Source organism: Diceros bicornis, assembly GCF_020826845.1.
Source record: "Diceros bicornis minor isolate mBicDic1 chromosome 20 unlocalized genomic scaffold, mDicBic1.mat.cur SUPER_20_unloc_2, whole genome shotgun sequence".
In the NCBI taxonomy this organism is placed as follows: Eukaryota; Metazoa; Chordata; class Mammalia; order Perissodactyla; family Rhinocerotidae; genus Diceros; species Diceros bicornis.
In genome coordinates this window covers 116407-176329 of record NW_026690884.1, presented here as the reverse complement: position 1 = coordinate 176329, position 59923 = coordinate 116407, and the positions used below count along the sequence as shown (strand labels likewise).

Here is a 59923-nt window from a genome sequence, read left to right as displayed (position 1 = left end):
ATTGAGGGCTGGTGGCAGGGATAAGAGGGATATTTCTCACTGAATATCTTATTCACAGTTGAATTTTGCATGACGTATTGCTTTAAAAATAAGGAAATAGGGGCCGGCCCAGTAGCGTAGCAGTTAAGTTCGCGCATTCCACTTTGGCCGCCCGGGGTTCGCCGGTTCAGATCCTGGTTTCAGATCCTGGGCGCAGACCTATTCACCACTCATCAAGCCATGCTGAGGTGGTGTCCCACATAGAAGAGCTACAACTCTACAACTATGATACACAACTATGTACTGGGGCTTTGGGGAGAAAAAAGAGGAAGATTGGCAACAGATGTTAGCACAGGGCCAATCTTCCTAAAAAAAAAAAAAACTTGAGCTTTAAAAGAAAAAATAATGAAATATATGAGATCTCTCTTAGAAGCCAGCCATCAGAGAAAGAAGCTAGACTATTGAATGATGCAGGACCGTGTGAAAAGAGAGGTTCAGCCAATAGCTATACCAAGGCCCAGCTCGAAGAGTGAAGACATCTTGGACATTCCAGCCTCGGCTGAACTCCTAGTTGAATGCAGCCCAGTATATAACCCAGGTCACCCAGCCGAGCCCAGCCACCTACAGATTTGTGAGACATAATAAATCATTTTTGTTGAAGACCCTGACACACACATACACACACACACAAGAAAAAAGAAAGGAAAGAAATGTATAAGAGAAAAAAAACAGAAGGAAATGTTGAATGCAAAAGGGTAACTTTTCCAAAGTAGATTCCAAGGTAAGTATGAGGTGCATTTGGGGTCACTCTTGTTGCTGCTAAGTGATAGCAAGTAATTGTGTTCACAACAGCAGTCCTGGTTGAGGGCATCCTACAGCAATGGTTCAGTGATACAGTAGAAAGCACGTAGATTTAAACCTTGGGCAAGTTCCTGAACCTCCCGAGCCTCAGTGAAACAGTGATAATAACACACATTTTACAGAGCTCTTGTGAGGCTTGAAGATAATTCCCACAGATGATTCTATGGCTAAAAGATAGTGGGTATATAATAATCATTGACTTCTTCAACCACTACCATCCCACTCAGCTGTGTCAGTTATCTAATGCTGCATAACAAATCACCCCAAAACTCAATGACTTAAAATAGCAAGGATCATTTATTATCTCATGGTTTCTGTGGATCAGAATTCAAGAGCAGCTCGGCAGGCCAGTTCTCTCTTGAGATCTCTCACGAGGTTGCAGTCAGATGTTGGCTAGAGCTGCAGTCATCAGGAGGTTAGACAGGGCTGGAGTATCCACTCACACTCCCTCACATGGCTGGTAAGTTGGTACTGGCTGTTAGCAGGAAGACTCAATTACTCTCCAAATGTCCCTTACCTCAAGACTGCTCAGGTGTCCTCACAACATGGTGGCTAGTTTACCTCCAAGTGAGCCATCCTTGAATGTCACTCACTGTCACATGAGTTAGCCCTGACTCAATGTGGGAGGGGACTACACAAGGGCATGAGTTCCTGGTGGAAAGGAATATTGGGGGAATGTTATGGGCTGAGTTTGTCCCCCAAAATTTATATGTTGAAGCCCTGACCCCCAGTACCACAGAATGTGGCTATATTTGAAGGTAGGACATTTAAAAAGGCAATTAAGTTAAAATGAGGTCACTAGGGTGGGGCTAATCCAATAATTGCTGTCCTTATATGAAGAGGAGATTAGGACACGACTAGAGGGAAGATCATGTGAGGACACAGGGAGAAGGTGGCCATTTGCAGGCCAAGGAGAGAGGCCTCAGAAAAAACCAACCCTGCTAACACCTTGATATTGGACTTCTGGCCTCCAGAACTATGAGAAAATAAATTTCTATTGTTTAAGCCGTCCAGTCTGTGGTTCTTTGTTATGGTAGCCCTAGCAAACTAATGCAGGGGCCATTGTGGGAGCTAGCTTCCACAGTGACTATCCTATTGCATTTAAAAAATAATGGCTTCCTCAGACACAAGGCTACCTATTGTATAACTATATTTATATGAAATTTCCAGGATAGGCAAATCCATAGAGACAGAAGGTAGATTAGTGGTATCCAGGGACTGGGGGCCCAGGAGAATGGATAGTGACTGCTAATGAGTATAGGGTTTCTTTTCAGGGTGATAAAAATGTTCTGGAATTAGGTACTGGTGATAGTTACACGACTTGGTGAATATACTAAAACAACTGAATTGTACACTTTAAGAGAGTGCATTTTATGATATGTCAACTATACCTCAATTTTTAAAAATGGCTTCTTATTGCTACATCTTCCCGTCAGCTAGTATTTTTGGGTGGTCTTCTGGGCTGGGTTCTGATCCTAGAGCTGGGCTGAAGAACACCAAAGAAACATATGCCAGTCTTCCTCCCTGCAGAAGACTTATGATTGAGTTATGGTAACGAAACATGGCTTCAAAATACTCTCAATGCATTATTTAAGTAGCTGAAAAGATTCTAGCTTGAGTCCAACCCAAAAAAGGTCTACCATTGCGAAGAAGCACTGTCTCTGTCTCACCTTCACAGGCCACACTCCAATGTCTGCTCCAACTGCAGTGGCCTGCCCTGGACAGGACACAGCCTCTCATGCCTCAGTTTCCCTGCTGTAACAAACACTTGCCATTGTGAAAAGCAGTAGAAGACAGTAGTTGAGAGTTCGGGCTCTGTGCTACATAATGTGGGTTATAATACCACTCCTCCTCTTATGAGATGTGCCGCCTTGGTTTGATGGCTTAACCTTGATGTGCCCTCAAATTCCTCTTGTAAAAAATGGGGATAATACATGTAAAGAGCTAGGAACAAAGTAAGGCTCTGCTAATATTAGCTATTTATTGGTGCACATGAGCGTGCACACACATAACAACCATTAACACAATGAATCAGTTGCCATTCCTCTTCGGTTACACGTAAAAGTCCTAGGAAATTAGGAATGCTCCTAATTCTCAGGGAGAAGTTGGAACCATTTGTTTATTGAATGTTTTCTATGGGCCAGGCCTGTGCTAAGAGCTTCTCAAATGTTACCTCATTCACAACTCACAATAATTTCATAAATAAAAATATCATTACCCTCATTTAGAAATGAGCAAAATGAAGCATTCAAGATGTTAAGAAATGTGCTCAGAGCCACACACCTGATATGAGGCAGAGTCAGGATTTGAACTCGGGTCTTCTGATTCCAAAGCATGTGATCTTTTGACAACATGGTGCTGTGTGCTCCCTTCCGTGTCCTGGTTTTCTGTTCCTGAGGGGTGGTGGGCTGGGATCCATACAACTGCCAGGGTTGACACAAAAGGACTGAAAATGAGTCTGGGATTGAGGTTCCCAACTGATGTCAGCTACTGAGTCAGCAGCAATGAGTTCAGGTGACCTGACCCCTTTGAGTGGGCATGTGAGTGCAGGGCCAGCAGCGTTGATAAAGAAGGACAGAGAGGACGCTTAGGAAATGACTCTGAGAGACAGACAAATAGTAAGAAGCAGAACAGGGGCCCTTACCTCTGATGACTCTCTTCGTCTCCCAAAGGGATATTCTTCTTGCTCTCTGAAGAAGTGATGCCAGCTTGTGTTTACCGAGGGCTAACTCTACCAGGCATGATTCTAAGTGCATCACACAGACGACCACATTTAATCTTCTCAACAAGCCTGAAAGGAAGACACTATTACTGTCACCATTTTACAGGTGAGGAATTTGAGACACAGCAAGGTTAAGTAATCTGCCCAAGGTCATACAGCTTCTAAGAGGAAGTAGTAGTATACCACGCAGAGGGGCACTTGAGCCAAAATTCTCAACCTCTGTGTTCTACACTTCTCTAGGACACAATGGCAAATGTTTGTTGGAGCCGGGAGGGTGTTCTCTGTGGTGGACACCACCCAGGTGCCCCAGGAATGAATGAAGCCAACATTTCTACACAGACACAGGCCATGGATAATTGCAGACAATAAGAAGTGGAATGTTCTACACCTGGTGCCCTGTCACCTTGTAAGCATAAACACATAGCCATCAAATTAAATGGTATTTATTATGCAAGACCCTTGGTTTCAGTCTGCTTGTGAGTTGTAAGAGCAGGCCTAGAGCATCCCTTTGTTTCCAATCCTTGTAGTTAGGAGTACTTGTTGAACCCTGATGAGAAGTGCATCTAAGTGGCAAACAATTATGAAATCCACCAAATGATTTTTGAGGAGAATCTCAGCATTCAAAGATTGCTCATGCATGACATCAGCACCTACAGGGATGCAAGGATGTTGCCCACGCACCAGGAGTCCAAGGCTGTGGAGTAGTCCCTCCCAGGCAGAACCAAGACACCATCCAGGGAGACACCACGCAAGGAGAAAAGAGTACAAGGACTTGAGTGTGTGGAATTTATCACTTCTGAGGATTCCGCTTTGTCAACAAATGAATAATCCTGGAGACCTCGTGGAAGCACAAATTCAAGGACTTCAGTGGAAATAGGCATGCAAGAGCTGTGAGACAGAGGGAGCCCATCTCACTGAATTAGTGAGGCTCTCGCTGGAGCCATTCAACTACTCTATTGTTCTATCGTTTGGCTGTTATTTAGCTTTCATAGAGCTGGTGTATTTTAGAGACCCACAGATTAGTTGTTGGTTTACACGATATGAAATAAAATGAGGGAATCTATGATTTCATTTTATTTATTGGAATTTGCACCTGATTCTTATTGTTTTAAATTAGCTATTACGAATACATTTGAGCAAAATGTTCTTAGTAACCTCATGCCCTCCTGTATTAGTCAGGGTTCTCAAGAGAAACAGAACCAGTTAAGATAGATAGATAACTATATCTATATCTATATCTAGATCTATATCCATATCCATATCTATATCTATATCTATATCTATATCTATATCTATATCTATATCTACATCTACATCTATATCTATATCTATATCTATATCTGGAGAGAGAAAGAGAGAGATTGATTAATTTTAAGGAATTGGCTTATGCAATTGTGGGGGTTTGGAAGTCCAAAGTCCACAGGGCAGTCCTGCAGGCTGGACATTTCAGCAGGAGTTGATTTTGCAGTCTTGAGTCTGAAAGCGGTCTGGAGGCAGAATTCCTTCCTCTTTTGGGAACCTCAGTCTTTTCTCTTAAGGCCTTCAACTGATTGGATGAGGCCCACCCACATTATGGAGGGAACTCTGCTTTACTCAAAGTCCACTGATTTAAATGTTAATCACATTTTAAAAATACCTTCACAGCAACATCTAAACTGGTGTTTGACCAAACAATTGGGCACCATGGCCTAGCCAAGTTGACACATAAAATTAACCATCGTACCTCTCCTCTTGACCATCATCACCTCCCACCAAGGATGACATCTTACCTTCCAGTTCCTGCCTTTCCACTTCCAAGTAATTTATGACCTCCCCTCTTTCCCCACCATGCTAATCCATCTTTCCACTTTATCTCTATATCTGCACTGTCCCATACATAGCCACTAGATACACATGTCCTCTAAAATTTAAATTTTAATTAAAATTAAATGAAATAAAAAATTCAATTCCTCAGTAGCACTAGCCACATTCACATGCTCAATAGCCACATGTGGCTTGCAGCTACCGTATTGGACAGCGCAGAATAGAACATTTCCATCATTGCTGAAAGTCTATTGGCCAGAGCTGCTCTAGATGGTTCTTCATTGTAACTTTGCCTTCACTATCTAGGCTTCTCTTCTCAGACATTGACTCCTTTTTTAAAAATTTATTTTTTTATTAAGGTAACAATGGTTTATAACATTATATAAATTTCAGGTGTAGATCATTCTATTTCGACTTCTTTATAGACTACATTGTGTTCACCACCAAAAGTCTAGTTTCCATTCATCACCATACAACTGTGCCCTTTTACTCCTTTCACTCTCCCCCCACCACCCTTCCCATCTGGTAACTACCAGTCTATTCTCTGTGTCTATGTGTTTGTTTGTTTTTGTTGCTTTTTAAATCTTCCACATGTGAGTGAAATCATATGGTATTTGTCTTTCTCCATCTGACTTATTTCATTTAGCATAATATCCTCAAGGTCCATCCATGTTGCAAATGGCAAGATTTCATCTTTTTTTTGACTGAGTAGTATTCCATTGTCAGACATCAACTCTTAATCTCAGAGTTCCAGGTTTTCAGTCTCCTTCACCATCTGGATAGTCACATAAATCCATTGAGAACGTTGTAGAAAGTTGTTTTGGTGCATTTGCGTAATTGTTGCATGGAATGTTTGTGTATTAGTCAGGATAAGTGTGCCAGCTGCTGAAACAAACAACCTCAAAACATCAGTGGCTCAATATAGTGAAGGTTTAGTTCTGGCCCAAGACACAGTTCTGTGCTCGATGCTTTGCAATCATCCACTCTTCTTCCAGGGCCTCAGAGTTCTCCATTGGATCCTCTGCATCTAGCTGGCCAACTAAGGAAAAATAAGGAAGAGAGTGCAGGATGTTTGGAGGCCAGGCCTGGAAGTGGCTATATCACTTCTGCTCATACTTCATTGCCAGACTGGGTCATATAGACCCATCTAACCACTAGAAAGGATGAGAAACATAGTCTTACTGAGTGCTAAGGAGGAAAATTAACAGAATGGTGAACACATAGTGTTATATCACAGCATGTAAAAAATGCATTCTATGTCAATGAATACTATTCCTCAAATAACGAACCATGTATATGTGTAAACCCTTCTGGGTCACAAAATATATATTTTACACAACTCATACAAGGAAAATAAAAAATATCAGTAGCTGTCAAATGATGAGTTTCAAGGCCATATAGAATGGAGGATAAGAAAGGATAGACTTTGGATTTGGAAAAGATCTGTTTGAATTCTAGCTCTACCACTAGCTGGTCAAGAACATACTGGCAGCATGATCTTAGGCCAGGTGCCCTCAAAGGACTGTTATTGGGTTTAAATAAGGCAATAAATGCTTATACTGGTGTAAATGCTCAATGGGTGGAGGGGTTCCATATACATATTCATGTGGCATCACAGCCTTTCTCCCTACTTTCTACTTTTGAGTCATCTCTACTTAAAAGTGAATTTTCTAATAGCATAGGATGCAATGTCAAATATTTCTGAATAGTGATTGCAAAATGAAATACTTTCCATGTTCATGTCTGTTACAGGTTGAATTGTGTACCCCCTAAATTCGTATGTTGAAGTCCTAATTCCCAGCACTCCAGAATGTGACCTTATTTGGAAATAGGGTCATTGTGATATAATTAATTAAGATAAGGTCATACTGGAGGAAGGTGGGCCCCTAATCCAATATAACTGGTTTCCTTATAAAAGGGGAAATTTGGAGACACACATGCACACAGGGAGAATGCCATGTGAAAATGACATCAGAGATTGGGGTGATGCACCTCAAGCCAAGGAATGCCAAAGATTGCTGGCAAACTACCAGAAGCTAGGCGAGAGGTACGGAGCAGAGTCTTCCTCAGAAGGAACCAACCCTGTCCACACCTTGATCTCAGACTTCTGGCCTCCAGAACTGTGACACAATAAATTTTTGTTGTTTAAGGCACCCAGTTTGTGGTACTTTGTTATGGCAGCCCTAGCAAACTACATAATATAATATCCAAGCAGTTATTGACTCAAATATACAGGATTTAATTTTAAAATTGTGTGGTGTTTACATTTTAAAATGTAAAATTCTAATTTCAACATATTTCCAAAACCAATCTTCCATTCATTGATCCAACTGTTTCTGAGCTACAAAAATGGCAATTTCATATGGTTCACCCAAAGAGCCATATGTCTACTGAGATGAAACACTGGCTTTCTTTCCTCTTTGCCTAATGGGGCCATTAGGGACCCATCTTTGGAACTAGACTCATTAACATTACACAGATTATCAGCTGTGACCCGGGCCAAGTCCCTTACCTGCCCTGAACCTTTTTCTCCTCTAAAAAAACAAGGGGGTGAAGCTAGATTCCCTCTAACTCGCAGCTAAGACATTCTGTAGCTTATAGGAAGACTTGTCCATCTAGGCAGACTTCATGGCCTGTGGTCCAGGAAGTACAATCAGAGCTGTTTACAGAAATCAGCTCTCCTAATATAAACGGATTTAAGAACAATATTAAAAGGGAGTGCTCCAGCAAATTAAATATTCAAAGTGAAAAACTCTGCATTTAATAAAAGTCTGTCACCATTTAGAATGCATAATTTTAGCATAAATACTCTAGAAATATTCAGTTTGCTATGTGTTATTGTTAATAAAGAGGGTCCTGCATTTAGATTTGTCATATGTCATTAATAAATCAACCATAGAATGCAAATTTTAATTTTGAATTATCTATTTACTGTTTAATTATATTTAATTTTAGACTCTCCTAAAATGGCCTAATAAAAATTTGGGATGCTAAACGATGCCTCACCTGGTTACTCTATGTATTTACTGAAAATAATTAATTACATTCATTGTTTGGGGGATTTTTTTCCCTTAGAAAACTCATCTGGGTGAGGGGAGACCTAAATAAAACATGCTAAAAAGATGCATTTTTTTTTTTGCCAGGGTTGTAGTACAGTAGTTGTTTGCACTAAAATCAGTAAAGTAAACCTTTGTACACTATGTGGAAATTAATAAACATAAACTTGACTAAAATGGAGTCAGGAGGCCAAAAAGGGGAGCTCTGACACCCTATGAAGATAGCAGAGCCCAATAGGAAGAAGAAAGACTTCCTCTTCTTGCCAGCAACAGCTCGGCCAATGATAGACTACCACAGCTCAGCCAATGAAAAGCCACTGCACTTTCAACTCCCAGTCTCCTCCTCTTTGGAGGACTCTTTGTTTACATTAGCCCTCCCAACTTCCTCTTCCCCTCTATAAGAGTTTCTCCTCCCTTTTCTGCAGGAGGACTTGCAGGTGGCTTGACAAGTTTGTAGACCTTAGATTGCAATTCTTTGCTGATCCCAAATAAACCTATTTGTGCTGGAGAAATAACTGGCTCTTTAAGGTCCACAACTACCATGGAATCAATTTGGTATAATGATTTGACATAACAACTAAATAAAAGTAACATCAGGATTACCCTTAGACCTAGGCAAGAGGGCCCCTACCCTGGCTTTTATCTATTACAAAGCCTGTTCTGGCCCTTTTCTGGCCATGCCATTCTGTGCAAGGCAAGGAGGCCCAGGGCCAGGGGACATGCCTGCCTAGAGCGCACTCTCTCTCTCTCTCTTTCACACACACACATACACACACACACACACACACACCATTCTGCAACACATTCCAGGTACCCATCACCCTGACAATCCCTGCTCAAAGGGCCCTAACCTCCTTTCTGAGGCCCTTAAAGACCTCTTTCCTGGACTCTTCCTGCAAGGGTGACTATCACTTCCTGCAAGGTGCTCGCCCTTAGGCCTGAGGATTGGCCAAGAGGAGGCTGAGGTGGGGATGAGGACAGAGCTAGGACTTGTAGACTGGGGTGGCGGCGTTGGGGAGACACACACATCCCTGCCAGCGTGTGAGGCCCCTCACAGTGCAAGACTGGGCCCAGGGTGGGAAATAAAGTGGGCTGGGGAAGGAGTCAGAGAACTAAATTTCCCTCTGGCTTTCCAGGTTCTTATGAAGGCACATTGGCCAAGGTAGGAGGAGAGAACATATTTTATCTACAATTTGTCATCTTGATTTATAATTGTTTAATATTTTGACAGATGGTATGAGGGCGTCCATTCACACTCTTGCCCTGGCCCTGGCAAATGTGAAGGGAAGGCTAAGTAACATTATAATTTTATATTATTGACTTTTGAGTAGTCCATCTCTCTTGCTAATGATTGATTTACTAGTTTAAGTCACACCTTGCAAGTAAGTGAAATTAATGACTGAGAAAAGAAACCAAAAGAAATGAAGAATAAGAGACTAAAGAAACTATAATTTCTTTTTTTCTGCCCTGCAGGTTTTGGAGTATGGTTGTCTTTCTTCAGGAAGCTTTTCCCCCAAGTTGGTGATGATGTTGATAAAAACTGATGCTTCCTATGTGCTGGGCCCTCTTCTAAACACTTACAAACGTTAACAGATCTAATCTTTATAGCAATGGCATAGCTAGGCCCTGCAGTAATCATCTTCCCGGTTTTACAAATAAGGAACCCTGGGCTTCAGGAGGGTGACCTGCACTTGGTCACACAGTTGGGCAGTGGAAGAGGGGATTTGAGTCTAGGCAGCCTGGCTCAAGTCCCTGCTGCAGGATTCTATATCTGCACAAACAAATGTCTGCTTTGCAAGCAACTTGTTAGCAACTTTCCTCTCCTCACCAACTAGTAATGTGACCTACAGCATTAACCACATCCTTATGGTCAGCACGGATTTACAGGTAAGGGATTGTTCTGCTGTCAGGGCTGAACACAGTTGCTTAGAATTTTGTCTTTTTTGTGGTGTTTTCTTTTGCTTTTAAGTGCTGGTAGGAAACCAAGCTTAGCACAGTGCCTGGCACTCAGCATATCCTGGGAAGAAGAGAGGGAGAGGTGGCGGGAGGGAAAGAGAATGCGTCTTGCAAAATTAATGTAGTTTCATGCCAGGACAAAAACTGATCACGTGACTTGCTCCCAGCCACGCTCCATCCTTTACCCATGGTGGGGATCAGGAGTGGGCTTCTGACTGACCCTCAGAGAACGGCTCCGCCTGGAGGAGGACCAGGGTCTGTCCCGTGAGAGTTCTGAACGGTTAGGGAGAAGGAAGACGCCAGTCTCGGACAGAGAGCCCTGGGCACCCAACCCCCAAGGACCCCTGCCCATCCCGCAGCGTGCAGCCTGGGCCGGCTCCCCGCAAGGCGGCTGTCAACCTCTCCCACGACGCCCCGCCCCTCCACGACCGTCGGCCCCGCCCATTCACGGCGCCCCGTCCCGCCCCGCCCCTCCACGGGGCCCGCCCCTCCACGGCCGTCGGCCCCGCCCATTCACGGCGCCCCGTCCCGCCCCCTGCACAGCGTCGGGGCGCCGTGTTCACCCGCGGTGCATGGTGGGGCCGTCGCCCCCGACAACCCGCCCCTCCCCTCCGCGCGCTGGCCCGAGGCGGCGCGGGGCGAGCGTGGCGGCGGCGGCATGCGCCAGCCCTCCGCACGGTCCGCGCCCCTGGCGAGCCCCGGCTACTAGGAGAGGCTGGGCCGCCTCCAGCGCGGGCTGCGGGACAGGAACGGCCTACCCGAGGCGGGGGCGGGCATCGGCCGGCGCCCAGGGTCGGCTGGTGCCCTGCCCTTTGTCCTTCCCACTCGCCCCGCCCGTGGTTCCCCTGGGCCTGGGTCCGCCCGCGACGGCCCCCAAGCTCCCACTGGGGCCTGGAGGACAGAGTTTACCGGAGAGACCCCCTTGTTGGAGATCTCCCGCTGAAGGACGCGGCCGCGTCGCTGAATTTGCCCGGAAGGGGGAGTAGGAGTTCTCCTGCCTGTCACTCTCAGTCAAGCCTCGTGAATTTCTCTCGTTCCCTTCTACACGCGCCCTCCGCAGTCTCTTCAAATTGTCATCCCACCCTGACAGCTGCACTGCATCAGTGGTGACAGGTCCAGGAACGCAGGCAGGTGAGTGTGTGTGTGTTTGTCAAACATATGCCCTATTTAAATGCGGGAGACTTTTTGAGGGCCATAGTTCCAGCGAAGGGATGAAATTTCCAGACAGAGAAGTCCAGCTTCTGGAGTATGTATGATACCTTGATTAAGACATGAAAGATGAGAACCGCTGAAGACAGCTAGATCTAAGAGCACATAAAGAAAGAAAATTAAAAAGCACTTTGCTATAAATAACCACATAAAAGATAAGTTGTTGGAACTATTATTTAGCTGCTATATTAATTGGTGTTGGAAATCTCATGAGTTGACAAGAAAGGAAATAGATGTTTGGATCTCTTGATAAACAAAAGGTTTAATGAGTGTTAAAGTTACAAAATCATTTTAGTGAAGAGAGCTGTGTGTGTGTAACAATGCTAAAATGACAACAATAGTTACGTGTAAGGTAAAGGCAGAAGTAAGTGGTTTTGAAAAGGAAGGAATTATATTGGTTTTATGCTAGATTTAATTTTTGTCAAATATTTTTAGAGCATCTACAACAGGCCTCCTTAATTGTCCTCACCATATTTTACTCTTTAATCTTTTTCTACATCCTATTTTCTTTCTGACATACCGCCACTCACCCACCCCAGGAACCTCCTCAACTCCAGCTTTTGAAAAATCACTTCCTTCAGTGGCTTCCCTGCACTAAGTATTGATCAGCCTGTTCCCTAACTCATGCAACGTCGGCATTCTTAAAGGACTCTAGATAGTGGCTTGAGTGACTTGCTCCCTGCCTAGATGGAGAATTCCAGGAGCTCAGAAACCATATCTAGCTGAAGCTTTAGCTGATAATAGAGTACCTTAGGTGGAGGAGGGGCTTGATATATGTTTGTTAAAGGAATGGAAGAAATCCCAAGTCAACCAGCTAATGTCCAGGAGGTATAAATGTCTTGTATAGAACATTAGCCACACATTGCCACCAAATAATGACCATGTTCCAGTCAACCAGGAAGAGTGGACAGTGTGATATTTCAAAGATGATATTGTGTCTGCGTATACTTGATAATTAAAAGACAAGACATTGCTCTGTGCATCAGTACACTTAAACTGCTTTTTCTTAAAGAAAAAAAACCCAGTTTCTTTAATGTTGTTTGTTAGGTTGTGTTTAAAATGAAACCTTTGGGGCCAGCCCCATGGCTTAGCGGTTAAGTGCGTGCCCTCCGCTACTGGCGGCCGGGGTTCGGATTCCGGGCGTGCACCGACACACCACTTCTCTGGCCATGCTGAGGCCACGTCCCACATACAGCAACTAGAAGGATGTGCGGCTATGACATACAACTATCTACTGGGGCTTTGGGGAGAAAAAAAAAAGGAGGAGGATTGGCAATAGATGTTAGCTCAGAGCCAGTCTTCCTCAGCAAAAAGAAGAGTATTAGCATGGATGTTAGCTCAGGGCTGATCTTCCTCACACACACACACACACAAAAAAACCCATTATATATAAGATTAAATACATTAAAAGAAATCACCAGGGGGAAGAACAATAAGAATAATAAAATAATTTTTTGTGTGTGTGTGTGAAGATCAGCCCTGAGCTAACATCTGCCAATCCTCCTCTTTTTGCTGAGGAAGACTGGCCCTGGGCTAACATCCGTGCCCATCTTCCTCCACTTAGATGGGATGCCGCCACAGCATGGCTTGACAAGCAATGCGTCAGTGCGCGTCCGGGATCCGAACCCACGAACCCCGGGCCGGCGCAGCGGAGCGTGCGCATTTAACAGCTTGCGCCACCAGGCCGGCCCCGAAAATAAATTTTAAAATTTCAATTCTGCTCCAAGGTTCCTTAACCATTTTGAAAAACTAAAGTTTGGTTTATAGATTCAAACCAATTTAAGCTATTGTCCCATCCCCAAAGTGAAATCTTATACTGAAGTCCAGCTCCAAGTTAAAAAGCAAACAAACAAATAATAAAACAAATTCACCTCTGGGTGTGGGTGTAATTTTTTTCTTTACATTTTACTAATTTATTTTTATTGAGGTCACGTTGGTTCGTAACATTATATAAATTTCAGGTGTATATCATTATATTTCGACTTCTGTATAGAGTCCATCGTGTTCGCCACCCAAAGTCTAGTTTCCATCCGTCACTGTACACATGTCCTGCTTTACCCCTTTCACCCTCCCCACACTCCTCTTCCGGTCTGGTAACCACCAATCTGTTCTCTGTACTGTGTGTGTGTTCGTTTTTTGAGTTGTTTTTTTTTTTAACTGCTTTTTGACTCTGTTCTCTTAGAATAATAGCTTAGTTACCCCAGGCCTTTAGTTATTTGTATCTCTTAGCCCAAGTTCTAAATTTTAAAATGTCACTGGTTCAAATGGCATTCTTTTTGAACTAAGTTCATTGTGAGTTATCATTTTTGCTTCCTGTGCTAGGAACACCTGGCTGTTTATAGTCCTTATGGTATAATAACTGTGTAATGATTATTACTTAATGTTTAACACTTAATGCTTTAACTATTAAGCAAGGTGAGGCTGTTGAAATTGTATAAGGAATTTGAGTCAAATTTTATAGCCTATTCATGGTTCTGCCTTTGGAGGTTGGTTTTATTTTTAAGTCAGTACAGATATGTTGCTGTGTATACTCATTTTTCATTTTAAAAGTCCATGACTAACTCTAATGCATAGTTAATAAGTACAGAGGCTAATAATTTTGGATACACAGAAAAGTGCGGTAGAAACATGGAAACCTGGGTTCCAGTCTGTGAACTGTTGTGTGACCTTGAGCAGGTCGTTCAGCCTCTCTGAACCTTGGTTCTTCACAGAAATGAGAGGCCTTGACTAATATGTAAAGTATGGCCACAGATTTTTTTTTCTCTAGTAAATAAAGAGCCTCAAAGTAAAAAAGTTGAAAGCTGTAGTTTTGTGAAGCAACAGATAATGAATATCATTGTCTGTACCCTATTGGAGTGTTTGAATGTACCTGTTTTTCGTAACCAATCCCGCTGACCACAAGGACCATTGTCTCCTAAAGCTCCAGAAATTTACAGGCTACGACCTTGGGTAGTCACAGCTGCTTTATCAGTCCACAGATTTCCTGGGAGTGAGAGAGAAAAACAACCTGCCCTTTCTCAGCCCTCTTAGAGGTGGGTCATTGCAATGTTAGCTGGTCTAATAACTGGGCTTTTCCCTTGTACTTGGTGTGTTTCTAGCCCAGATTGTCTTAGCTGTAGTCACACATAGATGTAATTTTATATTCTGAATTTTTTCCTTTTTGTATCAGTGTTTTCTTTGCATTGTGGGAATGTCGTTGAATCTACAAGAGCCTGATGGAATGACTCTGTACAGTGCATATAGTGCCACAAGTGTAGTAGAAACATGTAAGTGGAGTTGACACTTACAATTATATAAAAACATCTGTTTAAAAGGCCCATTAACCAGCCCCAGTGTTTTCAATACCAATATTGATTCAGGGTGAGATATCGTAAAGGTCCAGAAATTGACGCTGAGGTATTAGTTGAGTAAAGCTGAAGATGATATTGATACAAAAACTGAATAACAGGTGGCTTAAAAGGAGGAAACTAGACCACATACTACACTTTAAGGACCACCCAGCTGTGTAAAACTTCGAAAGGTCCAAGTGAGGGGTGCAGGTGCCTGAAACCGTTGACAGTGGGTACATATCCCGGGGCTGGATGTTCCAAAGATTCTGAAACAGAGATTTAATCTGTAGGAATTGCAAAATGATCCTCCCAATAATCCTTTCTCTGGCTTTTTATTGGGGTAGATATCTTGTTTTAAGTTTTAAATTTAAAACATATGAAAGACAGCACTCAGAGGCACTGCTGCATGGATGTTGAGGTTAGAAAATGGGCCTGTGATGAAGAGTGAATTAGAGTAGCATCATTTTGCCTGGAATAGAAGGCCAAGAGGTGTTTGTGGTTTTTCAGTGTAGGAAGTGTCATGCTAGAGAAGAAGTTTGACCAGTCTGTCCCTACTGGAGATAGAGCAAGAACAAAGAAGTTTTATGTTCTTTATTAAAAAGAACTTGCTGCTCGTGAGGTGGTGGATTCCCAAAGAGACTGTGGTCCTTCTTCACTAGAAGTCAGAGGTAAATTGTTACAATTATTTTGAAATGAGTTCAAGCTTACAGAAAAGTTGCAAGTAGAGGACAAAGACCTCTAATATTTCCCTCACCCAGATTCCTCAACTCTTAACATTTTGTTATATTTTCTCTTTCTCTTTCTATCTAAAATTATTAATCTTTTCTGAACCATTTGAGAACTGGTGCCCCATCACTCCTAAGCACTCCAGTGCATAGTTCCAAAAAGCAAGGGTGCTCTCTCTGTGATCACCATATAACCCTCCCAGTCAGGAAATCAATGCTGATATACCAATCCACAGACCCCAGTCAAATTTCACCAACTGTCCTAGCACTGTCTTTTTTATCGTCTGGTCCAGGAGTCCATCTGTGAACCCATTTGCCATGTCTCTTCAGTCTCTCCCCATCTGTGCCTATTCCTCAGTCTTTCCCTGCCTTTCCTGTTCCTGACAGTTTCATAGAGAACAGCTTTCATTCTGGAGAGTGAGCCTCAAGCTGGGTCCATCTGATGTTTCTTCATGACCAGATTCCAGTCATGCTTTCTTGGCAGAAATTCCACAGAAGTAAAGCATGACATCAGAGGCACAAGGTCATAGATGCCTTTAAGGGTCTGTCTCATAATTTAGTGACGAATTGCTCACTCTGTCCGGACATTCATTTTTCATGAACTAAATATCCTATTGATCACTGAACCTTAGAAGGGAGGAAAGTGACAAATAAAAATTTCTAACGTGGAAGCAATTATACCATATTTCTTTCACTTCTCTTCTGAGTTCAGTCTTCTTAATGAGAAAATAAAGATCTGTGTGAAGCTATTAGATTAAAAATTTGTTTCTGTAATTTTTTTTCTTTTAATTATTTTTCCTTTTTTTTTAACGTAGGCATACCCCAACTGAGGAAGAGATTATTCCCCAAGCAAAGATTCAGTGTTTGGATTTTGGACCCCATTTTCCCATTAAAAGAATTTTGGTTAAATGATGGTTTCCATTCTAGATTATGCTAAGCAAAGAAATTTACTTAACCTATAATTTAGCTAACAGAGTAACTTTTGGGCTTTTTTTTTTTCTCTGAAGGAAAACAGAAACTAATAATTAAGAGCTCACAAATGGAATGTGGGCTCAGCCCCTGTCCCTCAGGGGGCCAAGCTAGGCTCACCTTCTGTTGGACTCCTTGTCATTGATTCAGTCTTTTCTTTAGCATTTTTCTCTCAGACATTATGTGATTTCTCTTTTGGCCTTTAGTTCTTGTTAACTTAGATTCGCAGTTTGGCTTCAGTTAGATGGGATTGAAGCTGGTACTTTGGTGGTGGTTGAGCGGGGCCCTCTGTGGTTAAACTTCCCAAGGACTCTTTTTGGGACTGAGATGGCTTCTCATTTAGCAGTTTTACCCCTAGCCCCTTGGTTTTGGCTGCTACCACCCCTGCTGCCCAGTTTCCCCTACCTCTTGCCCAGGCTGGGTGTGCAGGGTAAGCTCTGTCCTCTAGCTGACTGCCAGCACTCACCTGATCATCACAGGATAGCAGTCAGTGACAAATCACGGCGATGTTACAAAGTTGTAAAAAGAAATCCCCCCAAATTTGAAGTAATAGTGTTAGGGGGCCTAGTCTTCATTAAATGTGAGTGAGGGCAGGTCTACTTTTCAGAGACCTCTTCCTAACTCAGCTACTTGGCTCTGCCCAGGCGTGTCTAGTTGGGAACAGAGCAAGCCACCAGTCTTCAATCTAGGGTGGATTTGTGGAGGCATTGTGTCCAGACCTGGTGGGATCCCCATCACTCAACTGTCACCGTCTCAGAGAAGTCTGGCCATATCATATTTTACATATTTATCTTGTTTATTGTCTCTCCTTCCCCCTAGAATGTCAGCTGCCTGAGGGCAGGGGCCTTGGTTGGTGTACACCGGATTAGTCTCCAGACCTAGAACTGTGCCTGGCTCATCATGGCACTCAAGAAATACTTGCTGAGTGATTGAACCTGCTTCCCAGCCTTTTCTTACTGCATTTCCCCATTTACTTTGAGAATCTTGTTTTTGCTTCATTTCAGTGTCCTTTTTGCTTTTTAGACTTCCGTGATGACTGCTAAGTATTTTTGTCTTGAGTTTCAAACGCAGCTGGCATTTTCTGCTTCTGAGAGAGGCCAGAGAAGCATTCTTACAAAGGTGTGATTTCAAAGGAGATCATGTTCTAAATCCAACTGCCTATTACTTATCAGTGTAATTATTCATAAAACATTTTCTTTCTGTATTATAGTGAAAAGAAGAGATTGGACCTGGAAAAGAAACTTTATGAACATAATCAATCTGATATATGCAGGTAAGAAAGGACAGCGGTAACAGTTTTTAAACCAATTTGCATATGTTAGTCAATAAAAATTTAACCCTAATATATGTTAGAAATACCATAGTTACAGTACTTTTACCATTCTCTTATTTCTGCTGTGTAGTAGTTTCACCTAAACATTGCAATTTAATATAATCACTGTCAAATGTAAGAATAAACTTGGTTAAAATTAGTATAAGATAAAAATTATCTTCTTTTCATCATTCAGTATTTGTGTTATCTCAGGAAGCTATTTTGCTTAAATGTCTTAAGAATAAGATGGATTATAGGCCGGCCCAGTGGCGTAGTGGTTGAGTTTCCGTGCTCCACTGCGGCAGCCCGGGGTTTGCTGGTTCAGATCCTGGGTGCAGACCTACCTACGCATGGCTCGTTAAGCCGTGCTGAGGCAGCATCCCACACAGAAGAACTAGAAGGACCTACAACTAGGATATACAGCTATGTACTGGGGCTTTGGGGATGAAAATTAATTAATTAAATAAATAAATTTAAAGAAGAAATTTTGAAAAAAAAAAGAAAGATGCCTTGGGGTCTTTCTTTCTTTTTGGCCACAATTTAAACACCTTGAGCCTGTGTATTGATTAAGGCGTAATTGCTGTAGCTGGCCCTTCAACAAACTGTTGTAGGCAGGGTTACATGGTGTCTCACTTATTCCTGGATGTATGATAATGACAGTTAAAATTACTATGAGCAGTGGATAATATACATGTTATCCTTTTTATGTTACTTAATCTAATATTAAGAGCAAAATGTTAATATTTTTAATTCTATTTTATAGAAACTGAACTTCATCCTTAAGCCAGATGTATGGTGTTACCTCCAATATTGTTCATATGAAAAATTTCTGGCTATTATAGCATTTAATCTGTGATTTATTTACATCATAATATGAGTGAGAAATGAAAACATCTCATCCAGAAGAGAGAGAAGCCAAGAATATTTTAAAACCAAATCATCTATCTATTCCATTTATTTCCTCATCTTCAAGCTTATTCTTTGGTTTTAAGATTTAGTGTCCCTCCAAAGGTACCAGTCAGGTAGCCATATGTCTCTAGTAGGTCTAGAGGAGACGAGAAGAGCCAGTGAGATGGTGGAAGAAGTAGCAGTGTTGTAGATGCCGTGGCCTCAGAAGTGGGCCCCAGGCTGAAGGAGTCCAGGGCAGCTGCCATTTTTCTAGCCTCTGGCTAACGGAGCAGAAGACAGGGTATAGACTTTTCCTGCACCCTATTCTTGGGTGGCTTCCTGGTGTAATGGTGGTGGGAGAGGTGAGGTGAGAGAAGAATGGGAACCTTTACCAAGCCATCATTTTGCTGAGTTTGTTCCCCTCGCTCAGCCTCTTGTTGCTTCCTGGAAGAGAGAAGGTATGATTTGCCAAAAATATGCTGTCTTTGACTGCCCGAAGGATAAAATCTAAACTGTCTAACATGGCTGTTTCAATCTGGTTCCCCACAGAAGGCAGAGTGTGAGAGGAGGGTTTGCGTGTAGGTGGTAATTTGTAGGAAGTAGTCACATAAAACTGAAGAGGAGGGCTGGGCAGAATGAAGTAGGAGCTGATCACTGCTGTGGGAACCTAGGGTTCCATCCCTCCAGGTTTTCAGAGGAGCCATGTAGTCTGCCCCTCTTCTCCCCACAAGTGTCCACTGAAGGCAAGGAAGAAGGGGCTGTTTACCTACTGGTTCCTGACCCCTGTTGGTCAGGGCTGTCCCAGGAGGTGTTGACTCCTCACATCCAGGCTTTCCGTGCTGCAGCCCTGGTAGCACCTGATGCACCTGACGCAGGTGCTGCCAGGTTCACTGCATACAGCAGGTTGCTGCAGCTGTGGCTGGTAGAAGAAAAGGTGGGCCAGGAGGATGTGAGGAGGACATGAGAGGTGTCTGGTACAGGGGCTTCCCAGACCCTCCATTATCTGCCCTGGTTTAATTCTCATCATCACCACCCTTGCCAGCCTCCCCCTAAAATTCTTCATGGACCAAAATTCCAGTTTCTGAAGCATGACCAGATCTTTTGTAGCACAGTGTAAGCAGGTAGGCTCTGTCTTCAGGCGCCTCAGTTCAGTCCAAGTCCCACCACCTCTTCGCCCTATGACCTTGGGATGATTACTTCAACTTTCTGTGCGTCCATTTCTTCATCTGTCAAATGGGGATAAGGATATTTATGAGAACTTAATGAGTTAATACATATAGAACCTTAAAGCAGTGTCTGATCCAGAGAGTCAATAATTTATTATTCATCATTATTTTTGTCAATATCATCATTATTCTTATTTATTACTTTTGAGCCTTCTAACATGCTAGTTCCCCTGCCTGAATGTTCTCCCCTCGTCTTTTTACTCTTGCTTTCCCCAATTTTGGGTTAACTCTTACCCATCCTTCAGGTCTTAGCTGAAAAGTAATTTCCACTGTGAAATCCTCCTTGAGTCCTTCTGCTAGGTTAGGGTGTCCAGTCTGTCAGGGTCCCTGACAGGTATTGTACTTACCTGATTGTTTTCCCTGTTGATCCTAGCTGAGTGGCTTTCATATTCATCTTCAGAGCCCTGAATATATGAATGATTGCACGGATGCGTGGATGAGTTGCTTATGTGGTCAGCTTTGAAGGTTATTGTGGAGGCAAGAATGAAACTAGAATTTGGATGGAGAAGGCATGGTTACTATTGTACCTGTTCCAGGTGGACACTGGCCACCCCTGGCAGCTTTACCAAGTGCCTGCATGTGAAAGATAGTACATTTGGGTCTTCCTCCATTACTGTTGCTTGTGTCGAAAATGGCAGATATGGGCAGCAGTAAAACCAGTCTCAGGTTTTTTGTTCAGAAGGAAAAATGGGAACAGCCAACCAAGATTAAAGCACAGTATTAGCATGGTAAGGAAGTTTTTAAAAATTATTGGCCCAGGGGTAGCCTGTTGGTTAATTTTGGACGTCTCCAGTATCTTTGCAAATCTGTGTTTTGAGGGTGAACGTTTTTGTGGTATTTAACTTATTTTTGCTTGCTAAAAGAATGTTGAATAATTTATTGAGCCAAGAATAGAAATGCTACATACCGGGTACTCTTTTATGATTTAAATACTTGTAAAGGAGAAAGAGCTAGAATTAGCAGTGTTGGTTCTTTGAGAAGAATGGGCTGCACAACTTGAGCTATGCAGCATTACACTTTTGATGACAGTCTCTAAAGGTTTTTTCACAATTTGAGTAAAGTTACAGTCCATATATTATTATAAAATATTTGGGAGATAATGTCAGCATCATGATGGAGCAAGCTCTCCCCTTAGACTCTCCCCACTAAGATACAACAAAAAGGACATTCATATACCAAAAGAGGACACTCACACAACACAAAAGACATCTGAGAGACCCACCCAGCTATACATCTGAACGTGGAGGTGCTGGACACCCCCCCAGAGGAAGTGGAAGGAGGTAGGGAGAGCTCCTCTTGCTCCCCAATGGCAGTGACCTCGGGACCGCATGGCTTGCAGAGAGAGGGGGAGAGGCGACCCTCTGTGGGAAAACTGTGACTCTCCAAGTTCGCTCACAGCCCATGGGAAACCCCCACACAGAGGTGACTGAACTGTTGAGGGGTATCTTCATCAAGCTAGCACCCCAGGAGAGCAGATAGCAAAGGAAGAGCGAGAAGCCCCTGGGATTGGGCAGGCAAAAGAAAGCATCCCTCCCCCTGTCCCGTGCTCCAGCACAGCCAGTCGGCCAAAGTATCCATGGATCACTGTGGGCTCAGAATATACAGCTCTTGACCCCCACCCAATGGTGGCAGGTGGAAGCTGCAACCAGATACTATCATGCGGAGACACAAATCCACACCATCAAACAGTGTGAAAAAATATATTAAATATCCAGACCAGAAGGAAAGTGACAAGCACCCAGAAGTCAATCCTGAAGGCACAGAAACCTATAATCTAAATGACAGAGCATTCAAAATAGCTATCATGGGGGCTGGCCCAGTGGAGTAGCGGTTAAGTTCACACGTTCTGTTTTGGCGGCCCAGGGTTCGCCAGTAGGTATCCTGGGCGCGGACCTACTCACCGCTCCTCAGGACGTGATGAGGCTGCATGCCACATAGAAGAACTAGAAGGACCGACAACTAGGATATATGACTGTGTACTGGGGCTTTGGCGATAAAAAAGAAAAAGAGGAAGATGGCAATGGATGTTAGCTCAGGGCCAATCTTCCTCAAAAGAAAAACAAAACACAAAATAGCTATCATAAAAAGGCTCTATGAGTTACAAGAAAATACAGATAGACAGTTCAATGAAATGAGGAACTTCTTCACAAAAGAGATTGAAACTATAAAGAAAGCCGGTCAGAAATGTTGGAGATGAAAAACACAATGGAGGAGATAAAGAAAAGTCTGGAATCTTTAAAGAACAGAGCTGAGAGTATGGAGGATAGAATTAGAAATCTAGAGGATAGGAATGCAGAAATGCTCCAGATGGAGGAGAAGACAGAACTAAGCCTAAAAAAAACAGAGGAAATTCTGCAAGAAATATCTGACTCATTTAGGAAATGCAACATAAGGATTATAGCTATTCGAGAAGGAAAAGAGAGGGGAAAAAGGAGCAGAGAGCTTGTTCAAAGAAATAATAACTGAGAACAGTCCAAACCTGGGGAAGTTTGAAGTTTTTCCAAACCTCTCCAAGGCATGTAATAGTAAAGCTGGCAAAAGTCAATGACAAAGAAAAAATATTAAGGGCAGCAAGGCAGAAGAGAGTAAGGTACAAAGGAACTCCTATCAGGCTCTCAGCGGATTTCACAGCAGAAACTCTACAGGCTAGGAGAGAGTGGAATGATATATTCAAAATTCTGAAAGACAAAAACTTTCAGCCAAGAATATCCAGCAAAAATATCCTTCAGATATGATGGAGAAATAAAAACTTTCCCAGATAAACAAAAGCTAAGAGAGTTCATTGCCACAAGACCCCCACTACAAGAAATGCTCAAGAAGGCCCTCATACCTGGAAAAAAAAAAGGGGGGGGGATACAAATCCGTGAGCAAGGAGAAAAATAGGTAAACAAAATCAGAAAAATTGAAGCTCTCTATCAGAACAGGTTAGCAAATACTTAATTATAACAGCAAAGATAAAGGGAAGGAAAACACCAAAAATAAATATAATCTTGTCATTTTAACCACAAACCATAACACAAGATGGAATAAGTTGGGACAATAATAACTTAGAAGGGGAAGAGGAAACGGATGGAATTGACTTAGTCTAAGGAAATAAGAGACTATCAGAAAACGGACTATCTCATCTATGTGATTTTTTATACAAACCTCATGGTAACTACTAAGCAAATAATCAGAACACAGACATGTATGATAAATAAAGAGAAAACTAAGAAAACCATCATAGAGAACTACCAAACTGAATTGGTAGTCCAAAACACACAGGACAAGAAACAAAGGAAGTGCAGAAGAACCAGAAAATAGGTGATAAACTAGTAGCATTAAGCCCTGATATATCAATAATAACTCTAAATGTAAATAGATTGAATTCTCCAATCAAAAGACACAGAGTGGCGGGATGGATTAAAAAACAAGACCCCACAATATGCTGCCTCCAAGAAACACATCTCAGCTCTAAAGACAAACACAGGCTCCGAGTGAAGGGATGGAAGGTGATACTCGAAGCTAATGGCAAATAAAAGAAAGCAGCTGTTGCCATACTTCAGAAAAAGTAGACTTCAAGATAAAACAGGTAATGAGAGACAAAGAGGGGCAATATATAATGATAAAAGAGTCACTCCACCAAGAAGGCATGTCACTTATAAATATATATTCACCCAACAGAGGAACACCAAAGTACATACAGCAACTATTAACAAACCTCAAAGGGATATTAACAACAACACAATAATAGTAGGGGACTTTAACACCCCACTTACATCGATGGATAGGTCATCCAGACAGAAAGTCAATAGGAAATAGTGGACTTAAATGAAAAACTAGACCAGATGGACTTAATAGATATATAGAGAGCACTCCATCCAAACACAGCAGAATACACAGTCTTCTCAAGTGCTCATGGAACATTCTCGAGAATAGACCATATGTTGGGAAACAAGGCAAGCCTCCATAAATTTCAGAAGATTGAAATCATAATAAGCCAAATTTTATTCTTTTTGTTGCGATTGTAAATGAGATTGTATTCCTGAGTTCTTTCTGTCAGTTCGTTATTAGAGTATAGAAATGCAACTGATTTTTGTAAGCTGATTTTGTACCTTGCAACTTTGCTGTCGTTGTTGATTATTTCTAATGGTTTTCTGATGGATTCTTTAGTAGGGTTTTCTATATATAAAATCATGTCATCTGCAAACAGCGAGAGTTTCACTTCTTCATTGCCTATTTGGATTCCTTTTATTCCTTTTTCTTGCCTAATTGCTCTGGCCAGAACCTCCAGTACTGTGTTGAATAAGAGTGGTGAGAGTGGGCACCCTTGTCTTGTCCCTGTTCTCAGAAGGGTGGCTTTCAGTTTTTCCCCATTGAGTATGATGTTGGCTGTGGGTTTGTCATATATGGCCTTTATTATGTTGAGATACTTTCCTTCTATACCCATTTTGCTGAGACTTTTTATCATAAAGGGATGTTGGATATTGTCAAAAGCCTTCTCTGCATCTATTGAGATGATCATATGGTTTTTATTCCTCGTTTTGTTAATGTGGTGTATCACGTTGATTGATTTGCGGATGTTGAATCATCCCTGTGTCCCTGGTATAAATCTCACTCGATCATGGTGTGTGTTTTTTTTTTTTTTTTAAAGATTTTATTTATTTATTTTTCCCCCAACGCCCCAGTAGATAGTTGTCTGTCATAGCTGCACATCCTTCTAGTTGCTGTATGTGGGATGTGGCCTCAGCATGGCCGGAGAAGCGGCGCGTCGGTGCGATCCCGGGATCGGAACCCGGGCTGCCAGCAGCGGAGCGCATGCACTTAACCGCTAAGCCACGGGGCCGGCCCTGTGTGATCTTTTTAATGTATTGCTGGATTCGGTTTGCCAATGTTTTGTTGAGGATTTTTGCATCTATGTTCCTCAATGATATTGGCCTGTAATTTTCCTTCTTTGTATTGTCCTTGCCTGGCTTTGGTATCAGAGTGATGTTGGCCTCATAGAATGAGTTAGGAAGTGTTCCATCTTCCTCTATTTTGGAATAGTTTGAGAAGGATAGGTTTTAAATCTTATTTGAATGTTTGGTAAAATTCTCCAGAGAAGCCATCTGGTCCTGGACTTTTATTTTTTGGGAGGTTTTTGATTACTGTTTCAATCTCTTTACATGTGATTTGTCTGTTCAGATTCTCTATTTCTTCTTGATTCAGTTTTGGAAGGTTGTATGAGTCTAAGAATTTATCCATTTCTTCTAGATGTCCAATTTGTTGGCATATGGTTTTTCATAGTGTTCTCTTATAATCCTTTGTATTTCTGTGGTGTCCATTGTAATTTCTCCTCTTTCATTTCTAATTTTATTTATTTGAGCCTTGTCTCCTTTTTCCTTAGTAAGTCTGGCTAAAGGTTTGTCAATTTTGTTTATCTTCTCAAAGAACCAGCTCTTTGTTTCATTGATCTTTTCTACTGTTTTTTAATGGTGACAAAGGGGCCATACTAATGTAAGGTGCTAATCACAGGGAAAATTTGGTGTGAAGTATATGGGAACTCTGTATTATCATCACAATTTTCTGTAAATCTAAAACTATTCTAACATTAAAATTTTATTTAACAATTTTTTAAAAATAAAGGCAGGGCTCCCTGATATCAATAAGCCTCGTGAAAATGCATTCATTAATAATCAGAGGAAGCACCCCCCACATGCTTGTACATGCACGCACACACACACACACACACACACACACAAACTCGGGCACAGGGAGGGAGCCCCAGATCTGACTCTGACATCTCAATGAACAGATTCCAAAAAGCAATTACACTGCCAAGTATTATGCTAAAACAATTATTGAAATTGCTATTCAAAAACAGTTAATGGATTAATTAAGACAGATTGACCTAAAAGCTGATTTAAAATTAACCTGACGCGTGCATGCTATCTAGATAATGACTCTCTCCTATGAGCTAGCCTCTCATTAAAATCAAATTCCACTGGGAGAAATTACACACTTGCACCGTGATTGGGAAGAACAGGCCGCGTTCACTCAACCACTGATGGAACTGGAGGGTCATCAGACGAGGTAAATGGAAATGAGTGTCCTGTCCTTCTAGGTGTGCTGCGATCTGTCTCAGTAACAAGCCACCTCCCTCCCATTTTTCCCTTTGAAAATGATGGAAACTCATTAAAATTGCGTCAGCTCAGGACCCCAAACCACTAGGTGCCTGAGTGGGCACATCTGAAGCTTCCAAAGGGAAAGATCGGAAGGGAGGGGCCGTGGGCTGGGGTCCCGTGGACGCACTGCGGGCAGGGAAGGGAGCTGAGCAGCTCTGAAAATGAGGCCCCTCAAGCACTTGAGGAAACTCGATGGCTTCTACCCCTCGTTTCTCTAAAGGTGAGAAAACCCATGCTTGTTGGAGACCAAACTCCAGGCGGGTGGCAGAGGCAGGAGCTCTTTTCAGCGTAATGCTTTTCCCCACCCAGCACCTTCTCCTTTCCACTGCCGTATCCAGATGGAAAGAACTCATGGTGAGGTTTTTGGGTCTACAGGCCTGGATCACACCTTGCTCCTGAGTTTAGCCCAGGGGTGTCCCAGTCTGAGTGAGCAGTTTTCACTTGTCCCCATATCCCTAGCCGGCTGCCTGCCACTGGCTAACCTAGGATCCTGTGGTGTGTGCGCCCATGTTGGGGGACGCACCTGAGAAGGCCCGCCCTGCTGGAGGAGGGTCATGGGCACCCCTCCCTCCAAGGGCCCTGGCTCCTGGCAAGAATGTCTCAGCTGATGTCTGGAACACAGGGATGTAGGCTCCTTGTTCCTTGTAAACCCCTGGAGTTACTTTGATAACATTTTTTTAAATGGATCCCCTGCTCAGCATTTTTATGAGATAAAGAATTTCCCCCATTAAAATTATTCAAGTTTAGTAATAATATATTATTGGGACAAGCAGGAAAACACAGGATGCTCCAAAACGATCCATTACTTGGAGGATTTTAAAATTCTAATGAGAGAAACCACTCTCTCTCATTGTTCATCCTCTTGGCCATCAGCAGGATTAGTCTGGGAGAAGGACAAGGCAGGAATTGGGTACATTCCTTATTTATCCCTCTGATTTCTCCAGAGTTTTTCTTTTCTTCAAAGAGAAATCTCTGGGCTCTGCAGGGCTTGTCAGTGGTGATGTCAGGCAACTCTGAGACTGTGCAGAGCAGGAGGATGAGAACAGGGGAGGGAGAAGAGGAAGAGCTGGGACCATCACTTCCCATCACAGGCTGAGGCTGAGTTAATCTCCACCTAGGTCAGGATCCCAGGAATCGGATGTCATCGGCCTTGTCACACCGTGGGGGTTGGGAACAGAGAACAGCCAAGTCGCCACGGCCACTTTCAGAGAAATAAACAAAGTGGGAGGGCACCACTGGGAGCCAGTTTGAAAATGGTCACTAATGTGAAATAATAAGACACACTTTTCAGAAAAGTGAAGACAATTCTTTTGGTTCTCAGACTCGCAAACACCGTGTGTTCTTTAGGAGCAGACTGAAGCCGTTGACCTCTAGGGTGATTGTGAAAGGAATTTGGGCTCCGTCACTGTTTCTGAATAAGTCAGAACAGTCCAGCACTCACTCCTTGGCAGTGCGGAAGATGACCGGTGTCCAGGTGCTGGGGGGTTGAGACCTCTATCACTCAGGGCATCCTGCCAGGCAGAGGGGGCTGGCCTGGTGGCCACTAGACTTTTATCAGATGTGGGATTTGCAAATATTTTCTGCCATTTTGGATTGTGGATTATCTTTTTTCCTTCTTAATATTCTCCTTTTATGCACAAAAGTTTTTCATTTTGAAGTCCGATTTGTCTAATTTTTCTTTTGTTACTTGTGCTTTTGGTGTTATATCTAAGAAATCATCGCCAAATTCAAGTCACAAAGATTTACTCCTATGTTTTCTTCTATGAGTTTTCTAATTTTGGCTCTTATATGTAGGCCTTGGATCCATTTTGAACTCATTTTGTGGATGGTGTGAGGTGAGGGTCCAGCTTCACGCTTTTGCATGTGGGTGTCCAGTTGTTCCAGCACCTGTACTAACTGTTTGTGGGTTTCTTCGGATTTTTCCTCATGTATGATTCTATCTGCATAAAGAGGCATAAAGAGGCAACTCTACTGCATTTCCAATTGTTGTGATTTTTATTTTTATTTTATTTCAAACTGTCTGTGCCTTTATATTTAAAGTGCAATTTTTGTAGATAGTATACATTTGGGTCTTATTTTTATATCCCTCCCGAGAATCTCGGCCTTTAACTGAACTCTTCAGTCCACTAATGTGTAAAATGATGAGCAAACAAGATGGTGGGATAGGAGTTTCAAGCACAGGTTGTTCAGCAACAGCCTTGAACAAAAAGAACAAAGTTGGAGGCATCACACTTCCTGACTTCAAAATATACTACAAAGCTATGGGGGCCAGCCTGGTAGCATAGTGGTTAAGTTCGCCTGCTCCACTTCGGAGGCCCAGGGTTCACAGGTTCAGATTCTGAGCGCGGACCTACACACTGCTCATCAAGCCATGCTGTGGTGGTGCCCCACATACCAAAAATAGAGGAATATGGGAACAGATGTTAGCTCAGGGCTAATCTTCCTCACCAAAATATATATATGTATACTACAAAGCCATAGTAATCAAAACAGCATGGCACCGGCATTAAAACAGACACACAGACCGATGGAACAGAAGAGAGAGCCCAGAAATAGCTCCATGCATTTATGGTAAATTGATCTTTGACAAAGTTGTCAAGAATACACAATGGGGAAAGGATAGTCTCTTCAACAAATAGTGTTGGGAAAACTGGTTTTGCACACATGGAAGAACTGAACCCTTACCTCACTCCGTATGTAAAAATTAACTCAAAATGGATTAAAGACTTAAATTTAAGACCTGAGACCATAAAACTATTAGAAGAAAATATAGGAGAAAAACTTGAGTTTGGTCTGGGCAATGCTTTTTTTGGACATGACCCCAAAAGCAGAGGCAACAAAAGTAAAAGTAGATTAATGGGATTCATTCAAACTAAAAAGCTTCTGCACAGCAAAGGAAATCATCAACAGAGTGAAAAGACAACTTACAGAATGGGAGAAAATATTTGCAAACTGTAATCTGATGAGGGGTTAATATCTAAAATATATAAAGAACTCATACAACTCAATAGCAAGAAACAAGTAACTCATCTGAAAAATGAGCAAAGGATATGAATAAACATTTCTCAAAAGAAGACATATGAATGGCCAACAGATACATGAAAAGGTGCTCAACATCACTAGTCATCAGGGAAATGCAAATCCAAACCACAATCAGATATCACCTCACACCTGTTAGAATGGCCATCATCAAAAAAACAAAAAATAACATGTCTTGTTGAGGATGTGGAGAAAAGGGAACCCTTGTGCACCATTGGTGGAAATGTAAATTGGTGTGGCCACTGTGGAAACCAGTATGCAGGTTCCTCAAAAAATTAGCAATAGTATCAATAGAACACCTTGGTATGATTGATAGAACCAATCATTGTACATAAAACAGATCTGCACATATATGATAAATAAAAGAACGTAAGGGAAAAAATTAACAGTAGAACTACCACGTGATCCAACAGTCCCACTCCTGGGATATATCCAAAGGAAATGCAATCAGTATTTCAAAGAGATATCTGTACCCCCATGTTCACTGCAGCATTAATCACAGTAGTCGAGATATGGAAACAACCCAAGTGTCCGTTGACAGATGAATCGATAAAGAAGATGTGGTACATATACACAACAGAATATTATTCAATCATGAGAAAGAAGGAAATCCTGCCATTTGTGACAACACGGATGAGCCTGGAGGACATTAAGCTAAACGAAACAAGCCAGACAGAGAAAGACAAATATGGTATAATCTCACTTATACGTGGAATCTAAAAAAACAGAAAAACACATGGAACTCATAGAAGCAGAGATTAGAACGGTTACCAGGGGCTGGGGTTGAGGGGGGGAGATGGTGGTCAGGGGTACAAAGCTGCAGTGATGCGGGTTGAATAAGTCCAGAGATCTAACGTACAGCATGATGACCACAGTTAATACTACTGTGCTGAATACTTGAGATCCGCTAAAAGAGTAGCTGGGTGCTCTCATCACAAAAAAATGGTAACTGTGTGAGGAGATGAGGTGTCCATTAACTTGACTGAAGTAGTTATTTCACTACGTATATGTACATCAAATCAGCATTGGATACTTTAAAATATATAATTTTTATTAAAAATATATAAAATTAAAAATAAATAGCTATTGACATAGTTTTGGGTCTGTAACTTTATTTCCTTTCTCTATTCGTTTCCTCCAGTTTTTTCCCCTTTATTTGTCTTTTTAAAACTTTCCTACTGGTTTTTCCAAAGGAAGTAATGGAGACATGATTCACATGCCATAAAAGTCAAGTTTTTTTATTTTACAGTACTATTTGTTATGAACACATACATTCATAAACCACCACAGAAATCAAGACAGAAAACAGCTCTGCTGCTCCCAAAATTCCCTGTCTGCCCCTTGTGGCAGCCCCTCCTCCCCACTAGCCAACACTGATCTGCTCCCTATCAGTAGTTCTGCTTCTTCCTGAATCTCACAGGGATGGGATCACACACTATGTAACAACTTTTTGAGCTTTACCTTCTTTACTTAGCAGATTGTATTTGATAGTCATCCATTTCGTCTCACATATAAAATGCTTATTCCTTTTCATTACTGAATAATATTCCATTGGGTGGATGTGCCACTTATTTACTAGCTGAAGAACATTTATATCTACAGTTTGTCTGTTTGGGTTGTTTCCAGTTTTTGGAAATTGTGAATAAGTCTGCTATAAACATCAACATACAGATTTTTGTGTGAACGTAACATTTTGATTCTCTTTGACATATATCCAAGAATAAGATTACTGGATCAGAAAGATTACATGGTCAACATTTCTTTAACTTTACAAGCAACTCTCAAAATGTTTTCCAATATGGCTGAAACATTCTGCTTTCCCAGCAGGAGTGTACGAGCATTCTGGTTGCTCTGCTTCCTTGCCAGTACTTGATATTGTTGCTAATTTTTTAAGCCATTCTGAAAGGTGCACACATGTATCTCATTGTGGTTTTAATTTGAATTTCTCTGATGACTGATGATGTTGAGCATTTTTTCCTGTACTTTCATTCCATTTGTGTATCATTTTTGCTGAAGTGCCTCTTCAAATCTTTTGCCAATTTTTTACGAGGTTGTTTGTTTTGTTATTCAGATTTAAGAGTTCTTCATATACACCGAATAAAAAGCCTTCACAGATATGTGTTGCAGAAATGGTTTCTCCCAGTTTTTGACTTGTTTTCCTTCTCTCAACAGTGTCTTTTGAAGAGAAGAAGTTCTTAGTTTTGATAAAGTTTAACTAAACAAAATTTGTTATGGGTGTGCTTTTGGTTTCACACCTGAGAAATCTTTGCCTAATCCAAGGTCATGAATATTTTCTCCCAGAAGATTTATAGTTTTAGATTTTACACTTACTGCTATGATTCACTTTGAGTTAATTTTTGTATGTGGTGTGAGACATGGGTCCAAGGATTTTGGGGTTTTGTTTTGTTTTGAGTTATATATTATGGTGGATATTTTTGCATATGAATATTCCATTTTTCCAGTGCCTCTTTTTGAAAATACCATTCTTTCTCCATTAAGTTATTTTAGCAACTTTGTCAAATATCAATTGCTCATACATGTGTGGTTCTGTTTCTGGATTCTCTCTTCTGTTCCACTGATCTGTGTGTTTATTCGTTCACCAGCACACTATTGATTATCGTAATGTTATAATATGCCTGGAAAGCAGGTAGTTTAAGGCCTCCAACTTTGTTCTTCTTTTTCAAAATTGTTTTGGCTATTCTAATTACTTTGCCTACTCAAATAAATTGTAGAATCAACTTCATAATTTCTACCAAAAATATGCTGGAATTGTAATTGGTATAGATCAACTTAAGGAAAATTAATATTTAAAATACTGAGTCTTCCAATCCACGAACACTGTATATTTCTGCTGGGGTCTGAATGCTTATGTCCTCCCAAAATTCACATGTTGAAATCCTAACCCCCAAGGTTGAGAGTGTTAGAAGGTGGGGCCTCTGGGAGGTGCTTGTGTCATGTGGGTCGAGCCCTCATGAACAAGATTAGTGCCTTTATAACAAAAGAGGCTCCAGAGAGAGCCCTTGTCCCCTCCACCGTGTGAGGACACAGCAAGAAGGCACCAGCTATGAACCAGGAAGCGGGCTGTCACCAGAATGTGACCGTGCTGGCGCCTTGATCTTGGACTCTCAGCCTCGAGAACTGTGGGAAATAAATGTCTGTTGTTTATAAGCTATCCAGTCTGTGGGTTTTTTTATAGCAGCCCGAATAGACTAAGACCATTTCCCTGCTTATTGAAGTTTTCTTTTACTTCTTCCATCAGTGTTTTGTAGTTTTCAGCATAGAGATTCTACAGGCATATTATAGGATTTATTCCTAAATATGTTATGATTTTTGTTGCTATTGTAAGTTGCACTTTAAAAATGTCAATTTCTGGGGGCCGGCCTGGTGGCGCAGTTGTTAAGTTCGCATACTTCACTTCCACGGCCCTGGGTTCTCGGGTTCAGATCCTGGGCATGGATCTACACACTGCTCATCAAGCCATGCTGTGGCAGCATCCCATACAAAGTAGAAGAAGATTGGCACAGGTGTGAGCTCAGGGACCATCTTCCTCAAGCAAAAGAAAAAACATGTCAATTTCCAATCATTTATTGCCACTGTATAGAAATACAAATGATTTTCGTATGTTGACTTTGTATCCTATGACCTTGTTACACTCATTTATGAATTCCAGTAGCCTTTTTTTTTGCTATATTCTTAAGGATTTTTTATGTAGACAGTCATGTCATCTGTGAAAAAAGACAGTTTTACTCCTTCCTTTCTAATCTGTATGCCTTTTATTTGATTTTCTTGCTATTTCACACCAACTAAGAATCCAGTGGTGTTAACTGGGGACAATGAGAGCGGATGTCTCTGCCTTGATCCTGACTTACAGGGGAAGCCTTTAGTCTCACTGTTTGTGATGACTGCAGGTCCTCAGGGACGCCTTGTATCAAGTTAGAGAAGTTCCCTCTACTTCTACTTTCCTGGACTTTTATAAATGGATGTAGAATTTCTTCAAATGCATTTTCTGCATGTCACATGATTTTCTTCTTTACTCTGGTGATGTGGTGGATTACATTGTTTTATTTTTTGTCCTATTGGCTATTTTTTTTTTCAGTCATTTCTCCAGGGTTCACGATCTCCATCTCTAACTTTTCCTATTCCACTTACAATGAACATTTTAGTACTTCAGGTAAAATATGGAAATAGTGCAGCCATATTGGGCCACCCCGCCCATCCTTTATGCTGTAGTAACTGTACGTACTGCATCTACATATCTTATGAACCTCAGAAGAAAATATTATCATTTTTTAAAGACTTTATTTTTTTAGAGCAGTTTTTGTTTCACAACAAAATTGAGTGTTTGGTACATATATGCCCTGCTCCCATATGCACAGCCCCCCTATATCAGCTTTGCCCATCGGATGGTGTATTTGTTACAGATGACGAACCTGCACTGACATGTCATCATCACCCAAAGTCCACAGTTTACACCAGGTTCATTCTCGCTGTTGTGCATTCTGTGGGTTTGGACAGATGTCTGATGACATGTATCCACCATTACTGTGTCATACAGAATAGTTTCACTGCCCTAAAATCCCTCTATGCTCACCTATTCATCCTTCTACCCTCCCCATAATATTACAGTTTTTACTGTAAGTTGTGTGTATTATACAAAAGTTAGAAGGAGAAAGCAGAAAAAATGAGTAGCCTTTGACATTTACCTAGATATTTACCATTTCTGAAGCTACTTATTCCATTCTGAGGATCTGAGATTCCTTTTCTGGTATAATTTCCCTTCTCCTAAAGAATTTCCTTTAGCATCTTCTGTTGTAGAGATTTGCTGGTAATAATTTCTCTTAGTTTCTCTAAATCTGAAAATGCTGTCTTTCAACAGTGATTTTCGAAGGATATTTTTGCTGGATATACGATTCTGCATTGACAGGTCTTTTTTTCTCTCTCTCTCAACACTTTAAATCTCTTTTCTCATTCTCTTCTGGTCCCCATAGTTTCTGATGAGAAGTCAGCTATTAATCAAATCATTATTCCCCTCTGTGTGAAGTGTCATTTTTCTCTGTTGCTTCCAACATTTGCTTTTCGGCCTTGGTATCCAGCTGCTTGATCTGATGTGTCTCTATGTGGGACTGTCTTCATTCTGCTTGGTGTTAGTTGAGCATCATATTTGCAAATGTCTATCTTCCATCACTTGGATAATTCCAGCCACTATTTCTTCAAGTATTTTTGTCTGCACATTCTCTCTCTCCATTCCTTCTTTGAAGCAGACCACATGTATATTAAAGTTTGATCTTACTTAAGAGTGACTGAGGCTCTGTTATTTTTCCACCCTTTTTTCTTTCTATTTTCCATGTTAATTTCTATTGCTCTACTTAAATTCCATGTGAAGAATTTATTTCTAATATTGTATTTTTCAATTCTAAAATTTTCTTTTTTAAATTTTTCTGCTGAGATTTCCTACTCTTTCATTTTCTACAAGCATGTTTGTTTACCTTCACGGAGGATAGTTATGACAATCACTTTAAAATCTTTGTTTAATACTTATGCTTTCAGCCAAGATGAAATAACACGGAACTAATTTACCCTTCTTCCCACAACAACTGAAAATTTTGGGGAACATATATGAAACAGTAGTTTTCATGCAGTGGGTCTCAGGCAGCAGAGTTCAGTGACCCCTGAGAGACCTGGAACTGATGAGGTGGGCCCTGTGATGGCCCTGCTGCCTGGAGAGAGAATTCCAGGCTCCAGCACAGGGAAGGAGAACCCAGGTGGACCCCTGAGCTCTCCCTGAGTTGAAGAGATGGCACTGGGTGTCCTGGGAGGCTGAGGTGACTAGAGCACATATGGAAGACCACCCAAGAAGTGAGAACTGCAGCAAGAGAGAACTTCACAGATTCTCCGTGGGCCCACTGCATCTTCCACTGAGTAATGACCAGTGCACCCATGTGAGGAAACTACCCAACACTACAGAATCAAACACCAAAAAATTAGAGGAAATAATTCTTGGAGCTCACACAGACAGGAATGGTTTGGGTTCAACCAGTCCACACATGGCTTAGGAAAGCCCCATAACTCGCAGGAGATTGTGTCCAGTATTCAGAGTGGCCTCAGTGGTGGAACACAGTCAGCCCTGGACTAAAGGTTACTCAGATCCCACCTAACAAAGCTTAGAATCAGCTTGAATGTTTCCAATTGTTTCAAAGTAACACAACTCTGCCCCAGGAAACAGCTCAAGAATATTTTTAGGAGTACAAACTATCCAGGTTCCAACAACGAAAAATACACAATGTCTACCAGCCAACCAGAAATTACCTGGTATGCAAAAAAGCAGAAAAACACATCATGTAATGAGGAGACAAATCACTCAATTGATACTGACCACAAATAGCACAGATGACGTAATTCATAGACAAAGATGGGATGTTATTACTGTCATCATATTCCACATGTTCAAGAAGTTAGAGACAAGACTGACAATGTAGGGGGTCGGGGGTGGGTGAAATAGGTGAGGGGATAAGAGGTACAAACTTCCAGTCATAAAATGAATAAGTCATGGGGATGGGATTACATCATGGGGAACAAAGTCAACAATATTGTCATAACTTTGTATGGTGACAGATGGAACTAGATTTATCATGGTGATCACTTTATAATGTATATAAATGTCAAATCACTATGCGGTGCGCCTGAAACTATCATAATATTGTATGTCAATACTTCAGTAAAAAAAAGAAAAGGCTGATGATGTTAAGTAGAAATATGGAAGATAGGAAAAAGACCCAAAAACTTTTAGAGATGAAATGTCTGTAATTAAACATCTGTAATGAAAACTTACTAGATGAGATTAAGAGCAAATCCGTCAAAAGGTTAATGAACTTGAAGACATACCATAGAAACCATTCAAAATAAAATAGAGAGAGAAAATAGACCAAAGAAAATGAACAGAAAGTTAACTGCAGGACAACTTCAAATGGCCTAAAATATATGTAATCAGAGTCCCAGAAAGAGAAAGAGAAGAAAACAGAAAAAACAATTTGAGGAAATAATGACTGAAAATTTTCCATATTTTATTAAAAAAAAAAAAACTATAAACCCACATATCCAAGATACTTAATGAACCCCAAGTCTAAGAAGTATGAAGAAGGCACATTATAATTAAATTGCTTAAATAGGGTGATAACAAGATAATCATGAAATCAGACAGGAGATAGAAAGACCTGCTGAGTGCAGAGGAACAAAGGTTAGAATGAAGGCAGATCTCTTACTGGAACTGAGGCCAGAGCAGAGTGAAGCAAGGTCTTCAGAGTATTGAGAAAAAAAGCTGCTAATTTATGATTCTATGCCTGGCAGCAAAGGGTACAAATAAGATAGAATATCAACTTTCTCAGACACACAAGAGCTGAGATAATTCACGGTCACCAGCGGATCAGCACTGAGAGATGCTGAAGGAAAATGACACAATATGGAAACCTTATGTGAAGAAAGGGATAGAGAGCACTTTCTGTGGGGTATGTAACATGTCGAATAAAACGTGTGACAACATGGACACGGAGGCTGCAGTGGGGGTGGGAGAGTACTGTTGTGAGGTTGTTCAGGCGTCATGAAGTGGTCTGATATTATTTGAAGATAAACTGTGAAAAGTTAACGATGTTTACTGTAAACCCTAAGGCATGCACACACACGCATGCACACAGCAAAGACTTATCCAGAATAAGCCAAAAAAGATTAAATGGAATCATAAAAAATACTTAAATTATCCAAAAAAAAGCAGTCTAAGAGGAAAAAGCAAACAAAAAACAGATTGGTCAAATAAGAAACAAATCGCAGGATAGATTCAAATCTAACTATTATCAGCAGTAACATTAGATGACAGTGGTCTAAAAACCCCATTTAAAAGGCATAATTTGTCAGATTGAATAGGAAAGCAAACTCAACTACATGCTGCCTACCCCAAACCCACTTTAAATATAAAAACACAAATAAATTAAAAATAGAGATTGGAAAAACATGCCATGCTAACACTAGTTGAAAGAAAGCTGGAGAAGCTATACTAATACTAGATAAAGCAGATTTCAGGCACAGTGAATATGACCGGGAATAAAGGAGGTCGTTGTGAAATACAAAAGGGTCCATTATCAAGAAGACATAATACAGACTGTTTATGCACCTAATAACCGAGCTTTATGGCACATGAAGAAAAATCCTTATCTGCCAGTTCCAACACCTGGGTCATCTTGGGATCTATCTCAGTTGATCCTCTTTTCTCTTAATAGTGTGTCCCATTTACTTGATTTTTGGATGTTGGGTGATTTTGCACTGTGTCCTGGACATTATGAATGTGGTGTGGTGGAAATTCTGGATTCTGTTATTTTCCACCAATGACTGTGTCTCTTGGTTCAGCAGGTAGTGATCTCAGCTGGTCTTGAACCGCAAACTGGCTCCTGGCTGCAGCTCCAGCCTCAGTTCAGATCTTCTGTTGTTAGCGAGTGGCTTGCGCATGCGTGGTTCAGTCCGTCAGAAAGGTGAGGGCAGAGTCTGAAGTTTCCCCTGCACATTTCTTCCCCTCCTGCAATCCCCCTCCCTCTTCAGTGACCATGTCTGGGACTAGGTGCCTGGAGAAACTCAAAGGTGGGTTTGGAAGCAATTAACTGTTATTCCAAGCTGTTTCTTTTCCTTTTGTAGGTTAAGGAGATGTAACCACCAGCCATCCTGAAACTGACCAAATGAGGCACTCAAGGGAGATGTAACCACCAGCCATCCTGAAACTGACCAAATGAGGCACTCAAGGGAGATGTAACCACCAGCCATCCTGAAACTGACCAAGCCTCACCACAAGAGCTATGCCCATGACCTTTGCTTTATTTTTAATGCAAAGATCTCTCCAGGAGGAGCTTAGGCCTCATTATGTGGAAGCATGTTCTCCAACTGAGCCTGTGCTAGTGAATACCCCCACCTCTCCCTTTTGAATATTATTCCCCAACTGAAATAAAAGTTCCTGCTTCCCTTAGTTCTGGGACGCCATGACTTTGGAAATGATTCCTCACGGCCTCCTATTTGCTGCAAATACAGTTTACTTTGTGAGACAACTTCCACTGGTATAGTCTTCTTTAACTCACCAGGAGGCGAGCCCACTTGGTTCGGTAACAAGCCCACTTGGTTTGGTAACAACCACAGCCCCCCAGTTTCATTTTTCTTGTTCTTGGGCTGTGAAGACTGTGGTTTTCCCAGAGCCACTGCCTCCCATGCCCTGCTCTGACTGCACATGGCCCCAGACTGGAAGCCACAGGAATTCACTTCAAACTACTGCCCCGGAATCTGTCTGCTGCTGTTCACTCCCCAGTGCCGTCAAGCGGCTCCTGGTTGCGTTATGTACAGATTTTCTAGTTGTTCTCTGTGGGGGAGGCAGTGTGGCGTGATCTTACAAAATCATTACAGGAAGCAGAACCAGTAATTACCCGTCCACTTTTAGAACTGCCTTGTGCACGAACCTCACATCCTTTGAGTCACATTTGGAAAAAGTGTACTTTTCATCTGTTTCAAAGGTCGAGATAGCTTCACTGCAGGGGACTTGAATAGATTACCATCTTCCAGAGGACATGAGTGCAGCGTAGTGAACGGAACCCCTGAATAGCCACGGGTGCACTAGACGAGGGTTGGGGCCGGCTACCCCACGAGGGAGGAGGAGAGGACAGCTGGAGCCTATTCTGTTTTCAGAGTCCCTGTCTCAGCACAGCTGTCTGCTCCTGCCCAGAAGCCACCTCCCCTCCTTCTTTCTATGTCCTTAGGGAAAAATAAAGCCAACCTCCTTTTCTCCCCCCTCATCCCCACCAACCCGCCAGTCGTTCAGTGTCAGCCTGACACCATGCCCACCAGTCATTCAGTGTCAGCCTGACACATGCCCACTGGTCAGAGTGGGCCCAGGATCCAAGGACACACCACTGAGCAGTCTGGTCTCTGCCTCACAGCTCAGCAGAGATAGTCATGCTAACAGACGCCAGGTGAGAGGCAGATGGGTGAGGGTCAGGACAGAGGAGGTTACACCTGAGGGAAGTTGGGGGGCCCCCTTGTGCCACGGAAGGAGGGTGGTCCTCACTCTGCAGGCAGCAGGAGCTGGGGCACCCAGGAGTGTTGTGCTAGGAGCGTTGTGATCCGACTGCGTTTCACTCAGCATTAACAAGCTCCCATCCAGCCTCCGCCCCTGGCACGCCCAGTGCGTCTCCAGAGAGGGGCAGACGCGAGCCAGAAGGATCCCGGCGGCAGTATTTCCCCACCAAGTGCAGGGGGAAGGGCTGTGGTCCCGGGTTTGGAGCTGAGAGGAGGTGGAGAGCTCCAGCATGGGAGGGCGGGGTGAGCAGGGAACTGACGGGGAGCCCAGCCAGGGGCATTGCCAGGACAGGAATGCGGGTGCAGGTCGGTCCTGGAGGCTCAGTGTTCAGGTGATGGTCTAAGGGCTGGAGCTCTCCCCTGCACACTCATTTCCTGTGGATGGGGCGGCAGGGCCCCAGAACCCGGACACACTGTTGTTAAGACAGTAAATCTTGTAACAGCAGCCACCGTGCATCGAGCACACGCTCCTGCCGTGCTTCACCTGCACCACCTCCCCTTCTGACCACCTCCCAGAAGTGACCTGTAGACCCCATGGGGGTGTCGGATGGTCCTGGTGAGCTGACAGGGTGACGCGGTGGGAGGAAATGAGGGGGATGCTGCTGGCTCTGCCGGCCACGCCACAGCCGGGACTCAGGGCCAGGACACGAGCTTCGTGGGGGTGCTTGCCCCCCATACAGACGCGACGCTGTGACTGGAGCCGCTCAAGAACTTGGTCCGGCCGTGTGGCTCCTGAGTGGGGAGCAGCCAGGCTGGCCACACTCGGGCGCTCCTGGAACATGCGTGCGGAGCCTCTGCTCCAACTGTCTGCATCCTGGTCCCCTCAGGAGCAGCTATGGGACCCAAGCGCTCTCTTCTTCTTGACGGTTGACTGCACTTGTCTGAAGCTGGCGGACACAGTCAAGGCGGTGGGAAACGCTGGGCATCGTGAGGGGGACTGGGCCCACCCTCAGAATGAGCACGTGTGTGTGTTGTGTGCCACTGCTGGCTTAGGCATGCTTATAAGTGACATACGTGTGCGCACATGCACACACACACACACGCACGCACACTCACAGCTCCCTTTCACCAGAAGTGTTCCCGAGGGAACGCCAGCCCAGCCCTGGCCTGTGTCCAGGTCTCTGTCACACCCCTGCAGCTGGAAGGCGTGAGCTGAGACAAGGAGAGAGAAGAGGACACCAGGAGAGGAGAAACTGCCTGTTCCAGGAGGTGTCAAGGAGAACAGCGCCCCATCTCTGAGGCAGAAGCTGGGGCCTTCTCGGGTCCCCTGAGGGCTTGGCCAAGTCACTTTCTACAGAGGACTTGGGGTCCCCACAGCCTGTCCAGGGCCCCTTCCCTGGCTCTACTGAGAAAATACAGACCACTCTGGACAGCACCCACGAGGGCCACGGTGACACCTGTCTGCGGGGCAGCGGCCTGGAGCAGGCCCTGTTCAGAGGGGCCGGGAGATGTCACCAGGCTGTTAGGGGGGTGGTCTGGGAGGCTCAGAGCAGGATGTCAGAGGCGGTCCATGCCTTGCTGACTGTGTGACTCACGGGGTGCTGGAAAAAAACGGAACTAACCAGAATGCTGAAGCAGCTCTCTCCTGGCCTGAACAGACTCCTCTGTGCTTCTCCCACCCAGAGGAAGAGGCCAGGAGTGTCCCCATAGCTTCATTCACCTGCCCACACCTGCTGGCCAGGACTCAGGGAAGAAGCCAGGCCTGCTGGTGCCCTGGGCACTGGGTTCCGTACAGGACACGGACTCACACCTGACAGACAGACGCAGCCCCACCCCCTGCCCCTCTGCCCCCTCACCCCTGACCCCTCTGCACCCCTGACCCCTCTGCACCCCTGACCCCCGACCCCTGCTCCCCTTGGGCCGGGCTCCAGCAGCACCACAGCAGCTGATGCCTGGCTAGAGTTTCAAGCTGTGGCTTTGACTCATCGCATCTCTGCTCCTTGACTCATCGCCCTGTGACCCGCTCAGAAACCACCCTCTGGTCCTGGGTTGGCTCTCATCCCCGCCTTCTCCCTGGAGTCTCACCCTAAGAGCCCAGATGTCTCTGCCCATCTTTCCTTTAAACATTTTCTGAGCAGAGCAGAGCTGATCTTAAAAACATAAATCATGTCTGTTTTGGCCAAATGCAGTGATTTCTCCCAGATTGAGAAATAAATCTGTTTATTAAAAATAATTCTGTTGCAACGAAGCAGGACTGGGGCAGATCTGAGCCGTGATCAGCGTGAGCCGCAGAGAGCAGAACGTACAGCCTTCGCCCCTAAATGTCAGGCCCAGATTATGGGGCTGAGAAAACACAAAAGATAAGAATGGACGAGGAGAATGGGATTTGGACAAGGATGTTCCTGCAGATGCCTGTGGAGACAGGAGGGAGGAGGGAGGACCAGGGCCTGGGACAGATGTCCTTCCAGGTCCCGTTGGAGAACCGCCAATCCTGCAAGGCCGGCCTGCGTCAGGGCCACACTGGACACCAGGGGCCCCAGGGATGCTCTCGCTGCGGTGACTTGACAGCAGGAACATCAGAGGGAGGTACAAACTTCATGAGCACTGTCCAGGGATCCTCACTCCAGGCCAGACCCCAGGCTCTGCCTGTAGGTACCACCCGGGGCCACGTCCACAGGGGCTGCCACAGTCCTGTCACCAGAACGACAGTGCGGAGGGTGATGATAGCATCTGTCGTTCATTAAACATGACGCCGCCTTTCTGCAAAGCCGTCAGCCCTCCTGGGGCCCAGCTAAGAAATGGCCTATAAAACCCTGACTCATGACCTCAAAGCACATTTGCCAACCTAAAGAGCCTTCTCGGCAACTGTGTCCAGGGTTTATCCGTGTGCAGTAATTTCACACCCCTGACCTTTAACACGTCCACGGTCTGACACCTCCCCCCAGAAGCTCTCCCCATCAGCAGCACTGAAGCGTCCAGAACATGCTCGACAGTCGTGGGAGCCCAGGGCCCTGTCCCTCTGGGTGACAAGTGGCAGCCCTCTGCCCTTTGCCAGTGGACATGTCGGCACACACAGGCCACTGCCTTCGTGGTGGTCTCCAAGCTGCCAGGGAGGAGGAGCTCAGCCCTGTCCCCTTTCTGTTTGTTTCCATGGTAACCTTGAGACTCGGGGGCAGGCCTCCTCCCTGGCCAGAGTTGGCAGGCCCTCCTCTGCCCACGTCACCCTGGGCAGAGCGTGGGGTGTGCAGAGGACAGACAGTTGCAGGTGGGGACCCTGTGCAGGGCTCACCTGGAGCTCACCTGGGGCTTCACCTGAAGGTCAAGGGGCCACAGGGATGGTGATGACTGAGCTTGAACTCCACCCCAGATGGTCTCATTCCCAGGCCAGTTGTCTTCCCAGAGAACCCAAGGCTTCCTGAGTAACTGTCAGACCAGGAAGGGTGGTCCTACACCTCAGGCACCACTGTGAACCAGAAGGTGGTGGAGCCTGGTGGCCTGGTGCCTCATAAAGACCCAGGGAAGTGCTTTCTTCCCTCTCCCTCCTCCCACGTCCCTCCTCCCTCCTTTCCTGCCTCCCAGAGGCACTAGGCCTAGACTGGGAACAAGCCCCCACCTCACTGAGCCCCCAGTTTGGATGAGGGACGCCCTCGGAGACGTCCCTTGAGTGAAGCTCTGTGACCCGGCTGCCATTGGAACGCCCACCCGTTCTGGGGGTTGGCTCTACCTCCGCCCTGGGGCCTGGAGGACTTTTCCAGAGCTTGACTAGAAGCTCCCAGGCCCCTGAGCACACTTTGCTCTCCAGCTCGCAAGAATCTCCCCCAGATTCCTGGGCCCTGTCCCAGCCAGGCCCCTCGCGCCTGCCAGGCCTGGGAGCCAGGCCATCGGCTCCTCTTGGGTGACAGTCAGCAATCCTGGGACGCTCCGGGTTCCAACGCAGAGAAACAGGTGCGTGCGTTTGGGGAGAAGAGACTCCGGTTCCTGCCAGGTGAAGTGACCGACGACGGAGGGAGGCTCCTCCTGGTCACAGAATCGGCCATCACAGGTCCCTCCACTCTTTACATTGCTGGAGGCCACCTGGGAAGTGACGGGTCACCAGGGACTGGTAACATGATGGACAGCAAGTAATTAGGGGTGGATTCTCCCTGTTTGCAGCGTCTGGGGCCGCTGTGTGCACAGCAGATCAGGTGAGGAGGGAAAGGGGTGCTCAGGGCTGTGGGGAATGGGTGGGCATGGAGATTGGACCTCTGCCCACCCTGCCCCATGGGCCCCCACCCGCCCGAGCCCAGCAGTCTCTCTGCACCTTCACTCCCTCCCAGCCAGGGCCCTTGGATGAAGGAGAGGAGATGGCTCTGCAGCCATAAGTCCCGCACCCCCAAATCCAGACCAAATCTCTTCTCAAGAGTCGCACAGATAGAAACACAGAATATTAGAACTGGGAAATACCTCAGAATAGTGGTTCTTAGCTTGTTTGGGAACACATAGGCTAGGGGTCAGGGTATAATTGGCTTCATAAGCTGTTGAGTTGCTCTTTTAGCCATCCCTCCATCCCCAGGTCGACTTTGCCATTTTTTTTCACTATTGCAAGGAAGTCCTCAGTTGATAACAGTGCATATCAGTCTCCCCTCTATTTTCAGTTATTTTATTAGGATATAGTTCTGGGAATGAGAAATCCACGGACATTCTCTTCAGAGAAACGCAGTCATGTACCAAGACTTCTGCACGCAATAGCAAGAGAGCACAGTCTCTGACTTCCGTCTCTGGATCCTAGACTAAGCATAGGTGGTTTAGAAGAGGTGGGGATTAAAGTAGATCACCTCCTCTGTGTCAAGTACTGGAGTTTAGGCACGTTCTATCCATTACCTTACTTACTTCTTATCTCAATGCCTGGCTAATTTTCGTCAAAACTCTATCAGGTAGATAATCTTATCTCCATTGCACAGATGAAGAAACAGACTGAGGTTCAGTGATTCACACAGTGGGACTCACACTTAGGCTTGCTTTACTCCAAAGCCCATCTTCTTTTCATTATACCCTTCTGACCTTTAAATCAGAAATATCAAGCACCTACTGTGTGCCAAGGCATTTTCTCCCTTACAACAGTTTTTCAATTAGGGATTATTACAGATAAGGATCTTAGTCTAGAGAAGTGAAGACATGATCAAGGAAACACAGCTGAGTTGTGGGAACCTGATCTAGAACTCGTACTTCTACCTCCTGGTCCACAGTTTTGGCAGAGTAGGGATACAAATCCGGATTTGTCAGATTCCGAGACATGTTCTCAACCACTGTGATGGTTAAGACTAGGAAATTCTTTTACTTGCATTTGTTTTGTTTATACAGTTAGGAATCCCCTTTTTATTTCTAGACTTCTGTCCTAGTCTAGTTGGGTATCTGGTTTTCTTTGACTGGCATTGTTTCAGTCTTGATTTTCGTTTCTGCTGCAGTTAGGAATCTAAGTAAACAAGAAAGCATGACTCTTCAATATGGTCTGAATGTACAGTTGGTGGGGTGAAGATGAACTTTCCTTGTAAAGCTTGTCCATCATAGCTTGCTAAAATGAATTCTGCAAGGATTTTTCAGCAGTTAAGTCTTTATTAAGATAAAGATGCTGATAATTCATAACATATACTGAATCTGTGACTACATTCATTTTCTCAGATAGTAAATGGATTGAAAATATTTGCTGGGTTTATGGAAGAACATGTAAGCTTTCGAAAAATGATCCTGATCGCTATAAACTGTATATGGTTAGGAGGCAAAGGAGAATATTCTGAAAACTATTCTCAGCTCATTTGGAACTTCTATTTACTTTACGGAATTACTACTTTCTACAAAGTATTTACTGTCTTTTACACAGAATACTATATTTCTCACCATATTTTTTGAGATGTTTCAATCATATAGAAAATTAATAGACAAATGAGTAAGCCAACTTTCCAGAGTTGTTCCATCTTAATATTTTGCCATATTTGCTTTATACCTTGTTTGCAAGTAACATTACTAGTATGCTGAATTTATTCTTTTTCTTTCCTAGACGTGTTGTTATACTTTTGTTACATATGTATGTATCTGTAAACAATATAGAGCATTACTCTACCTGTTTTTAAACTTTGTACAATGATATGATACTGTACCTATATTTGTTCAGATGTTTTTTTAGTTGCTTAACATTATTTTTAAGAAGTAGCCTTATTGATTGTTAATCTATTTTAATTGCTGTATAGTATTCCATTGTATGAATGTACCAGAATTTTTTTATCCAGTTTCCTTCTGACAGACATTTAAGTTGTTTACATTCTTTTGCAATTCTAAACAATGCTGCTATGAACTTTCTTATGCATGTTTCCTTATATTCCTGTGGGAAAGGTTTTGGATATATACATAGGACTGGACTTCCTGGTGTTGGGTATCTTCAACTTTGCTAGAAATTGTTAATTTCTGTCCAAAGTGGTTGTAGTGATTTACACTCTCTAGCAGTATCCTCCATTAAGTTGTCTTCAAAGGTATTAGTGTACTCTAGTTTTACAGAAATGATGGTGCTTGCATCCTTAAGGCACAAATTGCTTTGTTCATTTCTTTATGCCTATATGCTTTTAAGTCCAACATAATTTTAGGGAGAAAGATAAAGGAATAAGGTCTAGATTGAACGAAATACTAATTCTCCCTTCTGCTATGGCTATGTTCCCTCAAGTACAACTTTACTGCTTGTTGTGTTTGTACTTGTGATGCAGACAGACCCTAATGAAGTAAATTGTTTACTGATTTTTTTTTTATTGTTTTTGTGTCAATAGATTGTCTGAGGATTAAAAAGTAAGCCCCATTGTTTGTTGGAGAGCCCTACAGGAAGTGGGAAAAGCTTAGTCTTACTTTGTGCTGCTTTAGCGTGGCAACAGTCTCTTCTTCGTGGTAAGTATTTGGTTGATATATTCAGCTTGATTATTGGGACTTGAAAAAAATATAATAAAGTACTTTTTATCCAGAATGATTCATTTAAGGAAATAGCAGTAACTAAGAATATACTTTTGGTCTTTCTTTTAATCCTCTCTGCTTGATATTTTAATGAATCTCAATATAAACGAATACTCAAGTGGTTGTGCCTTTATTACATTATTAATCTTTGACTATTATCTTTTTGTAAGTTATGTAAATTGATGATCATTTCTCTATAAATGTCTCTGACAGCATAAGTGTTTCTCTCCTGTCCTAATTTGATGCTACAGATAGGGTGACCAACTTGTCCAGATTTGCCAGGTACTTTCCCAGGTTTAGCCCTGAAAATCTTACAGCCTGGGGGACCTCCCAATCCTGGGCAAATTCGAGTGGTTGCTCACTCTAGCTGCAGAGGATGATTAATGTTTGTTTAATTAGAAATATTATGAATAGAGGTTCTTTCACTTTGAGGGAAGCCAGTGGATGAAAGCTTAAGCGAAAAAGCTGAAGTGCCATTGTCACGTCGTTGTACGTGCCACTCAAAGAGTGTTACAAACGATGGCGAGGACCGAGGAGCTTCACGTCATTTCAACAGTCCAAGTACACCACCTTCTGAAAGAAATGGCAGTTCACCAACTTGTCAAGGTAGGTTATATTTTTGCCTGGGTCTGTTGGTATGTGTAATAGGAACCTTCATTACTGTTGTTATGAGACCTAATTTGATAAATTTGATGAGCATAATTCATTAGGTACCTCCATCTAATTTCTCTGGAATTATTTTTAGATAACACAAGAGTGGTCACAAATCCTTGGACTACTTTATTCTTGGCTTGGCTTTTAATTGATTTGGACATTTTGCTAGCTTAAATCATTTTTTGAAGCAGGCAAGGCAAAATAAATGATATTCAGAAATTGATGTTATTTGTAGGCAGGATTGTTAATTATAAGTTAGGATTTTAGAAAACATTGATTTGTATTGTAAGACAAAATCTAGTTAGCCTCATTCATTCTTGATAAGTTTGCATGAACTTCTGAAGCCAGCATCCTCAAGTATGCTTGAGGATGAGATATGTTTTAGGTATGATCCTTGAATAGTTCTAATTAGATTTATTTAAGTGAAATATATTAAGAATAACATAAGACTCTTAATTTTTAAAAAATATTTCTCTGGCTTTGACTATATGGGAAAGATTGGTCGTTATTTGCCTAAGCCAGAAACCTAGGAGACATCCTGTACACGTTGCTCTACCTTATTTCTCCGTGCAAATCTCTATCTCCATTGACAACTCCCTGGTCCAAACTACCATCTCTTGTTTAGAGCATGCAATAACTTCTTTTCCTGCTTTCACTCATGCCATTCTTTAACTGATCACTGGCAGGGAGAAAAGAGGTGGCCATGACTGACTTAAGTCTCAACGTATCCACTTCCTAAAATCAAGAATGGAGTCGTCTTCCTCTAAAGCACATGACTATGTGTGGAGGAGGGTGGCTGCTGGAACCCAAGTGTGATTCTGTTAGGAGTGAGGAAGAGAAGATGGAATAGTTACTGGAGAGGTGACCAATAGTGTTGTCTACACTGTTTTGACCCTTAGCCCTTTTGACTTTCTTTCCATTCCTTCAAAGGGTCATGCTTTCTTCTGCCTCAGAGCCTTTGCTTGTGTTAGTGTCTCTTCTGAGGAAAGTTACATCTTCAACTTGTGATCCTCCTCTTCCATTAGGTATCGCTTAAATTTCACTTCCTTGAGGGAGCCATGCTGACCTTTCCGTTAGATCAGATTTGGTTTCCCTGTTATTTTGTGTCATCTCACTGTGTTTGTCTCCTTCACAGCACTTGTCTGTGAAGTTTTTATTATCCATGTGTCTGTGTGCATCTTTTATTGATCTCTGCTTCCCCTAGCAGACTGTGTTCTCCATGAGGTCAGGAGCCATGTCAGTTTGCTTACCATTGTAACCCTGGAACCTGGCAGAGTGCTTGGCGTATAGTAGGTGCTAGATAACTATTTGTTGTGTGAATGAATGGAGTTGATTTTGAGCTAATTATAGAAACTCTGGTTTATAATATTTATATACAACCTGTATTTTTTTTAGAAAAGCTTTATTGAAACATACTTGACAAAACAAACTGCATTTATTTAAATGGTACGCTTTGGGGTCCTCGCGTCAGGGTCTGCGCAGGGCCCTCCTGGCGAATCGCGGCGCCCGCTGCCTCGCCGCCCCCTCGCGCGGGGAGGGGCGAGCGCGCCTGCGCGCAGGGTGCCTTGTCCCAAATTCACGTGTCTCGAGGGTGGGACTGCGGGTCTCTGCTTGCAACGGCGGCGCTAGAGCGGAGCGTGGGCTGCGGCGGCCGGAGTCATGGCAGGACAGGCATTTAGAAAGTCTCTTCCCCTCTTTGACCGAGTTTTGGTTGAAAGGAGTGCAGCCAAAACTGTAACCAAAGGAGGCATTATGCTTCCAGAAAAATCTCAAGGAAAAGTATTGCAAGCAACAGTAGTAGCTGTTGGATCGGGCTCTAAAGGAAAGAGTGGAGAGATTCAACCAGTTAGTGTGAAAGTGGGAGATAAAGTTCTTCTCCTAGAGTTGGGAGGCACCAAAGTAGCTCTAGACGACAAGGATTATTTCTTATTTAGAGATGGTGACATTCTTGGAAAATATGTAGACTGAAATGAATTACTATTGAAATGGCATCACGTGAAGCTGCCCATTCCACTGAAGTACTGAAATTTTTCATCATGTAAATAATTTCCATGTCTCTCTTTTATAATAAACTAATGATATCCAAACTAATGACATCCCGTGTCTCTAAAATTTAGTTTCACTGTACTGATATAAACATTTCCAAATAAAAATATATAAATGAAAAAATATAAAATAAAATAAATGGTACGCTTTGATAAGTTATGGCCTCCACCATAAGGTGTACCTCCATGAAACTTTCAGTCAGCGTCAAGATAGTGAACATACCCATTACCTTCAAAAGTTTTCTCATGCACCTTTGTTATCCCTCCTTCCCACCCCTCTGTGACTTTCTCTCCCCAAACAACCACTGATTTGCTTTCTATCACTATAGATTAGTTTGCATTTTCTAGAGTTTATATAAATGGAATCAGACAATTTGTACACCAATTTTGTCTAGCTTCTGTCACTTAACATAATTCTTTTGAAATTCATCCATGTTGTGTGTGTCAACAGTTTGTTCCTTTGTGTTGCTGAGTAAGGTTCTGTTCTATGGATATACTACAAATTGTTGATCCAGTCACATGTTGATGTATATGTGAGTTGTTTCTAGTTTTGGGCTATTACAAATAAAGCTGCTATGAACATTTGTATGTCAGTCTTTGTTATGGACATGTGCTTTCCTTTTTATGGGCAAATACATAAGAGTAGAATGAGTGGATCACTTATGTTTAACTCTTTAAGAAACTTCCAAACTGTTACCCAAAGTGTTTATACATTATACCATTTTACATTCCCACCAGCAGTGTCCGAGAGTTCCCATTTCTCTACATCTTTGCTTACACTTGGTATGGTCAGTCTTGTCTGCCATTCTAATAGGCATGTAGTGTGGTATCTCATTGTGGTTTTAATTTGCATTTCCCTGATGACTTATGATGTTGAGCGTCTTTTCATGTGCTTATGAGCCATCTGTATATCTTCTCTGATAAAATGTCTTTTTGAAACTTTTGCCTGTTTTTTTTTTCTTATTGTTAAGTTTTGAGAGTTCTTTATATATTTTGAATACAAGTGTTTTTCTATCAAATATAGTTTTAGGTTTTACTGTTAGGTCTAAAATCCATTTCGAGTTATTTTTGGTATATGGTGTGAGGTATGGATCCAAGTTCATTTATTTTGCCTATGGATATCTCATTGTTCAGCACCATTTATTGAAAAGGCTATCCTTTATCCACTGCATTGCCTTTGTTCCTTGGTAAAAAATCCGTTGTCAATATATACACAACTTGCATTTTAGCATCCTTGTGAGTTTGGGCTGTTTAGAATAGTCTCTTGAAGCATCAGATGCGATAAATCAGGGTTGGATTCTTTCTATTTTTAAGCAAATTCTTTAGTAAGATATAAGCTAAATACAGAAAAGCATACAAATCCTAAGTGTATAGCTTGATGAATTTTCACAAAGTAAACACACTCGTGTATCTACCACCTAGATAAAAATAGGACATTACCAACACCCTACAGCCCCTTCTTATGCTCTTTTCTAGTCACTATCCTTTCTCTCCACAGGTATTGGCTATCCTCCCTTCTGTCACCATTGATGAGTTTTGCCTCTTTATAGAAATGGAGTGATATCTGTACTCTTGAGTCTGCGTACTTTTGCTTAACATTGTATTTTGGGGATTCATTTGTGTTGTTGCATATAGTAGTAGTTCTTGTTGTGGTATATTATTTACTTCTATGAACATATCACAGTTTATTAATCCATTCTGCAGTTATTAGACATTTGGATGGTTTCTACATTAGGCTTTTAATGCTTTTATGAAGGTTCTTGTTCATTCTTTTGCAAATAAGTAAGTATTTTCTGTTGGATATATACCTGGGAATGGCATTGCTGGTCATAGTGTATGGATATGTTCAGCTATAGTAGAGACTGCCAACATTTTCCAAAGTGGTTGAACCAGTTTATGCAACCCCTTCCCTACATCCAGTAGTATATGGGAATTACGTTGTTCAGCATTCTTGTTAACACTTGCTATGTCCAGTCTTCTAAAATTTTAGCCATTCTGGTGCATGGATGGTGTTCTCGTGAGTTTGAATTGGTATTTCTCTGGTGACTAATGAGGTTGAGTGTCTTTTTATATGTTTATCGGTCATTTGAATATTCCTTTTAGTGAATTGCCTATTTAGATTGCCCACATTTCTATTGGGTTGTTTCTTACTGATTTCTATGAGTTTCTTTTTTTTTTTAAATATCTTCTGGATATGTCTTGTTTCTTTATAACTTTGTATTTTAAAGACTTAACCCCTCCAATAAGCTTCCTGCAAATGTCCCTGCTATAGAGAAGAGGAAGATAAGCCTTTTGGTCTATGCAAATAATATGATTTTTTTTTTTTAATGAATTGGGGTAAATCTCATTTGGCACATGGCAGTTCAGTTTTTCTAAAACTAAATTATTGTTTTTGGTAGACGTTCCCTGGTCTTTAATGGGCCCATGCAAATTTGCCCCTTGATTTATTTGGGACAGGGTTTCTCAAAAGTGGCACTATTAAAATTTGAATGGGATAATTCTTTGTTGTGGCAGCTGTCCTGTGCACTGTGGGATGCTTAGCAGCATCTCCCAGGCCTCAACCCACTAGAGGCCAGTAGTACCTACCCCCCACTTTGTGACAACCAAAAATGTTTCCAGACGTTGCTGAATGTCCCTGGGGTGGGAGGTGGGGGTGTTAAAATTGCCCTGGTCGAGAAACACTGATCTAGATTTGTTTTGTGGGTATTTTACCAGTTTACCAGGAAATTACAGAGCTCAAAATTACGTGTCTTTTCTGAAATCCATATGGAAATACAAAGGACTAAGAATAGCCAAGATATTTTTTAAGCAGCAGGTCAAGGTGAGAAGACTTGATCTATGAGATATCCTGATTTATTATATATAAAGCTATAGTAACTAAAGCACTTTGGTATTAGCACAGTGTTAGACCAGTGGAAAACAGTAGAGAACACAAATCCAGTTCCACGTGTATCCAGAAACTTGATTTCTTTTAATAGAAGTGCTCTTACAGAGCAGAGGGCAAAGGAGGGGCGTTTCTTTAAGTGGTCCTGGGACTATTAGATATCAGTATGGAAAAAATTCAAATTGGAACCCTACTTTACTCCGTACACAAAAATCCATTCCAGGTAGATTAAAGACCTAGGCATGAAAGGCAAAACTATTAAGATGTTAGAATATAGTGGTTTTCAAACGATGTTATTAAGAGTCTTAGAAAAAACATGGCTTGTAGTGGGAAGGGGACAGTGGATCAGGGAAGTTCTAGGTCTTGCGTGCTCTTTTGGAAATTTTAAACGCTATTTCTTAAAAAACTGTAGTCCTCCTCAGAAAAGGCTTGAAAACCCGTGCTATGTGGCATAGATAGCCTTCTGTGTTTGTGCAGACTCAAACTTGTGTTTTTGTTTTGAAAATAGTATTGGACTTGCTTATAGGGCTTTCTCCCCTAGTAGTCTGTAAATCCTTCAAGGCCAGGGACTGGTTTTTTTTCATTGTTTTTCCATGGGGTCTGGAATTGTATGGACTCAATAAAATAAATGCTTGTTAAATGAGTTCAAGAACTGGGAGTGGAGGGAATGTATAGAGAAGAGCAGGGAGGAAGGAAGGTACTTTGAAGAACACTCTCATTTACAGAAAGGGAGAAACCAATGTATTGGAATAGTTAAGAACCGTGTTACAGATATTAAAGAAAAAGCAAATGCATTTATTCTGTTGCAAGAATACAGAGTGTTATGTTTGGCTGTATACCTAGAGGTTATGCTTATGGATTTTAGAATCAGACAGCAGGAGTCAGTCATATCTAGGCTCTGCCTCTTACTAGCTAAACAATATTGGGCATGAACTTGACTTCTTTAAAACCTAGTATTCGCACTTATAAAATGGGAATAATATTATTCAGTGATTTAAGAGGTCGTTGATGACCTTGAGATAGAGCTTTCCGGATTGTGGGATTAAAAGCTAGATTATAGGAGCTTGATTCTACTATATTGTTAAGCCTAAAGAACATTGAGAAGCTTAGTAGGAAACAAACATTGAGACACTGTAAAGAACGATTTTTATAGAAATGAAATACATTTTCTTGAGAGAATCTTACAGTTATATTTTTTAAGCCACATTATTGGGAGTGGTCTACAAAAGCATAAAGCTACAATTGGACTTTCCTGTTGAAAGTATATTTCTCAAAATGTTTGCTATATCTTTGTTAAGGTAAACTGAGTGGTAAAGTGCTTTTAAACATGTTGAGCATTTCATGTTTTAAAGTATGCTATGAAATTTTTAGAAATAAATCATACATCTTGATTCCAATATTTTTCTAGAAAAATTTCCTGGAGCAACCCCTGATGGCCTAGCGGTTAAAGTTTGGCACGCTCCGCTTCGGAGTCCCAGGTTCAGTTCCCAGGCACGAACCACACCACTCGTCTCTCATTGACTATGCTGTGGCAGTGGCTCATGTAGAAGAACTAGAAGGATTTACACGTAGAATATAGAACTATGTACTGGGGCTTTGGGAAGGGAGAAAGAAGAGAGGCAGATTGGCAACAGATGTTAGCTCAGGGCAAATCTTTCCAAGCAGGGAAAAAAAAAGAAAAAGAAAAATTGCCTAAGTGTAAGTTATTTATACTCATATTTCATGACTTCTTATATAAGACTCTCCTGAAAAAAACTATACTGGCTGCAAAGCTATCTACCAATAAACAGGTATCCATATGGAGCGATGAAAATGGTGCTTTTCAAGTAGAGAAGAATTCAACCCTTATAAACTACACAGTAGGTAAACAGAATTTGTTGGCAGTGAAATATTCCCGTTAGTTCTAGTAGAACAAGGTAGCCAAGCATCAATCAAGATTTCAGTGGTGCTTGTAGAGAGTAGTTGGGTCATGTCACAGACGTAAATTGTAAATTATTGTAACTTCATTTTATATAGTTACTCATTACAAAGGAGTTTATTATTATACTAGATTATTGAGGCTAACATCATTAAAATGAAACTGCATGGTGCTTTCTTATATAAGAGGAATTTGACAGTAAACTATTTACTTAAGGCATATACTGATAGTATAGCTACTTTGTACTTTTAATTCTTCTGTTGTTTTGATCTAATAATGGCATTTTGGGGGGTCAAAATACCTTTTTTTAGAAACCTTGATACAAGCATATGCTGTCTTCAAAATCTTACTTCAAATAAAGCAATAGAGGCAAGTTGGAAGTAAAAGCATGGAATACATAAACAAAATAATAAGGGAATTATGGTGCCAGTTATCAATGGATTGCCCCTGTGTAACAACATCAGAGTGTTGCCCTCTGTTGTCTGTTCTGCAATAATGGAGCTGCACCCAGTAGACATTTCTCTTTTGCACCTGGCAGGGGTTAAGCTTTTGTCAGAGAAGGTTTAGGACAAAGGGCCTTCCATCCTAATTCCAGGGTGCTTCCATTCTTTTCTTTTTCTTTCTCCTGCAGTACAACCAGCAGTGGCACAATTCAGGGGTGTCTACATGGACTCACCCACAGTGGGTGATCCACAGTGGATTCAGTGGATCCCCTTGGATGGCTTAATAAGGAGAATGAGTGGTACCGCTGCAAGTGGAATCCCAGTGAATCCAGTAGGCATCCCAGCCTCAGCCTACCTGCCCCTGGGAGGGGACAGGGCTTTCCTGTTTGCCGGTCTCAGCCTGCTGTTCCCTACCTGCTGAGCTCTGCCCTGACCAGGGACTGGTACTGGCCTTGGGAAACATGACAATCTTCTCCACCATCCCTGTGCTGCAATCATTCCTTCTCCAACAAGGCCTGAAGGCAGCCTTGGCGAGGGGGTCCTCTCCCAAATTTGTTTCTTTCTTAACTACTCTACTGTAATTCTGGGCTATTCTCTATAGTTCCCTTTAAAGGTTTATGGTTAATTGTTCATTATATAAACTGTCCCTGCTCAATCTATTGGTTGGTTTCCGTGTCCTGATTGAACACTGATTCTTATCATTATATATTATTTTATAGGGTGTTAGTGCTAAGGGGAAAAATGAAAGGGGAACAAGTTGGATAGGGAGTGTCAGGACAAGAGGATAGTTTATATTTTAAATGAGATGGTCAATACAGCCTCACCAAGATGACATTTGAACACAGAATTAAAGATAGTGAAGAAGATGAGGCATGAAATCATCATATGGAAGAGGATTCCAAGTGGAAGGAACATAGAGTACAAGTCTACAGGTGGGAGAGTGCCTGGCATGTACCAGGAGCATAATGGAGGCAGAGGGACTGGAGCAAATGGTACAGGGGATGACTGGCCAAAGGTGATGTCAGAGAGAGTGTGGGACCAACTGTATTGGGCTTGAGGTCCATCATAAGGACTTGAACTTTCCCCCTGAGAGAAATGGAGAGCCCCTTGAGAGATTTCACAATGTCAGGGTGTGACATCTGGTTTTAAAGGGTCACTCCAATTGGTGCATTGAGGATAGATGGCGGGTCAAATATAGAGGCAGAGAAACCAGTTAGAAGGATAGAGCGATAATCCAGGCCAGAACAATGGTGCAATGTGGTCCACCCAGCCATCAGGGAGTAACAGGGTGTGGACTTACATACCCACCGCAAGCAAAGAAAAAACTAGTCCAAATACCTGATATGATTATTTCGCTAATGATCAGTCTACATATGCAGTGGGTGAAAGTCCACAAGGCCAGAGAAAAGCAACCTTCATGTAAAGAAAAATTCTAAGGAACTGTAAGTCAAACCACCTGCAACAACCACAGATTCTAGAATTATTTGAGATGCCAAGACAATGAGGAGGGAATAATCTTTTCAACAAGTAGTGCTGGGACAGGTGGATATCCACATGTGAAAGAATAAAGGTGAACCCCTACCTCACACCATATACAAAAATGTTACATCTTCTTACCATCAAAGATGTAAATGTAAGACCTAAAACTATAAAACTCTTGGAAGAAAACATGGCCCTGGATTAGGCAATGTTTTTGTAATTGTGGCACCCAACACATAAGCAACCAAAGGGAAAACAGATCAATTAAACTTCATGAAAAGTAAAACTTGAGTGCGTTGAAAGACACGATCAAGAAAGCGAAAAGACGACTCACAGAAGGGGAGAATGTGTTTACAGATCTTTACATATCTGATAAAGGTCTACTATTGAGAATATATAATACATTCTCCCCTCTCAACAATAAAATACAAATAGCACAATGAAAAATGGGCAATGCGTTTGGATAGGCATTTCTCCACAAGAGATACATGCCTGCCTGGTGCTGTGCTGTCCCTGCCTGAGGCTGCAGTTCCTGTGTTGGCCATCAGGTGGCAGCCTCCTGTGTCAGTGGTGCCCACTGAGCTTTGCTGGAGCAATTTGGGGAGAGGAGGATTCATGCAGAAGTCATGCTGACCCTCCGCCTGCCTCAGGACCCACTTGCACTTCCTATTACTAGTGTTCCTCTTCACCGACTGAGTGGAGCAAAAGCAGGAAGGAGGGATCCAAGATGCCCCTATTTGTTCATTCGGCAGCTATGTGCCAAGCCATCACCCTGGGCTGGGAGCCCTGGTGGGCCCAAGGGTGGTGCTGAAATCTACCCAGTGGTCCCTGCCCACCAGGAGCTCAGTCTGGAGGCAGATGGACAAAAGCACAAAATCAGAGACACGTGAAAGAGAAGAGCATGAACTGGAATGAAAATAAAGAGTGTCCTGCAGGGAGGGCTGGGGTCTCACTGGGTAGGAGGGTCTGAAAGGCCTGACTGAGGTGACATTTGCTGTGACCAGAATGAGATGAGGACCCAGCGCTGCACTCACCTGTGATCAGCGTGCCAGGGAGAAGGCACTGCTGGTGTGGAGACACCCAGGCAGAAGTGAGTTTGGCCAGAGGAGGTTAGAGAGGTGGGCACTGTGGCTGCAGAGAACCTGGAGGGGAGACGAGGGAGAAGGGCAGGCCAGACCTGGGAACTGGGAGATGGTGTGAGGTGTCTCCTCCTCTCTGACAACACTGCTCCCCACCCTGCATCTGTAAACCGCAAATATTCACTTTCTCTCCATCTCTGTGGACCAGGACTCCTGCACAACTGAGCTGGAGCCTCTGCTCATGACGACTTCCAGGTTGGGGCTGTGGCCTCCACTGAGGCTGGACCAGGGTGAGATGTGCTGTCAAGCTTACTCCTGTGGGCTTGGTCAGGATCAGCTTCACTGAGAGCCTGGCTCCTTTCTGTCTGTTGGCCGGGGCACTCCCTTGGTTTTCTTCTGCGTGGGCCTCTGCATAGGGGAGCTCAGGACGTCCATGTATGTCCCCAGGTCCAGGGGTTAGACAGACTGAGAGAGGGGAACAAGGGGAGAGGGAAGAGGGAACACAAGAGAGCGAGTGAGAGAGAATGACAGCCTCGGTGATGGAATCTGGGAAGGGTCGTCCTGTCACTTGTGCTGGGTCTGCTGGTCAGAAGCCAGTGCCTAAGCAGTCAGTGGTCCACAGGGACGTATAGAACAGGCAGGGAGATCGTCCCTGCAGGGGCACGCTGACCTTGACTCGAGTGTCCTGGTGGCGAAAGGCTCCCTTCCTACCTGGGCTGATCCTGCGTTGAGCTCAGATCCTCCTCCTTGGGAGTGTTGCTCATCGCGGCCCGGGTGTGCTCTCCCGGGTTCCCTGGGCTCCTGTCGCCTCCAGGAGGGAGATGTACACTGAGGGGGCTGAAGCCAGAGCAAGCAGGGACCACTCCACCCTCCCAGCTCATTTGCTTCCTTCCCCAGGAGGGCCGACTCCTCAGGAGCCTCTCCTCACTGCTCACCGTCTTCTCTGCTCTGAGAGCACCTCGTTTCAGCCTCTGAAGAAGACCTGGGGAGAAGTTTGCAGGTGGGAAGGCCTCTCTCCATGGGAGCCCCAGAGTGGACAGGGACCTTCGACAGGGCTGGGCATTGTCCCCTCAGTCAACTTGGACTTCCTGGGAGGCAGCAACCCCTGGGGGCAGGGCCTAGGCTGGTGGCAGGTCTCTAAGCATCCCCACAATGCCCATCTTCCTGGTCTCACCTGATTGAGCACAGGCCTGCACAAGCACACCACCTTCCAGACCCCCTGGGGTTACGTGCAGCCCATCAAGGCCGCTGTGTCTGTCGCATTGTGTGGTTGTCTGTCTCACCTTCCTGGCTGATTCGCTGCTCTGTTCTAGATCCAACCTCAGGCGGCTGCAAAGTTGACCTTCCACGTCAGCTTGCCACTGAGATGGCTACTGTTTCCAGGAATGCTTAGGGGCCGGGCTTTGCCCACGCATGGCGACATCAAGTGGGCAACCTCTGACAGTGAAGCCACCCCCATTCAGGCTTGCGCCGCTCACAGGGCCGTCACACTGAGGGAGTGGGGACGGGACCTGCCCTGGGCAAAAACACCACGACTCTCACTGTTCTTCCCTCAGCTTCACATGCTCCTCAGTTGGTTGTATGTCTTTGGTCTCTTCCCAGAGGTTGTTTTCTGACAGCACGTCCGGTGTGATCATGGCTTTCCGGGAAGAGGATTGGCTGAATTCCTCACTCAACCATTCGGTGCGTCCTGCCGACCCACGCCGATCACTTTCTGAAGGCGCATCCTTTCAGCAATCTGAGGACCCAAGATTGTGAGTCTGTGTCCTGGAGGGATTTTGAGAAGAGCTGGTGGGATGGCAGTATTGCAAAACATAAAGCCTTGCTTCCAGAAAGCTCTCTGGGATCCTCATCATCTTGCTGTTTTGGAGTCAAAGCCCTGAGATCTTTAAAAAGCCAGCAATGTTAGAACATGGGCAGGACAAACAAAAGTCTCTGGGCTCCAACACCAACTAAAATATTCTGAATTTCTAGTAACCTGAGACGAGTGGAAAGGAATTGGGAGTGTGGAGTGGAGGGGCGGTTTGGGGCAACTACGCGTCTGGGGGGAGAAATGCCATGCAGAGCAGCCTTTCTGGGGGCATACGTGTGGGACATGTGTGCAGACCCCCGCTGCAGACATTGCTGCTGCTGCCCTTCAGTTCCCTCAGCCCACTTGAGTCCCTGCAGTCCCCGGGAGCCAGTCCCCGGCAGGCCCACAGTGTCCCCCTGGAGCACCTGCATCCACTCTCTGCCTGAGGGCTCTCTCCTGCAGCGGGAGCTTCCTCTGCTGCGAGCCTGTGCCAGCCTGTAGCACAGAAGCCTTCATGACCCGGGGTAAACCCTCCACCCACGGGCACACAGCCAGTCCGGGTGGGATCTCGTCTCCCAGCAGGACTAGGCTGGATGCTCACCTCAGTGCTCCCTCGTCAGGCCCCGCCCTGGCTCTCCTCCTCCAGGCTCCCTTCCCCATGGCCTCCCTCGGGCCTCCTCCCTCACCTGCAGACAAACCACTCGCCCTATGTCCTTGTCTGCTCTGGGGCCCAGACTCTGCGGAGGCTGCACGCTGGCTGTGACGTGGAGCAGGTCGTCCAGCCTCCTGGACTTGAGCTTCCTCACCTGTGAGATGGGGCCACAGGCCTGCCTCCCGGAGTCGTCAGAGGAGACGCAGCGTGGGGAGACGCACACCGCTGCAAAGAAGGACGCCCGCTGATCACCCAGGGAAAACCCCAACCTTGCCAAGGCAACAGGAGCTCGCGAGGCTGCGGGAGGAATGCGGGCAGCCTGTCCACACAACGTGGAGAGTCGCTGACGAGTGTGGCCGTGCAGGGTAGGCCCCCGGACAGTGGAAGAGCCATTCGACAAGGAGGGGGACAGGACAGAGGCTTCCAAGGAGAAAGATTTAAGTGTTGGAGGATCACAGAGGCCTTAGGAAAATCATGAGGCCCTGGAACATGTTTACTGAAATGCTATTATTGGCCGGAAGAATGTGTTACAATACCCAGTCCACTCTGGATTACTTCTCATTGGTTGTAGGAATGAGTGCACACTTGTGATTAGAACCCACATTTTGTTAAATGTAGGATATCTTTATTTTTCTTAACTTTTAATTATTTTTTTTTGTCGATGAAGTGCCAAGCATGGGTTTTCTCCGTTCTTTTCTTTGCATGGGTGGCCTCTACTTTCAGAAGCGGATTCCTGGTGCTCATCACCCCTGC

The 59923-nt window shown here is 43.4% G+C and overlaps 1 long non-coding RNA gene across 5 annotated transcripts; it reads left to right on the top strand.

Moving 5' to 3' along the window:
• The first annotated feature begins 11176 nt into the window (after nucleotides 1-11176).
• LOC131401829 (uncharacterized) lies at nucleotides 11177-38298 on the top strand. Of its 5 annotated transcripts, none has more exons than XR_009218027.1 (5): nucleotides 11177-11508; nucleotides 17820-17882; nucleotides 25975-26086; nucleotides 37615-37733; nucleotides 37894-38298. It is a non-coding gene; the product is annotated as an uncharacterized LOC131401829 (long non-coding RNA). The 5 variants fall into 5 exon arrangements; XR_009218028.1 differs by having other exon boundaries at nucleotides 37612-37733; XR_009218026.1 differs by lacking the exon at nucleotides 25975-26086 and adding an exon at nucleotides 27973-28013 and having other exon boundaries at nucleotides 11179-11508.
• The last annotated feature ends 21625 nt before the right edge of the window (nucleotides 38299-59923 follow it).